Genomic DNA, 72,089 nt, shown 5'->3' with positions numbered 1-72,089 from the left:
TACTTAAAAATAAAAAAACATTTAAACATAATTATTCTACATGTTTATACAAAGCAATGCACATATATAGGTACATATCTATAGCACAAATAAATGCTTATATACAGAGGGCTATTCTGTATATTTCTTTTTGTGTATTGTGCTTATGTGGGGAAGAGACAATTCTTGAGTAGTTTTCTGAAGATAAGGTGGTAGCCAGTGGATCTTATATTGTGGGGTAAAGAGTTCCATGTTTTGGCTGCTTGAACAGAGAAGGATGTGCCACCCATGGTTTTTTTCTTGTACCTTGGGATTTTGAGGCACAGTGCCACTCTAGAGAAAAGGTTCCTATGATGAATGTGTTTGGTGATTTTATTCCTGATGAAGAGCGGTCCCATTCCATGTATCGCTTCGTGGGTGATACAAAGCAGCTTGAACGTGGATCTTCTGGCAACCAGTAACCAATGCAAGGCTTTCAAGAATATGGTCTACCTTAGGTCATACCATCGAAAGGCAGGTTGATAATGTGATGCTTCACATCTTTATTCAGTCAAAATGGACCATGAAAGCACAATGAAATTACAAACAGTTTCTCACTTCAGTAAAATCATAATAAAATATCACGATTAAGCTAAAATATTGTGCCCTCCTATGAAATAGTACATTATAAAAATGTCCCTACAAAATTGTTCACACCCAAATTTCACATTGCCTATCCCTTAATTCCAACCAAAATTATACTAAGCAATAGGGAACCCACTCGCACCACGAAGCCCAGCCCTGTCAATTTCAGCTCCCAGCTGGCTGTGCATGTTTAGACCAAGTCGTGCCCCGACGATCTGGTGCTGCTACGACTAAAAGTCACACGTGTAGCTGTGCCCATTGTTTGCTGCTGTGCTCTGGCTCTGCTGCTCGTCTTCTGGTCTCCTGTGCGGTCGGAGGCTCCGTCTGCCCTACTCCAGCCCGGCAGGTATGACACCATGAGCGATAATAGGATCGAAGTGGAAAGCGAGGTGAGTGACTCTTTACTCCGGGGATTATGGGAGGTATAAGGTGTCCCTGAGGAGGCGCCCCTATTATGGTTTCTGAGATAAATAAGTAGGTGCCAAGGAATAATAGTTTTTGAGGCTGTTTATTGCCATGTTTAATATAGTCTGTGAGCCTGACTCTATCCAGTCAATTATTAAATGCTCCTCTTCTTCGTTAGTTAATATTCTTCAATGTTGTGATGACTGCTTTGGTGTGATATAGGATGGTACGTGTGGAAAGTGGTACTGTGACAACTTCGCTGCATCACGGAGGGCAGAAGTTCGCTGAGTCATAAAGGGACTGGAGGGGCTATTCTTTGATCTGTGACCAACGTTCTGCTGCAAATATAGCCTCTGGGATTTTTGCATGTTTCAGTATAATTGATGACTTTTGCTGTGGTTGCATATTTGTAGTAGTCTGTCATTTCTACTAGACATGATATATGATGCATTTCTCATGCAGAAAGTAGATAAAGGGTGATTTTTTTAAACGTTCTTCATTGATGCAATATGCGCTTCATTTGTCATGGCGTGCTTGTTTTCCCCCGCTGTGATTCGTGTTGACACTTTGGTTCTCTCACTCGTGTCACAGTAAACAGAGCACACCTATCACCAGTGGCAGCCGGTAAGCACAACTTCGAGGGGGGGAGTGGCCTATACACAAATATGCAATTTGACCTAATAAGTGAATGATACATGGTAGTGTTTCTTCTCCTATCCAGCATAAAGGATGCTTAATGACTTGCCAATACAATTAGGCAGAACTACTAATCATCAGACCTTCATGAAACAATTAAATCCATATCTATAAAAAGAAATAATGTTTTACGCAGTTAATAGCGTCAGCACTTCTGATTGTTAATCACACACTCAAACAATTGTTGACTTAACAAATGCAGGTAGTGTGTGTGCACTGCATTTTGGAGCGCATGATAGGAGCAAGGGCATATAAGCCACAGCATGAAAAGGGTCTACTTGGTAGCAATTCTACTCAGATCTAAAGAAGAGACTTACCTGCTCTCAGCCGCGGCCCGTGGAGGGAGTTTAGGTGGGGCAGAGAGGCGGGGCGGCGGAGGGGCAGGGTGGGGGGGTGCTAAAAACCGGAGTATGGATAATTGAAGGTAAGTGAACAATTTAATTAATAAAATAAATTTCGTAGCGCGCCCTGCATCGCAAAATGCGATGCAGGGTGCGCTACGAAATTCGTTTTATGTATTAAATTGTTTACTTACCTTCAATTATCCATACTCCGGTTTTTAGCACCCCCCACTCTGTCCCTCCCCCGACCCGCCTGTCTGCCCCACCATAACTCCCTCCACGGGCCGTGGGGGCCTGCTCTTGAGAATTAATACACTGTGGCATCTCTGTATTCAGCTCATTCTATGAAGGAATCCACAGCGAGGTACCGAGTGAAAGCCTTTTCTTATGGTTAGGAAATGATTTATGCTGCATTGGCAAAGATGGAGTACTTGTTTATCATTACATTGGAGAACCAAATGTGCTATTTATATGTTTCTCTGTAACCACAGCTGGAGACCTAGGCATTGCTGGTATGTGCATGCAAGCACCATCCAATATGGCAATGTGCAGGTTTATTGGGGAGAATATAGGAAATACAGGGGCATATTATCAAGGACGGCGTTAAAAATTATTGCTGGTTTAGCGGCAAAAAACTGCTGCTAAAGCGGCAATAATGGGCTTGATAATATGCCCTTGAGAATTCCAATAGAAGTCCATGTTCTGGTGTGAACATGGGCTTCTCTTGGAATTCTCCAGGGCATATTATCAAGTCCATTATCTCCGCTTTAGCAGCAGTTTTCTGCCGCTAAACTGGCAATAATTTTAACGCAGTCTTTGATAAGATGCCCCACAGTAGTTCCATATTTAGAGCCTGAATAGCATAGTGGGGCGGACTTTGTCCGCCCACCATAGCCCCGGTCAATGGGACCGCCCGCAATGCATGCGGCGGTCCTGCACACACAATTAGGATGCGCCCGCCACACTGGGGGGCGCATCCCACATTTTTAACATTGCGGCTGGTGGTGCTGAAAGCACCGCCCACCGCAATGCCTGATATGCAAGTTGTGCATTTGAAAGCACAATGTGTCAGGCACCACGCGGTGCCTGCCACATTGTACATGCAAATACAGTGGGGGTACCATAGGTATCCCCCATGTGCACCCCCCAAAATACCTAGGGGCCCGCTACGGGCCCCCAAAAGCAGAATATGCATGCCTTGCCACCACGGAAAGGCATGTTTCCGCCCCCATACTAATATGGATGGCGGTTTCTAGCAGACACCGCCACCATATTAAACCCTTTTCAGCCCGGTCGACTGGTAGACCGGGCAGAAAAGCAGTGGACAGTCTTCCCGTCCGCCACGGTATCCCCGCCATACTAATATGGCGGGGGAAATGGGCGGCGGCGGGGAAGGATGTAGGGCGGATCACCACCGCCATTCGGGCGGTGGCGATCTGCCCTACCTCCTAATGACCCCCTATGTTACAAACTCATTACATAAACACCACAAGACGACATGTACTTTCCTTCTTTAAATAATAAGTCCACTGCAAAAAAAAAATACCATAAGTAAAAAAAATTGTCGTATGTTTCTCAGGTGTTTTTCTGATGTATTTCTCTGATTATCTTTGTATACATTAGACATGTTTTGGATCACAAAACTGTTTATAAATGACCTTGAATATGTATCCCCTATCATGATCACGTTTATCCCAGAAAAGTGGGTCTATCCAATTTCTGTGTTGGTTCATATTATTTATACACAGGGTGCTTGGAAATTTTAGATTTCTGTTGGGCTTATTACTAGGCGTTTTTCTGCATACGATATTGTGACAATGTCCATATATAGTATTTATTGTATTATCTTTATGATTAGCATTATTCCCTTGCTGTTATTGATTGGTTTTTTAGGGATGCTTGAGGCTATCTGAATATGTGAAATGCCTCTGGTTTGATATTTTGCCTGGACAAGGTGTTTCTTTGCTGTGAGATTACATGGGCACTTTCCTTGAATTTTCATTATTTATCATGTATTCGTTTTTGTGTTTATGGGCACTCGTCCAGCGTATCATTTAATTTAAAAAGAAATCGGACTTTTCTCAAATTTGCAAACCATATCTGATATGATATGCGTACTCTCTGAATATGATGGCTGCACCTTTCACAAAATTTCATGAATTGACTTATGTGATTATTTATTATTCTATGTTCTACAATTATTGTATTTGCATTTAATTGTGAAGTTGGTAGAATGTGCAATGTCAAACTCCAACAAAAAAGAGGAAACACATTTTGTAAATTGCTCCTTAAAAGTCTCCTATGTCCATGGCAACACAGACCAAGCTCTTCCTTGTTTGACATTGAGTATTTTCTTTAAAGGTGGTTGGGAACTACTGTGTATGTTTTACTGGCCGTGAAGAAGTCAGAGATCAGTTGAAAAGCATTGCAGCTGAATACATTTGCTTCTTAAAAACAAAACTATGGAGTGCGAGGCTTCCTTTGGATTGATGGATTCCCTTGTTTCTTTGTGCATCTATATTGGGTCCTGCACCCACTTACCTGCACCAGCGCTTTGAAGAGTGGATGCGGCCGGCGAATCTGCAGGACTGTGTTTGCTGATATACACATATATATACTCACATACATATACATATTTGCTGTACACAGAAAGTCCAGGAGCCAGGTATACAAAATAGGATAGCTTTATTCAGGCTTAGGTTCCAGGTCAAGTTCAAGGTAAGAAGATGAGTAGATGGAAATGTAAACCCCACCAGGAGCGACCTCCCTGTTGCTCAGACTGCCTGCCCTCAACTGCCACTCTCACTCAGGCCATGCACCCAAACATTCCATGAGGTCATCAGGCATTCTAGCACACATACTAGCTGAGCAACAGGGAAGACACCACCAGAGTAATAAAAGGCACAAGTCACTTATAACAATATTATACCTCAAAGACCTTAATTTTCTGACAATCCAGCTGCACTCTCGCCACGTATCCCACAAAGACGGCAAACGTTGTCCGGATGCTTAATTAATTTTTATTTTTACAGTGCTGCAACACCCAACACATTTCAGCTTACGCCTTTAACCGGGCAACCCTGTGACCCATAACCCCAGTGTTTTAAAAATGTCACATGATCATTACTCATTTTGTGTCCACAGCAAAGCACATCTATGTACCTCATGCTCATTTCTTAAAGCAGCATCCATGTTGGAGTAACAATTATATACATATATCCTAATCATTTTATACATATTATAAATAGAGGAACAGCACCAAATGAATTCAATTTCATTTCGCATATTCCAAAGAATGTAGGTTATATAATTAAGTTCATCACATTATCACAATTTACCATATTTGTACCTCCATAGCTATTGCTTATACTTGCATAAGGGGCTATAGGCCAGATGTATGACCATTAAGTTTAGCGAGTCGCAAATTGCGCAATATTGTGACTCGCCATTTGAAACTCGCTAAACTTAATGTACAACAGTGTCTCAGACACTGCTTGCGATTCCCAATTGGGTCACAAATTGCAGGCCTCATGAATATTAATGAAGCTGTCACGATTTGTAACCCCATTGGGATGGTGGCCTGCTGGGGTCAGCAGACCATAATGTCTGGGACTGCTTTTAAATAAAGCAGTTTTTTTTTGTAAATGCAGCCCGGTTTCCTTAACCCCTTTGCCGCGGCCGCGATTTCGCGGCAGTGCGGCACTTCCGCATTTTGGGCGGGGCCGCGTCGGCCGTTGGCCGACGGCAGCACTAGCAAGGTAGTGCTTCCATAGGCCAACGGCCGACAGAAGCACGCAACGGGTTAAAGGAAAACGGGATGCATTTAAAAAAGAAAATGAAACTTTTCAGTTTCATTTTTCAAGGGCAGGCAGTGGTCCCTGGGACCACTGCCTGCTCTTAAAATATATTTACAAACCCATTCACAAAGGGTAAAGGGTCCCTTGGGGACCCCTTCCAGTTTGCGAGTGGTTTACTACCTACTTTAAGTAGGTGGTAAACTGAGAGTGATTTGCGTCTGCAAATGCGGTTGCAAAACAACAGTACATGGCATGGTGACTTGCTATTAGGAAGGGACTCCCCTTCCTAATAGCGAGAGTTGCAAATGCTATTTTGCGAGTCAGTGATTCGCAAAATAGCATTTGTACATGACTGGAACATTTTTTGCGGTCGCAAACAGGCCAATCTCCTGTTTGCGGACGCAAAAAAGGTTTGTGCACGTGGCCCTTAATATTCGCAATAAGGTGCTAATGCATATTTTTGAGATACCTTCATATTACCACATTTCAACATCTTCCACCTCCATAGTCTATTACACATACTCAAAAGTGCCAAGTATTCAAAGTAAAGTGCTAGTGCATGTATTCAAAAACACTTTCCCCAAACATCTGAACTATATATTACACTAACACACCTAGAAACATAATTATTACGTAATGTGCCAATGCATGTACTAGTAATGTCTTCAGGGGGTGACTTCAGTCGATGTTGCACAAATCCATCCATAAGTATTTTTACACAATAAAGTTAAAATGCCTGCAATAAATAATGATTTTCACATGGGATCATCAATATCGACACCTCCATGCTTAAATGCTCCTAGGGGAGTCAATATAGTACACTCCCATTGCTACAATATATTGCACACATCCACCTAATGAATAAAGGAAGGGGTCCACTTGTCCTCCCTCCTGGGCCCTTTTCGGCCCGGAGAGCTCATCCCTGGTGTATGGCCAGCTGTTTGGAGACCGCAGGGGGAACATGAAGGCTCCTGCGGTCCGGCCTGCTCCCACCTCCTGCCGGCATGGCGTTTTACCCCCAGGAAGCTGCCGACATGCAGCTCCCTGAGGGTAAAAAGCAAAGTGTGCTTGCTTTGAACTAGCAAGAGCACAACAAGCAAGAGCAAAGTGCTCTTGCTTGTTCAAAGCGAGCACACTGTTTGGTACGGGATGGCGAGAGCAGTGCTTCCACCATCCATAGCAAACTGCAATGGGCACCGTGGGATATTGCCTGTGCTGGCCCGGGGGTGGTGGTCCCCAAGGTCATTTACAGCTCCACGAGGGGGGCCGGTGGCCCCCCCCTCCAACAATATTAACTCCCAGGGAGATAGTGGTCCCCAGGGCTGTTTGGGGGGACTTCAGCCCCCCTGGCACTTTTTTTTTAATAAAGCCCCGGGGAGGTGGTGGTCCCCAGGGCTCCATGGAGGTCTCAAGACCCCCATGCATCTTTTCAATTTAGGCCCGGAGAGGTGGCGGTCCCCAGGGCGGCTTGGGGGGCAGGAGCCCCTGTGTATTTATTTGAAAAATAAAGCCCCGTGGAGGTGGCAGTACTCGGGGCTACATGGGCCAGACTGGGCCCCACAACTATTGTAATCATTGCCCTCGGGATCTGGCCCACCAAGGGATCTTAAAGAAAACAAAGCGTGGGAGCCCAAGCCTCATTGTTTTTTAAATGTCCGGATTCACGGATCCAACATGAATCCCAACAAATGTTTTTAATGCTTTTTTTGTCCTTGTGGGAACCCCTGAGCAGGCCTAGGGGGTCAGGGTGTTTCTACAATGACCCATTTTCTTTATTTTTTACATTTTGTGACCTTTTTTGTGACTTGGTTCAATGGAGTCACAAGATGTTGCCAAAAAATCCTGGTTTGGAGTGTTGGCAGCCAATCAGATTGCAGGCTTGAGATCAGGAGGGTTTGCAGATCCTTTGCGGCCATATTTGTATATCTGAGAAATTTTTACATTTCACTGGAAATGCTGAATGGATTGACATCCTTTAAGAAAAAGAGTGAACTATGGACCAAGAGCTACCTTTCTGCCAAATTTAGTGTAATTCCGTTAAGCAGTTTGGGCTGTATCTGCGTCAACATTTTCCTATGGAAATTAACATGAAGAAAAAGTGTTTTGGGCTCCTCCCTTTTTTCTCGGGCCTGCTTAACAAATAACCCCAAAACTTTTAACACAGCAGCTGACCTGACCACTTCATTTGTTTAGAAAATTTTGAGAATATTCATCAAACGACGCCAAAGATATTGGCAAATCAAGAAACGCTTTTCCTATGGAAAGTAGGTCCTAACTATAACTACCTACTGGCAACCGTCAGTAGCTAATATATATATATATATATATATATATATATATATATATATATATATTCACTGAAAAAACCATAGGTTACACACACATTATAGTTAAAAATTAGCATTTAAAAAACCTTAGAAATTCACAGAAAAAAACATAGGTTTCACACACGTTATAGTTAGCTGGACATTTCACTCATACAAAACCATTGAAATTCCCCGTTATAGTTAACTATAACTTGCGCGCCCGCAATGCACTGCTGATGACGTCACATATTACATCACTCATGACATGGTCAGTGACATCACTCATGACATCACTGATGACATCTCAAATGACATTACTGGTGACATCACTGATGACATCATCCAGTGAATGTGTGTCTTTCTGAAAAATAAATATTTTTTATATATGTATATCTAGAGGTCGTCGGTAGAATAAATGGATAAATAAGTGTTGAAATTGATGTTTTTTAATAAAAATGATTGTATAACTAACTTATTAAGTGTATCTTACTGAATACATGTATTAGCGAGTAATGTTTAAATATGTAAATAGCTGTATCAGTGTCTCACTTTGTGTATAAGTGGCTGCAAGGGTTGGTGAGTAGCTACTTTTTTTTTAATCGAGGACAGGTTGAAAACATTGCGACCAAAAACCCAACAACAGCGGAATGTAACCGGAAACGCAAAAACCACAAGTGCAACGAAAGGAGGAAACACCGGAGGGAGAGGCTTCGCAAAGAGAGGCAAAAGCAAGAAATGGTAGAGATTAAGCAAGCTATTTCGGATGAAGTGACATCAGAAAAAAAAAATACATCTGAAATCAATACCATCTCTGCTGATAATGAAACTGACACTACAGTTGTAAATCTCTCGGATGTTGTCCTGTCCAAAGCTGAAACACAGTTGCTATTGCTTGGTCTCTCTTTTTGCCCCAAAAATTCTTACAATTATGTACAGACCAGAATAGATGATTTTAAATTTATTCGGAAGTTAAAATTGAAGAAGCACTACAAATTAACTAATGCACAGGACCGAGCCAAAAACATCATCAATGAGTCTCAACCCTCATCTAAATTTCAAGTTTCTGACATTGGAGCCTTACAAGTTGCACATGAGTTGGCATTAGAGGAAGATCTTGGTGCCAGTTCGACCCAAGTCAGATGTATTAGAATGGGGGAAACATCAATGCATCCTGTGAAATGAACTTCAAGGCACCATCCACATTTATACCCCTCATGCCTAAGGATGCCATAGACACATTTAACGATATGGTTACAGAGGATCTGAAAGGATTGCAGATAAAAACATCGAGAAAGATCAAAAAAGCAAAATATATGGAGAGACAATATTTCACTCTGATGAAAAAATTGAGAAGCAATTCTAACTTGATAATCAATAAAGCCGACAAAGGAGGCAAAATTGTCATCTGGCCTAAAACTCAGTACATGGAAGAAGCTCATCGGCACCTGGCAGATACATCATGTTACAGGAAAGGAAATTTCAATGAGATCCGCAACCTCAGAGAGTCTGTACACAAGGAATTAAACCAGTGGAAAAGAGAGGGTTTATTAACCAAACAAGAACTGACATTTTTAAAGAAGGACTTTCCGTTGATTCCAACTTTTTATCTCATTCCCAAGATTCATAAACTTATATCTCCAGTACCGGGGCGACCCATCATTTCAGCCCAGGTAGTCTTTTGGAGTCCATTTCCAAATATGTGGATTTTTTCCTCCAAAGCTTTGTTGTTGAACTTCCTTCCTAAATCAAGGACACAGGACATTTTCTTATGAAGTTGAAGGAGGTTAAGTGGGAATCTGATTACCTTCTTATGGCTCTTGACATAAGTACCCTCTATACCAGCATAGATCACACAGATGGCCTTAATGCAGTTAGGCATTTCTTGAACCAACGTAATGTGAGTTTTAAAAACCACAATGACATGCTGATAAGAATGATACAGTTATGCTTGATGAATAATTATTTTTTGTTCAACAATGAAATCTATCAGCAGCAAAGGGGAGTGGCCATGGGGGCATGCTTTTCCCCAACCTATGCGTGTCTCCACGTTGGGTGGTGGGAGGAGCATGTCCTCAGGCACACTGCTAGTTTTTCCAACAACATCATCCATTAATGGAGGTTCATAGATGATATTTGTGTGGTGTGGAAAGGGACAGAAAGTTCTGCTAGGGACTTTGTGAAAGCCGTGAACAGTAATAACCTTAACCTTAATTTCACCTCTTAAATAAGTACCACCAGCATACAATTTCTTGATGTGGAGATTTATGTTAATAACAACGTCCTTGAAACTAGGCTTCATAGGAAGAGCACAGCGGGCAATTCCATCTGGCACGCCACCAGTGCCCATCCGGGTCACTTAATAAAAAGCATCCCCTATGGGGAATTTACCCGGATGCGTAGAATCTGTAGTTCCCAGCTAGATTTAGAGGTGTGCCAAAATGAGGCTTTCAAAAGATTTTTGAAACGTGGCTACTCAGCTAAAGAAATCACAGCAGCCAAAGAGAAAGCCAACAGTATAAGTAGAGAGGAATATCTGGCCAACCTAGCTGAGGGTAGCGATACAGATGGCACTGACACAGTGGTGAAGGAGGAAATGAAAATCAGTTTGATCACTACCTTCAACACAGAGGAACGCAAGATAAGGGGCATTTTAAAGAAACATTGGCCCATAGTAAAAACTGACATCAGCCTAGCACCCATATTACCGGCAGAACCTTCCCATGTCTTTAGAAGGGCACCTTCTATGAGGGACTCTTTGGTCAAAACCAGTCCAGAGGTCACAAGTGGTAAGATATGTTTGTCAAATTAAAAAGGCTACCGCAAGTGCATCTCGTGTAGGGCTTGCAAATTTGGGGTTAACACCTCGGAATTTTGCTCAGCTTTTAACCCTACACCTACACAGATCAAAGAGTTATACACATGCCGCACGGATTTTGCGGTATATGTATCAGAGTGCTCTTGCGGGTTAAAATATGTGGGTAGCACGAAATTACAGGCTTTCAATCGTATTCTGCAACATCTGAGAGCGATTGTTAATTCAGATGTCACATACCCAGTTGCCCGCCATTTTGAATTGTTCCATGCAAAAAACCTGAGTCACCTTAAATATTTTGTTATTGGCGCTGTGCCCAAAAACATACGGGGAGGGGACCGGGAGAAACACTTGAGGCAATTGGAAAGCAAGTACATCTTGCTCCTTGATACCAGGATCCCTAATGGATTAACAGGGGGGAGGATCTTCAGGTCTTCCTCTAGGGATTAGCCTCTTACCCCTCTCTGTGGCAACTTGCAACTAGGGTCTGAATACGTTCGAGCATCAATGAACTGTAAATCTTAATGATTTGTATTGGTTTCAATTCGCATTTTGAAACCATCAGAGTAGGACTGACATTGTATTTTGGACCATACCTTTTCTTGTTTCAGTAGCTCAGCTTTTTCTCAGTTTGTATATATGAGTCCTTTGAATCACATGAATTTTTAATATAAAACTCACATAATTAGAGAGTAGGTGTAGGTTCTCTTAAGCCGGTTATAAATTTATACCTAGGAAGTCTTCCTTACATTAGATATGACATATGCAAATATAGTCACTATGGCTGTAGTAAGGTTCCCATAATCAGCTTTTGCGTTTCAATGTTTATATCTGTGTATATATATGAAATTTTCGCGCAAATTTTACCATTATATATCATCTTGATGGTTTTCATATTTACCTTTTATTGAAAATTTGTAATTACTGCGCAATTACCATGCACTTTAATCGACTTATGCACTTGCACTTCAATTTGGCATCTAGCACGGGTTTTGTTATTCCCCTTTAATTAACTGACTTAGAATGGAGGCAAAGTTGACATTTATGTCATTATTAGTGAGAGGGTACGAGGTTTACATGTCTGACTATGTTTTAGATGCGCTCATTTGTAATAGAAAAATACCATTTCATCACTATGATTTTATACACGAGCACTCTTACCTAACTCAGTATTGATTACAGCCACGATGTACATCTGATAATTTGGTTGTTGGAACCGATCATTATGATGTTACATCGTTTTACAAAGCTGTCTCTAAAATAGGTTTGGTTGCATCAGTTTATTTGTGTCACTTTTCCCTCTCATTATTTTGTGTAATAGCATCCTATTTTTTCCATGTCAGTTAAACCATGTGTTGGATGTCAATCTTAATTATCAAAGTATTTAAGCACTCCCATTTGTATTTTGATGCCATGTGATCAAGGCTGTTTTAGACAGCCGAAACGCGTCATGCTGGTGGAGAGGAGATAATAAACCACTTCATTTCACGAACTTTGGTGTCTGAGAGATCTGTACCTGTGGCAATTGCAGCGCCAAGGGCTGAACAGACAGGATATTGTTTATATATATATATATATATTCACTGAAAAAACCATAGGTTATAGACCATATATAGTTAGGAAATAGCATTTAGAAAACCTTATTTTACTCACACAAAACCATTGAAATTCCATATATAGTTAGTTGCACTAACTATATATCGCGCACCTGCAATCCACTGCTGATGATGTCACATATTACATCATTCATGACATGGTCAGTGACATCACTGATGACATCACTGATGACATCTCAAATGACATCACTGATGACATCACTGATGACATCTCATTTGACATTACTGATCACATCACTGATGACATCATTCATGTGATGATACAATGAACCTCTTCAGACTCTAATATAACCTTAGATACACTCAGTGTAAACAGACACTCACAGACTGTCACTCATCCATGGAGTTACTCACACACCTAGTCAGTCTTGCAAAGAATCAATCACACCTCGATTTCCTCAACTATATAGTTATACACACCTTACTTATTGGAACATATAATAACACATATTTACTCTGTTATACAATCCCTGATACAAGTTCACAATAATCCATACAGCCACTCACACATTCACTGGCTCTTATGCACAGTTATTTATATATGTCAACTATCACATGTACTGTGTTTTACATATGTACTTACTTTGACATGTAGCACTGAGATATCCATTCACTCACCAATACACTCATGCACACAGTCAACCGCCCATACAGATGTTTCCACATGCACTTTTGAACCCATACATCTAGTGAATCAACTGCTCACACATCTATGCACAGAGTCATACACCTCCCAGACACCCACACACACACTCAGTCTCCCATACAAATACTTGGGCAACTAATCAATAACCCATATAGTTAGTCATATAGCTAATGATCAACACATGCATCAGATTACAAAACAACAGACACAATGATGCACAATTTAAAACAGTTTAGTCACTAACCCATGCACTCAGTGAGACACATTTAATCACTCACTTATACAGTCAGTCATGCACCTACTAAATCCTTCATCCAGACACTTATACATCCACTCATTCTTCAATATGTAAGACATATTTTAACTTTACAGAAGCATACAGTCACTGGATGTTGTCATCAGTGATGTCATCAGTGATGTCATTTGAGATGTCATCAGTGATGTCATCAGTGATGTCACTGACCATGTCATGAATGATGTAATATGTGACATCATCAGCAGTGGATTGCAGGTGCGCGATATATAGTTAGTGCAACTAACTATATATGGAATTTCAATGGTTTTGTGTGAGTAAAATAAGGTTTTCTAAATGCTATTTCCTAACTATATATGGTCTATAACCTATGGTTTTTTCAGTGAATTTTCAAGGTTTTGTAAATGCTAATTCCTAACTATATATGGTCTATAACCTATGGTTTTTTCTGTGAATTTCATTGGTTTTTTAACAGCTAATATCTGTAGCTGTAAAATGTATTCTTCTTTAAATCCAAAAATATATTTTATATGTTTATGAATAATTTTTTTTTTAAATATTTTTTTTTCTTCGTTCCCGCTTCGCGAATCGGGAAGCTTCCCGTTAGCTGACCTTGATGCCGCGAAATAGACCGCGAGCCGGTAAACGTTTCTTTACCGCAAGTGCCGCGTTAGAAAACAACATCGTGACGCCTCCCGTCCGCATGACGTTCCACGTTGTCGCTTGATACGTCATATGACGTGCTACGTTAGCAAACTGGTACGCGAAGCGAGTGCCAAAGCGCAGGTTTCTGGAAGCAAACCGGGAGGCCCTGCAAAGCGCTTAACGTAAACACAGCAAGTCATGTGACTTGGTAATAACACTTTTCATTGGTTCATTTCACTTTTGGTTTCCTAATGATGTAAGACTAGGTCATATAATCTAAAATGAACACTTTTGATTGGTTGAGAACTCTTGTTTTTCCCAAATGATGAAAATCCCTCCTTCTTTCCTCACTCTGACTTTCATCATTGTGAGAGAAAGACCCTTTGTGATCACTGAGCAATGGCTTCTTTAGTAGCTTCAGCTGGTGCTTCCCCACCACCTCCACCACATCCAAGGAAGAGTGGACCACCTGCTCAAGTTGTAATTCAACAAGAAGAAGAAGAAGAGGAACAGGAGGACGAGCACGAAGAGAGGCAGTTTTTGCCTGAGCAGCCCAAGACGTCTCACCGGAAAGAAAACTTCATTTGGCAATTTTTTAAAATTCCCAAAGGTCAGAAAAAAGTAAATGCAAGATACGTAACTTGCCTTATATGTCAAGATAGACTGTCCAGAGGGACCGACAAAAAATACAGTTTCGGAAACTACACAATGCATCGCCATATGACTAGGTGGCATCCTAACAACTACAGTGCTGCACAGTTTCGGAACGACCTAGATAATCTCCCTATTATGGCCAGAAGATCTGTTGTACCGGAAGTAACGGGACCAGAGGGCAGGGAGATGGTGCCAAATATACAAATGAGATTTGGTGAAGTAAAACACACCTGCGTATTTTGCGATGGATTCATTTCCTACGGAGAAAGAAGCATCACTCTGATCAACAGAGCTATTGACTATCATATGCAAGTTTGTCCGAAACGCCCAAAATAATAAATACTTCTTTTTTTTGTTTTGTTGCTCCTGTTGAGCCCTTTACAATGAATCGTTTTCATTGCCCCCTCCAAGAAAAACCCAAAAAAATATAAAACTGTTCCGAAAAATTCAAAAACAGTAAAAAAATGTTCAGAAAAATAAAAAAAAAAGTTCTTTTCAGAACTACCTCCCCGTTATTAAAAAATTGGTACAATATTTGGAACTGTGCCAACCTCTATTTCTCTTAGTTCGCTTCCTAGTTCGCTCGCTGGTACGCGAACTGGAAGCGAACCAAAAACAGTAAGTATAAGGGAAGGAAACACACACTTATGTTAAAAGAAAGACAGCTATAGGGGAGTAAACTAGAGATACTATTACCCATAATCCACTACTGATGATGTCACATATTACATCATTCATGACATGCTCAGTGACATCATCAGCAGAGGATTGCGGGTTTTTTGGCAACATGCCTTATCCACGGTTTAATAACGCTGCCTTTTGCTTTATATAAGTTTTCAAATTGTATGAAATATATACCAATAGGTCTTTATGAACCTTTAGGTAGTGCTTTTGTTCATGAGGTCTGGTCGCTTCCATACACATACAGATGTTTCAAAGATGATCAAGAAGTTTATCTGAATGGAGAGGAATGCACTGAGACGCCAGATCATTCACTAATGTGTAGGCACATACAGTTACACGATTCATGCAACAAACACCGACCAAATATGGCTTGCGTGTTGCAAGGCACGCCAGTTCCTGCTATCATCCCCACGTTCAAGTTGTTGGAAAATGGTAGTTATTTGATGCTCAATAATGAAGATTGTTCTGAGTTAATTAAAAAGTATTCCTTTTATCGTAACAGTAAGTGAACGGGTTATTTGCTGCAGAAATGTTCTATTTCCTCCCACACATGAACATAGGGAGTTTTCAATCTGGCCACAAATACCAACCTTGGGACACGTTTCAACGGCATGACAAGAATAAGAGCTCTTTTGTCTCAGAGAGAGGTGGCCTTGAGTTCGGCCCGTGAAACTTTCGTACTTCACATAGCGAACACCCGTACACAGGTTTGCCTTTCAATTTCAGCAACATGTTTCCGACTATCTTTAACGCATCCTCCACAAAATCCCTGGCACACTTTTTTAAAGTTGTTACCAGTGGTCTCGTGACTTCATTTGAGAAAATCTTTGGAGTCATCCCTGCTCCCTTTCATTCCATTTTCTCCACTCTGGTTCGTGGATTGCATTTTTACTTGCATTACCAGCGGACGCTCTTGTGCTTTTTTACATTTTTAAATATGGATGTCCCTCCTATGCAACCTCCGACCCTGCAGCTGCTGACACTGTTCCGCAATCGCATGCTAGAATATTATGGCACAATGCCGTTGGCGATATTAAGCACGGCATATGGATTATCTTTTCGGTTCTCCTACTTCACCTGTGTCCAGCCTGTATTTCACTGCCTGACCTGTGATTTCGATTGGGCCATTGATTTGTGTCTCTGCGGACCGGTTTCTCCTGACGTCGACTTTAATCAGCTGATGACTCCTATCATTACTCACGAGTTGATTTGTCCTGGCGAAAGGATTATGGCTGTGGCATTGATGCATGGACTACTTGGTCCCTGGAATTTACTGGCGGCAGCACAGTCTTTCTTGGAACACAGCTTTCTTGAAAACCCACCGAGCTGTCCTCTGATGGTGATAGAGGATCCGGTGCTGGGAGAGCACGTATGTTCTTTTCCGCTTTTAAATTGGATGGCTGAACTGTTTTCGGATGAAGACGGTGACTTCCTATTGGAGGCTGTTGCAGCTTATTTTGCATACACAGTTATGTCATAGACCTTTTTCATGTTTGATATGCTGAGTACTAGCATTTCATTGACAATTCATTGACTTATTTGTCAAGTTTTTATTATTTACCTTGCCTATTGGCTTAAGACTCGATAAAGTACTTGGCTGTTTTATTTTTCTTTAGCATTGAATTTTCCTAGTTTTTAATGCTTTACCTTGCGGACCGTCCACATATAAACTTGCAATCTGCTCTCATGAGATGGCACTTCTATTATCTTATTCAGTTCGTTTCCGGATCATGAGGAGGTGTCATCTAGGTCCTGGATATCTTTACACCGTGTTAAGTTAGCATGGGCTCATTACCGGTTTAAACGCCATTTTTCCTTTTTTGCAACTTCTGCACACGACACTTAGTTGTTGCTTTAGCTTTCCACCTAGTAGTTCATCGTGGTTTACATGAGAATAATATGTTATTGGTCTACTATCTGCTTTACTTGTTAAACTATATCTGTACAGCGAGTGCTAAAGTTTCAAGAACAACACGATACAGAATTGTTATGAGGTCTGATCTCCACGACTTCATACTCATAACATAAGTGCAACTTCTGCCAATTCTGGGCATGAGGCGGGTTTTATATTGCTTTGCCGAACACACATACACAACAGTTGATGCGGTTCACATGAAGAGAGAGCTGGTGTATGCTGATGTGATTCCTTCAAATCTAAGACACTAAAGTATGGACACGCCCTAAACCAACACAAAGAGACCTTCTTAGCAAATAATATAATATGTGTATTAGGGAGGGTGAGATATAAGCAGCCGCGGGCCGTGGAGGGAGTTACGATGGGGCAGGGAGGCGGGGAGGGGGAGAAGCAGGGTGGAGCCCTCTCTACCTTGCCCCTCCCCCTCCCCGCCTCCCTGCCCCACCGTAACTCCCTCCACGGCCCGCGGCTGCTTATAAGTGTTGCTAACTCTTATTCATTTACAGCATGTTAACATACTGTCACCATTCGCTTTTTATGTACTAGTAACTATGCTGGTAATTTTGCTACTGATAATATGTGTACTTGTATTCTCCACCCTGCTTCTCCCCCTCCCCGCCTCCCTGCCTCACCGTAACTCCCTCCACGGCCCGCGGCTGCTTATAAGTGTTGCTAACTCTTATTCATTTACAGCATGTTAACATACTATCACCATTCACTTTTTATGTACTAGTAACTATGCTGGTAATTTTGCTACTGATAATATGTGTACTTTTATTATCTAAGGTACTACGCCTGAGAAGACGGCATTAGTAAATAAACATTTCAAATACACATGTGTTCTTCTTAACTCCATGTTCTGGTTTCTAAGAAATATATAACGACCGACTGTTCATGAGTTCCACGTATCCTGAGGTACTATAAGTTCATATTCTGGATTGTCTAAACATTGAGAGTTTGTTATATCCAATGTGACACTGTACCTAGCTTGCTAAATAGTTTTTGATTACTAACGTGAGTTTTGGGACACCCTAATTCGCCGAGGTTCCAATCCTCTGTCCACAGTTCTGTGTGAGAACAGAAACCCTGCGACAGGGGCACCCCCGACCCTTGCTGGAGCTTCATCACACTTGCGATACAACTCCAGCAATGCGCCACCTTTACGGCACAGATACATCACGCATCTGTGCTGTTTTTGCCCCATGATGCGCCGCATTGTAAATGCAGCACACCATAGGTGACGGAACAGCGGCACAGAATGACTAACACATCCCTGGTGATGCGCCAGTCATCATAAATCTATCCCTATGCTTCTTATCTTGTTAGAGATGAACCGCCATATGTATCATAAAAGTTATTTGCATTTCCTAAATAGCGAACTTTAAGGAATAAATAGCGATTCTTTACCATTCCTAGTTTGCGATGAGCTATTTGCTAATTAGCCGAATGTAGCCCAATGAAGCCCAATGTAGCCCAATGTAGCCCAAAGATGGCCGCCAGACACACAAAAAAACAAATGTAGCCCAAATATCAGCCAGATGTAGCCCAACTATAGCCCAGTGACAGAATGACCAATCAGCTTCGCAAACCTCCGTTACGCGAAGCGGAGCGCTGTTACAGATATATATCTTTTTTTGAACGTTAATTTCTCAAAATCCACTGGAGCACATATATTGAGACCTAGCAAAGGCACATCGGGCTACCAGTCCCTAATATTTTGCCAAGTTTCGTGCAAATCCATTCAGCCGTTCAATTATTATTTTTATTATTTTTTTTTGCCCCGCGGGGCCCTTTTAAAACCTCCACATCAAACCTAGGGGGTCAGCGAGGATCTACTATGCCCCCTTATAGTTATTTCCCCCTTTGTTTTGACCTCCTCTTGTCTCTCGATCCTACCGAGAGACAAGATGGCGGCCGCTACGGACTGTTTGGAATGTTGACAGACGCCGGAGAACCAATCAGCTTCGCTTCACAAAGCTCCGTTGCGCGAAAAGTCCGCGAACCAGAGCGCTAACCGGTCCGCTGTTACAGATATATATCTTTTTTTAAACGTTAATTTCTCAAAATCCACTGGAGCACATATATTGAGACCTACAAAAGGCACATCGGGCTACCAGTCCCTACAATTTTGCCAAGTTTCGTGCAAATCCATTCAGCCGTTCGGGCTAAAAGTGAGGCCAACCGCCCTATGGAAAACTCAATGTTAAAAACACGTTTTGGGACCCCCCTTTTTTCTCGGCCCCCACTGGACGAACCCCCCCCAAATTTTCAAGGGCTGCTCAGAAACAAAATGTGCCATTTTCCTGAAAATTTCAGCCGATTCCGTCCACAAACGCCAAAGTTATTAGACATAGAATTTTCAAAAAACCCATAGAGAAAAAATCCTAACTATATATACCTACTGGCGACCGCCAGTAGGTAATATATATATATATATATATATATATATGTATATATATATATGTATATATATATATTCACTGAAAAAACCATAGGTTTCACACACATTATAGTTAAAAATTAGCATTTAAAAAACCTTGGAAATTCACAGAAAAAAACATAGGTTTCACACACGTTATAGTTAGCTGGACATTTCACTCATACAAAACCATTGAAATTCCCCGTTATAGTTAACTATAACTTGCGCGCCCGCAATGCACTGCTGATGACATCACATATTACATCACTCATGACATGGTCAGTGACATCACTCATGACATCACTTATGACATCTCAAATGACATTACTGGTGAACTCACTGATGACATCATCCAGTGAATGTGTGTCTTTCTGAAAAATAAATATTTTTTATATATGTATATCTAGAGGTCGTCGATAGAATAAATGGATAAATAAGTGTTGAAATTGATGTTTTTTAATAAAAATGATTGCATAACTAACTTATTAAGTGTATCTTACTGAATACATGTATTAGCGAGTAATGTTTAAATATGTAAATAGCTGTATCAGTGTCTCACTTTGTGTATAAGTGGCTGCAAGGGTTAGTGAGTAGCTACATGAGTGTATGTCATCAGTAATATCATTTGAGATGTCATCAGTGTTGTCATGAGTGATGTCACTGACCATGTCATGAGTGATGTAATATGTGACGTCATCAGCAGTGCATTGCAGGCGCGCGAGTTATAGTTAACTATAACGGGGAATTTCAATGGTTTTGTACGAGTGAAATGTCCAGCTAACTATAACGTGTGTGAAATCTATGGTTTTTTCAGTGAATTCCTAAGGTTTTTTAAATGCTAATTTTTAACTATAACGTGGGTGAAACCTATGGTTTTTTCAGTGAATTTCAAAGGTTTTTCAAATGCTAAATTTTTAACAATAACGTGTGTGAAATCTATGTTTTTTTCAGTGAATTTCAAAGGTTTTTTAAATGCTAATTTTTAACTATAACGTGGGTGAAACCTATGGTTTTTTCAGTGAATTTCAAAAGTTTTGTAAATTCAAATTTTTCAATGTATTAATTGTTATATTTTTTTATGCTGATTTACTACATTATTTTAAATTATTTATTTTTAGATATTTTATTTTTTTAATTACATTACATATTTTTTATATAAATTAAAATAAATGTTTTTACAAATATTAAAATTGTAATATTTTTTTTTTATATTTTTTTAATTTATATATATTTTATATAGCTGGCAATGATATCCTATGGAAGGAAATTCAAGTTACTGTAACTACGATTAGAATTACTTTTCAGGATCAGTAGTGGGCTGAAAGATGCAACACTGAGGTCTCTCCTGATAACAGGTGAGTAAATCGGAAAAAATTCCAAGTGAAACCAGTCAATGTTAGCCTAAGGAAGGAAATTCAAGTTACTGTAAGTATGGTTACAATTACTTTTCAGGATCAGTAGTGGGCTGAAAGATGCAGTACTGAGGTCTCTCCTGATAACAGGTGAGTAAATCGGAATTCGTAGTTTGGCTGATTTTCGAGGAATTTTTTAAAGTTCTAAAACTTCACACTTAGAAGAATTTCCAAGTAAAACATGTCAATGTTAGCTTATGGAAGGAAATTCAAGTTACTGTAAGTATGGTTACGTTTACTTTTCAGGATCCGTCCTGGACTCAAAGATGCAGCACTGACGTGTCTCGTGATAACAGGTGAGTAAATCGGAATTTGCAGTTCGGTTGATTTTACAGGAATTTTTTAAACTTCCAAAACTCCACACTTAGAAGAATTTCTAAGTGAAACCAGTCAATGTTAGCCTATGGATGGAAATTCAAGTTACTGTAACTATGATTAGAATTACTTTTCAGGATCGGTAGTGGGCTGAAAGGTGCAGCACTGAAGTCTCTCCTGATAACAGGTGAGTAAATCAAAATTCGTAGTTTGGCTGATTTTTGAGGAATTTTTTAACGTTCCAAAACTTCACACTTAGAAAAATTTCCAAGTGAAACCAGTCAATGTTAGCCTACTAAGGAAATTCAAGTTACTGTAAGTAACGTTACATTTACTTTTCAGGGTCGGTCCTGGGCTCAAAGATGCAGCACTGACGTCTCTCGTGATAACAGGTGAGTAAATCGAAATTCGTACTTCGGCTGATTTTAGAGGAATATTTCGCTCAATTGTCAAGGAAGGGGGCGGGGCCTGAGGACATATGTGTGCAAACACGCCCTGTGGCGCGTTTTAGGTTGGAGAATATATTCCTCTTCAATCCTGAGCTCACCTGTGAGCCAACTAGCCAATAAGGTACCTCCACTTTGCTCCAGGGAGCTGCATTGTAGAGAGGTGTTCAGAGAGCACGCCTCCTTTTTACAACACTCTGCAACGCAGCTCAGTGGCACTTACTAGAGGTACCTGTTGGACTAGTTGGCCCATAGGGGGCATCTGGATTGAAGAGGAATATATACCCCAACCTAAAACGCGCCACAGGGCATGTTTGCACACATGTCACCTCAAGCCCCGCCCCCTACCTTCACCACTGTGCAAACATGCCCCGTAACATGTTCTAAGTTGGAGGATTAAGTCCCCTTGCATACTGGGGGTACCTGGGGGCCAACTAGCCCACCAGGAACCTCCAGTATGCGCCAGGGGGCTCCTTTGCAGACAGGTGTAATGAGGCCACGCCCCTTTTAACACCACTCTGCAACGGAGCCCCCTTGCGTATACTGGAGGTTGCTGGTGGGCTACTTCACCCCCAGGGACCCCCAGTATGCGAGGGGAATTACTTCCCCCTCTGAAAAAGCGCCAGGGGGCTGCATCGATCCTCTTTTTAAAACAAAAAAAGCCCCCCTTCTTTTTCTTTTTTTTTGGCCCAGGTGACCCCATCCCCCAGGGCCTGCCCCCAATTTTTAAAATTATTTTATTTAAATCGGAATGGGGCCGCGTGCCCCCCCCCTCCCTTGGCATATTTTGGCCCGGGGACCCCACCCCCCGGGGCATGGCTAACATATAAATATTTTTTTTTGTGGAGGGGGCCCCCTCCTGTGCCCCCCTTAAGGCCCCGGGGACCCCATCCCCCGAGGCATTTCTTTTTCTAATTATTTATTTTGGGAGGGGGGCCACATGGCCCCCCTCCTGGGCCACTTCTGGCCCCTGAGACCCCATCCCCCGGGGCCTGGCCTTCCTCGTTGGGGGCCGTGGGGGGCCCCTAAGCCCCCCACGGTCCGTGCTGGCTCCCCACATCCTGTGGGAGCCGGCATTGCTTTTCTGTATGGGGAGCAGCTAACATGCTTCTCCCCATACAGAAAAGCAATCAGCTTTGATTTTTGAAAGAGAGAGCAGGTTTCCTGCTCTCTCTTTCAAAAATCAAAGCAGTTTGCAGTGGTAGGGTGGGAGCCGCGTTGCTCCCGCCCTACCACAGCAAACAGCAGTGTCCCGGGGGTGGGCACCCCGGGACACTGCAGGAGCCGGCCCTGGGGGGTGGCGGTCCCCAGGGCCATCAAGGGCCCTAGCCCCGGGGGGTGGTGGTCAAGGACCCCCCTATTTGCATATTAGTGCCCCGGGGAGGTGGCGGTCCCTGGGGCATGTGGGGGGGCTTGAGCCCCCCCACACAGGTTTATTATATTAAAAATGAAGCCCCGGGGGTGGCGGTCCCCGGGGCTTGGGGGGCCTTAGAGGCCCCATCATTACAGACTTTGCCCCAGGGTTAGTGGTCCCCGGCGCTGCGGGGGGCCGTGAGCCCCCCCCGCATACTTTCAAACGAAGCCCCGGGGGTGGCGGTCCCCAGGGCTTGGGGGGCCTTAGAGGCCCCCCATCATTACAGTCTTTGCCCCGGGTGTGGCGGTCCCTGGGGCAGCGGGGGGACTGTGAGCCCCCGCAAACTTTCAAACGAAGCCCCAGGGGGTGGCGGTCCCTGGGGATTGGTGGGCCTTAGAGGCCCCCCATCATTACAGTCTTTGCCCTGGGGGTGGCGGTCCCCGGGGCTGCGGGGGGGCCATGAGCCCCCCCATACTTTCAAACAAAGCCCCGGGGGTTGGCAGTCCCCGGGACTGCGGGGGAGCCCTGTGCCCCCCCCCCCCGCTAGCACAATAACTTTGCCCTGGGGGTGGTGGTCCCCGGGGCAGTGTGGGGGGATTGGGCCCCCCACACTTTTTTGATAAAATATGCCCCTGGGATTTGTTCCCCCCGGGGCGGGGCTATTATTAAAAAATAAAACACAGGAATTTTTTTTTGTTCGTGGAGTTCGCGCACTGTGTGCGCACCCTGCGATTTATAACAAAATACAAATATATTTGTTTGCCCTTGGGGGTCCTTGTGGGACCCCCTGAGCAGGCCTAGGGGGTCAGGGTGTGTCTACCCTGCCCCCTTTGCGTGTTTTATGCATTAGTTTTCAGCTTTCTTGTGCCTCGCTTCTACCGAGGCACAAGATGGCTGCCAACACTTCCTGGTTTGGAGTGTTGACAGACACTTGACATCCAATTAGCATGCAGCTCGTGCTCGGGAAGGTGCGCGGACAGTGCGCGCACCGTAACACATCCAATATATAGTTATGATTTTACTTTTGATTTTCTCAGGAACTACTGAACGGATTTACACCATTCAACAAAAAGGCCCATCTATGAACAGAACTCTACATTTTTGCCAAATTTGGTGTAATTCCGTTCAGCCGTTCGGGCTGTAGCCCCGGCTAAAGGTCCTATGGAAAATTGCATGGGGAAAACACGTTTTGGGACCCCCTTTTTTCTCGGCCCCCACTTGACGAATCACCCCCAAACTTTCAGGGAAGGAGCGGAGCAGGCCATTTTCTTGGAGAAATTCGCGAAGATTCGTTCACTTGCGCCAAAGTTATTCACAATAGAATGTTGCGGATTTCCTATGGAAACTAGGTTTTAACTATAACTACCTACTGGCGACCGCCAGTAGGTAATATATATATATATATATATATATATATATTCACTGAAAAAACCATAGGTTATAGACCATATATAGTTAGGAATTAGCATTTATAAAACCTTATTTTACTCACACAAAACCATTGAAATTGCATATATAGTTAGTTGCACTAACTATATATTTCGCGCACCCGCAATCCACTGCTGATGATGTCACATATTACATCATTCATGACATGGTCAGTGACATCACTGATGACATCACTGATGACATCTCAAATGACATCACTGATGACATCACTGAAAACAACATCCAGTGATTTTATGTTTCTGTAAAGTTTAAATATGTCTTACATATTGAAGAATGAGTGGATGTAGAAGTGTCTGGATGAAGGATTTAGTAGGTGCATGACTGACTGTATGAGTGAGTGATTAAATATGTCTCACTGAGTGCATGGGTTAGTGACTAAACTGTCTTAATTTGTGCATCATTATGTCTGTTGTTCTGTAAACTGCTGCATGTGTTGATCAGTAGGTATATGAGTAACTATATGGGTTATTGATTGGTTGCCCACTTATTTGTATGGGAGACTGAGTGTGTGTGTTGGTGGTTGAGAGGTGTATGACTCTGTGCATAGATGTGTGAGCAGTTGATTCACTAGATGTATGGGTTCAAAAGTGCATGTGGAAACAGCTGTATGGGTGGTTGACTGTGTGCATGAGTGTATTGGTGAGTGAATGGATATCTCAGTGCTACATGTCAAAGTAAAGACATATGTAAAAAAAAGTATATGTGAGAGTTGACATATATAAATAACTGTGCATAAGAGCCAGTGAATGTGTGAGTGGCTGTATGGATCATTATGAAATTGTATCAGGGATTGTATAAGAGAGTAAATATGTGTTAGTATCTGTTTGAATAAGTAAGGTGTGTATAACTGTATAGTTGAGGAAATGGAGGTGTGATTGATTCTTTGCATGACTGACTAGGTGTGTGAGTAACTCCATGGATGAGTGACAGTCTGTGAGTGTCTGTTTACACTGAGTGTATATAAGGTTATATTAGAGTCTGAAGAAGTTCATCGTATTATCACATGAATGATGTCATCAGTGATGTGATCAGTCATGTCAAATGAGATGTCATCAGTGATGTCATCAGTGATGTCATTTGAGATGTCATCAGTGATGTCATCAGTGATGTCACTGACCATGTCATGAATGATGTAATATGTGACATCATCAGCAGTGGATTGCAGGTGCGCGAAATATATAGTTAGTGCAACTAACTATATATGCGAATTTCAATGGTTTTGTGTGAGTAAAATAAGGTTTTATAAATGCTAATTCCTAACTATATATGGTCTATAACCTATGGTTTTTTCAGTGAATTTCAATGTTTTTTTAATAGCAAATATTAAAAGCTGGTAAATGTATTCTTCTTTTAAAGGAAAAATATATTTTATATGTATTTAATATAATTTTTTTATGTATATATATATATATTTTTTTTTTGTTTCGCTACCGGTACGCGCACCGGGTAGCTTCCCGTTAGCTCATTTTTATGCCGCGACCCGGTCCGCGTACCGGGAAACGTACCGTTTGCACAACTGCCGCGTTCGAGAACAACATCGTGACGCATCGCGTAAGCGCGACGTATCGCGTTGTCGCGTAATGCGTCTTATGACGCGCCGCGTTCACGCACTCGGAAGTGCTCCGGTGCGCGAACGAGGCGCGAAGCGCAGCACACCGGAAGCGCTCCGGGCGCGGAGCGGGACGTGTAACGTAAGCGTAACAGGTCATGTGACCTGTAAATAACACTTTTCATTGGTTTAGAACTATTTTTTTCCCAAATGATGAAAACCCCTCCTTCTTTCCTCACTCTGACTTTCATCTTTGTGAGAGGAAGACCTTAGTTATGGCATCTGTAGTAGCTGAAGCTGGTGGACCCCCACCACCAACACAACCACCTAGGAAGGAAGGCCCACCTCCACAGTTCCTTCCCAACCCAGAGGAAGAGGAAGAAGAAGAGGAAGAAGACGTAGAGCCGAGGCAGTTCTTACGTGAGCCCCGGAAATCCCACCACAAAGACAGTTTTATTTGGCAATTTTATTCATACCCTCAAGGCCAAAAAAAAGTCAATGCCCGACATGTGACATCCCTCATTTCTAAATCTGTTTTGTCTAGAGGTACAGACAAAAAGTATAGTTATGGTAACTATACTATGCACCGCCATATGCAGAGGTGGCATCCACTCAATTACAGCGTTGCAGAGATGCGTCACCTGCAAGATAACCCACCAACTCCTGTGGCCAGTACATCGGCACAGGTAACTCTATCGGGACCAGAGGCGAGGGAGACGGTCCCAAATATCCAACAGAATTTTGTGCACATGAAGATAGTGTGCCTTTATTGTGGTGACCTAATTTCATGTGCGAATATGAGTATCATTTTGATTAATAGAGCATTTGAAAACCACAAGTGCTCAAAACGCCCCAAGAAATATATTTTTTTTTGCTCCTGTTGAGCCCTTTCTAATGCCTGTTTTTCGTTGTTCCCCCCCAAAAAAACCAAAAAAAACATAAAATTGTTCAAAAAATAAAAAATAAAAAAATTTTCAGAAAAATAAAAAAATATAAAACAACAAAACATTAAAAAAAAGTTCTTTTCAGAACTACCTCCCATTTAAAAAAAAATTACTAACATTTTTAGCACTCTTGACTTCATTTTTCTCATGGGTGCGCTTCCCGGGACGCGCACCGGGGAGCGCCCCGTTAGCGCAATTAAAAAAAAACGGAAAAAAAAACAAGAGAAGGAGAGCATAAGAGAAAGAGAAAGAGAGAGTAATGTTAAGAGACAGACAGCAAGAGAGAGCAACACAGAGGTACTGTGTAATACATAGTAAAACAGTGTAAAGATATAAGAAAGTGTAAGAGAGAAAATGAAAAAAATATAAGGCTGTGAAACAAAGAAAGAGAGAAGAAGAATACTAAAGCAGAGGCACATGAAGAATGTGAGTGGCTGTAAAGAGTAAAAGGAAAGAGAAAAAATGATGTACAAATAAAAGGTAATAACGGAACCACATTTAAATAACACTGGTAAGGGAGAGAGAGAAAAAAGTAGTGTGCATAACTAAAGAGGGATGAAATAAGATGGATAAAATCTACTAAAGTTAAAACATGTGGATTGACAGAGAGAAAAAACTGAAAGAAGAAAAGAAGAAGTAACAGAAAGGGAATAATTGAAGCAGCAAAGAAATGTAAATAACGTAGTGTGCTTGAACTTCAGGGAGAAAGCATAATGAACAAGTAGTGAAAGACTGAAGAGACAGAGACAATTACAGTAAGAGAGACGGACTAAGTGAACGGGAGTGAGGAACTGTGAGAACAGAGGGACTGAGAAAAGGAGTGGAAAGAGAGCAGTAAGTAAATCACCCACACAACACAACAGCTACCCTACCTGAAAGCACTCTAAAATATTATTTTACTGTTTCTCTTTATTTTCCCCTTGTTACGCTCCCCGGTGCGCTACCCATAGTAAAAGTAAAGAGGGGTGAAAGAGGGAGAAATATTGAATTAGGATAACACATGGTGAGTGACAAAGAGAGAGGACAAAGAGAGTAAAGGAAACAGTACCTGAATGGGCTTGAGTAAAACAGCAAAAAAATATAAGTAATGCAGTGTGTGTGACTTACAGGGAGTTAGTGGGTGTAGGTCAGAGTGTGGGTGTGTAAGGTGTGTCTGTGGGTGTGGTTGTGTGGAGTGCTTCGGTGTGGGTAGAGATGAGGGTGTGTGAAATATGTGTGAGAAGTGTATGAGTGTGGGGTGTATATGTGTTCGATGTATGTGTGTGTATGGAATGTGTGTGTGTTTTTGAGGAGTGTGTGTGGGAGGTTTTTTTGTGTGTATGAGGTGTATGTGTGGTGTGTGTGTGGGGTGTATGTTACAGGTGTGTTGGGAGGGGGATGAGGTATATGTGTAGGAGTAAGGTAAATAATTAAGAAAAAGAGAATGAGTAAAAAAGCAAAGGAAGGGAACAGAGAGTAAGTGAAGTAAAGAATAGGGATCAAAAGAAGTTGAATCTGAGAGGGTAAATAGGGAAAGGGGAGTAAACATGGAGAATAAGAATAAGTGAGAGAAGCAGAGTAAAAACACAGGAGTGAGGTAGATTGAGAAAATGTTAGTGACCTTAAAGCAAAGGGTGATAACAAACTACATTTTTTTAGTCATACTTACCATATAATAAATGTAACTATAATTTTTTTTACTACAGTTGGTATCTGTGAAAGAGAGAAGAAAAAATAAGTTATAATTAGTAAAATATGTATTTTAAATTAAAAGATACAAATGAAGAGCTAAAAACATCATAACACTCTATTTAGAAATAAAGTTAGAGTGAAGAACACAGAAAGTGAAATAAACTAAGGTAGAAGGACAAAAAGAGGGAAAAAGAAATAGAAGGAGAGCAAATTACAAAGAGTAAGGCATATAGATTCACTAAGAAAAAGAGAGGGAAGAACAGAGAAATGAACTGAAGGTAAGAAAGATATTAAAACAATGTGAGTTAGCAAAACTAAACCAGGAAACAGAAGTAAGTAAAAAGATAATGGCTGAGACAGAAAACAGTCTAATTAAGGATGCATTTAGAAGAATGAGGAATAGAAGATAACTGAGAGTAAGTGAAGAACAGTCATAGAGTGAAAGGATGAAGGGAGACAGAATAATATACAACAATTGAAGGTAATAGACTGAGGAAGTTATAAGGTAGACACACTAAGAGAAAAACGGAGTGAGGTGGAGTACAATGAGTGAGAAAAGAAAAAAAGTAAGTGAGCAAAAAAAGGAAAGAGAGGAGAACACGACTAAAACAGTGCTACTGAGAGAAAATAATTTGGTCATGAAAGTAAAGAGAAGGACATTGAAAGAAAGGAAATGATGGATAGTAACGGAACCAGAGTAAAAGAAATGGGATGAAGAACGACGAGAGAGGAGCAGTGAAGTTGTTGTAAAAGAAGTGATAGAAGGTAGATAAACACAAGTGAAAATAACACAAGTAGAGTGAGGCACTGAGCACAGAGAAGTAGTGAACGAAAAATAGAGAGAAGAGGTCAAAAGTAAGGAGCAAACAAAGATAAGCGAGGGAGAGTGGATGTCAGAGAATGGGAATACAATTTAATTTACACAATCCAAAGTATAGAATAACTTCTACAACATGTTACATAGTTTATTTTTGCTGTTCTCAGAATATATTGAATTTCACTTAAAGCAGTGAGTTCAAATTACTCATCATATGACAGCGGGAAAACAAAAACACAATCTAAAAGATTGTGTTTTAAAAAAAACCTTATATACTGACAAATGACAAATGTACGCTAATCTTTGATTGACTTACTTTTCCTTGAGGCCAAATAGTATATCATGGAGGTCCTTTTCTCGTTGCATAGTATTTTGCTGTTCACCTAGAAATCCATTTCATCGACTTTCTACAAGAAAAGCTCCAAGAACATCTGAAATATTTTAAACATTTTAATATACTCCTTTTTTCAGTCATGACTCTTTACTCATTCTTGCACCTTTCCATTTGGCCAAATAGTGTCAGATGTATGAGTATATATGAGTACTCCTCCCGTCTTCATAGGCCAATTACCTTTACCTAAATTTTGGCTGTAAAAACACTAGGTATGAATTTATAAAGCCAAAAGGCAAACGTTGTTTGAAAGTCAAATGAGTGTCGTTACATTGGGTCCAACCTTTAGAAGTTTTTAAATAGCATGTGTAATGCCCTGATGTTGTAGAAGGACCGTCATGAAAAATAATAGCTACAGTTGCAAAGGTTCTTCCTGATATTGATAACTGAGAAGCCACGAAATTTTTAATAGAAGTTGTCAATTTAGTTCCATCAGGTCTACATCGTTGGAACATTAAAATAACATAGTGACCATAATTTTGTAGAAATAATGTGGACAGCATTGCAGACTTACATTGGGTACACACCATATTGTGATCCGCAGCTTTAACTAGATTATTGAAAGACACTGATTTGCAGTCTGGTAAAGTTAAATATATAAATCTTTCAGAGTCTATTCTAGTAGTACTTGATGAAGTACAGTAATCACAGTCATGTTGCCATTGATAAGAAAGGCCAAATAGATTTTTTATATCTACTCCTTCATCTTGTAATACATCAAACATATATATTAACAATTCCTGACAATCCTGCTGAATATTTTGTGAAAATTGATTTTGACCTGAACAGATATCTAGAAGATTTCTAATTTCTGAAACACTTTCTATTTTTGCTCTATCACTACTACATTTGTCTAACACAGAATTCAATAAACAGCACAATGTTTGTTCTCGATTTTCAACAATCTGTCTTTGTACATTTTGAAGAAAAAAAACAACATTAACTACTACATTAGCATAGCAGTTGACACCAGAACTGTTTTCAAACTGAAATCCAACAACATCTTCAACAGAATCCTTTTTGTTTCTCTTTACAATTACACTTTTATCTACTTTATGCCTTTTTGCTGATACCTCACTGCAATTACTCTCATTTCTTCTTTTTCGGCCTACCACATGTTTTTCAATCGGAGGATATTGAGGCAAATGTGGAGCATACTCTCTTCTTAACCTATTGTATTCTTTTACACAATCTAAATCTGCACAAATCTTTGTTTCATCACACTCAATCAAGTACAATCCTGCTAAAGTTCTGACTCGTGATAATGCCACATATGCCATACCCTCTTTAAACACAGAACTTCCAATGTTCACCAAAGCGCTATCTACACTTAAACCTTGAGACTTATGAATTATCACCGCATATGCCAAACAAATAGGAAACTGTTTTCGGCGAACATAAAAGTCTTTCACGAGCAAAAATCTAGCTGAACAACGACAAAATGTCATCAAATTTAATTTTTAAAATTTCAATTCCATCTCTATTTTTGTAATTCACAAAACCAACAACATAACCCATTGCTCCATTTACCAGACCTCTTTCAACATTTAAATTCCTTCTTAAAATGACACGACAATTCAAACACACATTCAGAGTCTTTTCAAAACCAGCAGTTTTAGATATAGTCTTCTCTAATGAATCCAATTTTGATTTCAAATTTTCAGACAAAATAATTGTTGCTCCCATATGCTCTATTTTATTAATAGCTTCCAGTTTCACTATCTCTTCATTTTCTAACTGTAACATTTTGTTGTTGAACATGGAACATTCTTTCAGAGTTGGCAACAAACATATGCCAGATTTCTTCTCGTTAATTTTCTTAAATATGTTCTCTGGAAGAATGTTTTCATTTGGGTACAAATTTGAAATTAATCGTGCATGTAAAGCTTCTTTCCCTTGCTGACTTACTTTTCCGATCCTTACATCTTGTAGAATATTTTTATAATCTTCATCCTTTGCCTGCCGCATCTTTTGAAGCAGTTCTGCATATTTAAAGTTTAACCATATATTAACGTTTCCGATGCTCCCTAAGCACTTCCTGGTATCTTCATGAGTGAGTATTTTGAACACAGGTTGTCCTTTTACTGGAGTCAACTGCAGAAGATCTCCAAAAACAATAATATGTTTTCCTCCAAATAAGACATCATAGTCTGTTCTAAGAATCTCTTGCATCCTCAAATGCACAAAAGCAAGCATTATATTTGACACCATGCTTACTTCATCAATGATAAGAAGTTTCATTTTCTTCAGGACTCTTGAAACTTCGGAACACGCATCTCCAGATAGCTTGTGATACTCCAATTTGTTATCATGCTCCACTGGCAGCATCAGTAAACGATGTAAAGTAATCCCTTTAATGTTATGTGCTGCCAGCCCAGTTGGAGCGGTAACAACACATGACAGCAGTGATTCAGTCCTTTTCTTCAGATAAGTTGCAATGGCTTTAATCAGAAAACTTTTTCCAGTTCCCGCTTCTCCACTCACGTACAGTTGGACAGGCTTAAATGATGTACATGAGCACTCTTTTTTCTCATGACTGAATCCATGTTCAATCTGTTCTGTTACTTCGTCATATATCTGTTTCTGCTCAAGGTTTAGTTGTTTCACCAAATCTTCTAAGTTAACTTCATCATCTTGAGCTTGTTCCATAGCTCTTTCCACCTCATCCATGGCAGTAGCAGCTTCATATTGGATAATTGGTCCTCCTAGTGGATCCTGACTCAATGAAGTAGAACTCTGACTGCCTTGAGAACTGTCTCTCGCAATCTCTGCAGCAATTGTGGCTTCTTGCTCTATTTCTTCATTCAACATTTGCAGATAATTTGGAAAAACAGGACATTCTATGGTATCCTTCGTTGCAATAAAGGAGTCTTCATAACAGAGAAAATCTCCAAGAAGTTCCTCTTCTTCATGCCACGGTTTAAACAGTTGCAAAAGAGCCAAATAATAAAATTCCCTTTTGTCTGGATTATCACAACTCAATTTGCGATGATTAATCAAATGACCTTTTTTCTGTTTCACTAGACATCCCTTACATCCAATGACTCCATATATTCCATTATTGATATCTTCTCTGATGTTCCTCTTATAAATATATCTTTGCAGAACTTCATAGAGACAAGCGTTCTCAAGGTGATGACTTCTATTTGGATAGTATGTATCCAACATGTTTGTCTTCAAAATATCTGTACTTTCTGGTTCTTTCTCCGCCAAATACTCTATCTCTTGTACAGATTTCTAAACTCGATTTCGTGTTGCAGCAAGACCTAGACTTATCCAAATGATGCTTCTAGATTTGGCATAGAGACTTGCTGACTACAATTGATCAGAACATTTATACGCTCCAATTTCTCGATGCGACAACATCTTCAGACTGTAACTGTATAATTTCTTGCTTAGACTCTTTTCATGTGAAATGTCCTCCCACATTTCCTTTAGTTCTGTCTTTTCTTTTTTTGTGATGTAAGACGTCACATATCGAGCCACAGCAATAGAGTTGTCAGCAACTAATTGAATATCCATGTTAGCATTCCACATGGACAAAATCACTGGGTTGTAGTCGTTGATGTACTTGGACTCTTCGTCTCTTTTTAAATTGTATGTATTTTTTGGTGATTTCCTTGTCACAGTATGTCGCAGAGAAGACATCAAATTATTTACTCTTCCTTTAGAAATCACTGGTCGTGGAAAGCCGAAACGATATTTTGTGTAGAACTTGTCCTTGTTTCTGAATTTTCGACGACAGTACTTTCCACAACGATGGGATTGAAAACGTAAAACTTGTTGCCTTAAACTGTTTTCTTCCGTAGTTTTCGGAACAGCACATGTTGAATACTCTTCAATGAAGCTCATCACTGTCTCATCCGAATCTGTTTCAAATTTGGGTGCATCTTTAATCCACAACAACATATGTATATGAGGAGCACCTCTCGCTTGATACTCCTTTCTCCAAAAGAAATCCAAAACCTCTCCAAGGGGAGGATTTTTTTTTTTTGGTAATAAAAGACATCATGGCTTCAAATCTATGATTGAAATATCTGCATACATTCACTGGATCCAAAGAACACAGTTCTCCAGGTGTTTTGAATTCTATATTTTGTATATTAGCATTGGCCTCTTGTAGAAATTGAAGTAAGTCCTCCCATGCATACTCGGCACAGCTAAGAGTGAGGAACCATGTAGGGGTTCCTAAGTTTCTCATACATTTCAATTCCCCATGGCGACGGTACCAATACTAATTTGTACCACGCTGACATGCCATGAGATTGATTAGATGAGATTCCAAAATATTATCTTGCAGATTCACTTTCTCCATAAAGTCCCTCGCCGAAACATTTTGCAGATGTGCTCCACTTTTCAGTATATGATTTACTGCATAAGAAAGAGCAGACAAGTCACTTTCATACAGTAGATGAAACAAATAGGGAATGCATTGTCGAAATCTTGGATATTCAGCATATAATCTTATTTATTTATTTATTTATTTATTTATAGGCTTATTACGCGCCGGCATCACACCCGAAGGTGTATCTCCGCGCGGTGCTGTGAAGTGGACTGGTTTAAGAGACTCCTCCTAGAATAGTACAGTTTTTAAGCGCTTCCTGAAAGCTGGGTGACTGGGGCACTCTCTAAGGGAGAGGGGGAGGCTGTTCCATAGACGCGGACCCATGATGGAAAGGGCGCGGCCTCCCTGTCTGGTCTTATAATGCCTGGGAACCTGAAGCAACTGTTGGTTGGTGGACCTGAGGATGCGGGATGGACGGTGATAAACAAATTTGTCCGCCAGGTAATGGGGTCCCAGATTGTGTAGACTCTTGTGTATCACACAGCAGATCTTAAATTCTACCCGTTTCCGGATAGGAAGCCAGTGAAGGGCTTTGAGGAGGGGGAGGGATGGAGTTCTGGGGGGGGAGTTGGTCACCAGCCGTGCTGCGGTGTTCTGCACCACCTGTAGTTTATTGAGCACTCCCTCGCTGGCCGCTAAGAGTAGGCCATTACAGTAGTCCAGGCGGCTCAAAACGAGGGCCTGGACCAGGGTCTTCCGGGTATCATCGGGTAGAAGGGGGAACACCTTCCGAAGGAGGCCAATAACGTGGAAGCAGGACCCCGCAGTGGTGCCGGCATGGTAAGAAAGGGTGAGGTCCTGGTCTAGACGAACCCCTAGGTTTTTTACCACCTGTTTAGGGAGCGGGGCATGTCCCAGGCTTGAAGGCCACCAGTCTGGGGTCCAAAGGATTTTCGCCTCCCCGAATAACATGACCTCAGACTTTCCCACGTTGCACTGTAGAAAATTCTTGGCCATCCAGCTGGCAATTGCAGTCATGCCGTTGGAGAAAGCTTGTCTTATCTCCGGGGTATAGGTTTTAAAAGTGAACAGCAGCTGCGTGTCGTCAGCGTAGGAGATTGGCATAAACCCAAAGGACCTAGTCATGTTGGCCAGAGAGGAGACATATACGTTAAACAACGTAGGGCTAAGACAGGAGCCCTGCGGGACTCCTCTGATGATGTTGGCCGAGGTGGAAGTAAAGGAGCCCATGTTCACCTTCTGGGTACGCTCTGAGAGAAAGCTGGTGAACCACGCCAGGGCAGATCTATCAATGCCTATCTCCTTTAATCTGGTAAGGAGAATGGCGTGGGATATGGTGTCGAATGCTGCGGACAAGTCCAACAGCACCAACACCACAGACAAACCTCTGTCCAAGGACAGGCGTATGGCATCCGTAACGGAGAGGAGGGCGGTCTCGGTACTATGCCTAGGCCTGAACCCGGACTGAGAATGGTCTAGGCTGCCAGTCTGCTCAATGAAGGCGGAGAGATGGTGATTGACGTGCTTCTCCGTCAGTTTGCCGATGAATGGCAGCAAGGAAATTGGCCGCAGATTGGTCATGTCCGACCAGGGGATGGCGGAGTTCTTCCTGATAGGCTTGACCGTGGCCTCCTTCCACACCTGGGGGACCAGTCCCTCAGACACGGAGCAATTGATCACCGTTTGAATGCAGGGGCTAATAACACTCCCAATAAGGTGCATGACACGGGCAGGTACGGGGTCAACTGGGCTGCCTGACTTAATGGTCCCAATCAGGGAGTTGACCTGGTCTAAGGTGATCTCAGGGATGAGAGATAATGAGGCTGGGACAGCGCAGGCTGTTCCAGACTGGAGACTGGAAGAGGGGACATTTTCATCCGCGGATGTGCTTGATTGGGAGATATTTTGGTAAATGGCATCAATTTTATCCGAGAAAAAACCGGCTGTTTCATCGCACAGTTTTTGGGTTAGCACCTCTGCACTGTCGCAAGCGACAGGTTTGGTGAATGTGCAAAGCACCTGGTACAGCATTTTGGGGTCGTTGCTAGCCCCAGAGAGTTGGGAGATAATGTGGGACTTGCGGGCAGCTCTGATGTTTTTATGATAGAGTCTCATTGCTGAGCTATACCTGTCTCTATCAATGGTGCTGCGCGAAAGTCTCCAAGATTTCTCCAACTTTCTGCAGGCTCTTTTCTCCGTGCGCAGTGCGTCTGAGTACCATAGTTCTTGTTTTCGGTCCGACCGCTTACAGTTCGATATTCAGATGCTGGAATTTGAAGTGGTCGATCGTCCACCTCGACCTGTTGGAAATAGCTGTGGAAAACAACGAGCTTCCAAACTTTCTTCCCATACACTAATGGGACTTCCTTTTGCTGCTTTCATTTGAAACAATTCAATTGCATTCCCCATTACTTCCTTGGAATGCAAAGGATGAACAGTATAATGTTCATATATCTCTTCACTTCTAGACACATTAACTTTTTCAATTCGGCCGCCTGAACAATCACTGTCTTCATCTGCAGCTTTTTCCTCTGCTGCAACACATACATATTTGTAGTACTCATTGTTTTTCACTAAATACAACGTTGCCTTTTTGACTTTCCTAACAACCACTAAATCTTGCCAGATTTTTTTACTCTTTGTTGGAACCCCATTAACTAGAATAACTAAAGGTTCCTCTTCTACTTTTTCTATACCAATTGTATCAATATTTTTTTTCAAATCTAGGGGCAAATAAACAACTCTTCTCTTTAATCCTCTCTGCAAATCTGTAGGAGGCAATTTCCCTATCTTAGGCTCCATGCGAACAATTGCCTGAAAAGGATGGACACATTGAATCAAAATAGACTCATATGTATTTAAATCCATCAATTCACGGGGAATGTCTACCAACTCCAGATTATTATGAACAGCTCTAGCAGGCTTTCTGTTTTGATTTAATTTATCATAACAATATTTACAAATACGCTGATCAGAACTCAAATCAAAACAATTCTACACCCACAAATATGTTGCAAAATCCTTCCACTCATAATTATTCATCTTTTCACTTTTTGCATATAAATCAACTAACCTAGTCTGAATCTTATAATGAGTCCGTCGACAACACACACAAGTAAAATTCGGCCTTTCACTTGATTTCACTTTAAACCTGGTAATTTCCTGCTCAAACTTTTCTGTATTTGAAATCTGTACATTGTCTTCCACATTACCTTGAATTGCTGTCTCAATTTCTACACTGTCCTCTTGCTCACGAAAATAACAAATCTCAATTTCTTCACAAATCTTCTTCACATCTAATTCTGTTCCATGCAAAAGAGCACTGTTTAATTGTTTAAGCTTAAGTGCTGGACTTTTTGCATAATACAACATTCTCACTAATTTCCTCATTTTGGTATGATGCACTGCTAACATCCTAAAATGATGAAAAACACTCTGACAGACTTTTCTAGAAAGACAAGCCAGTGAATGGCCTTGCAAACCTGTGATTCCTCTCACTCTGCAAGGATCTAAGTCTTGCAACAACTTCACTTTCTGCTTTATACTTTTTTTACTATATGTACGTAAGAAATTACAAAACAAATCAATTGATTCCTGTCGCACACTACAAATACTACTACACTTCCAAGTGTATACTGGACCCTTAGTACGTCTCCCTAAAACTCCATCAGATAACACCTCTTCTGGTTCTCTAGGCACAAGTTTCTCTTTTTCAATCGGACAACCGTCTTTCACTTCATACGCTCGACCACTGGTGTCAACTGCATGCACTAAATCATTCTCCTGGAAGTAACTCTCCTCATTAAAAAATGGCTCACAACTTGAACTGTGCATCCATTCTCCAGAAAAAACTTTACAAAAATTAGTCCGATTAATTACTCTTTTCCATCTACTGTTTGATTTGAAAACATCAATTGTCTTGTTAAGTGTCCTAATTCTATTGATCACTAAAATGAATATTTTTTTCTTAACTTCAAAAGCCTGATCAACAATCTTCTCCACACTTTTCTTTTTCTTATAAAAAGCAGCTCTCTGTTTGCCTTTCGTAATGTTTTTTAACAAATTTAAAACCACTCTATTGCGAAACATTCGTCTACGAATGTCTCTAAACTGATTCTGCCTTCTATTCCTATACATATTATTCTCTCCTGCTCCAGTTTTAGGATTCTTTGAAGTTCTCTCCCTCCTTTTTAATTTTACTCTCTCATTTTCTTTTTCTACATGGTGTCCATCATTTTTTCTGGATGTACATATGTTGCGTAAAAAAGACTTAGTTGTCTTACCAGGAGATTTGTTCCTGTTTTTTTAAGTATCTGTTGTGGAAGAATGCTGTAATTCCGTTGCTGTTTTTGATTTTTCCCGGTTACGTTGTTTAATTGACCTTTCCCTCGTGGGCATCTTTCTTTATTCTTGAAATAACGATTTCAATCTGTGTTAAAGAAAAAATAGCACATTATAGACCACTATTACCAAACAACAAAGCAATGAGAAAAAGCAAACAATCTATTCAAAATTACAGATCAGGTGAGGATTCTCCAGGGGTGCACAAAAGGTGAGGCCTGTATTGAAGAGTATAGTGGAAGACAGCTCTGTCCACAAGTACAAAGAAGATGAGACCTATGTCTTAAGTCCACTGCACTCTTATACACAGGCTTCACCACCTATGCTTCGCGAGAAAGGCCTCTCTCCCACTACAGTCTTGATCATAAACCTCACCTCCTCTATCCCTCTGGACATGTCTCACCTCATCTGCACAATCTACTTCCTAATCCCAGGTAACGCAGATGACATAATTGATCCTCATTTATAAATCCATGCGTCAGTTTTGCGCTACTGAAGCGTCACTTTTTGTGACGCATTGACGTCATAAAACATATGCCTTGTTGCACCATATGTAAAAAGTGATGCATATAGGTAAAAGCGTCATTTTTTAAACCTTTTGCACCACATTATACCTCTGTCAAGTGTAACGTACAGAGAGGGGTCATTTCTCCACAAAAAGCCTCGTAATAAAGACACAGTTAAATCTATGCAATTTCATTGCGTCTCTTTTAGGACACTGTTACATCAAAATCTTGCACCTGCCTCATAACAGGGATAAGACTGAGGCAAACGCTTTCACATGGACCTTCACAATTTTACAAAATACAATTCCTCTATGCAAACAAATTCAATATACTTCCTACACTGAGTTAACACAGGTAACATCATTGTAAAGAATCAAATTCACACCTGTGTCTAAGAGTGAAGATAGGAATAGGCTTCATGAAGCCTAATCCACTGCACTCTTAGACACAAGTCTCACCACCTACGCTCCCCAGGAAAGCCCAAACATGTTCCTTACTGCACCATATTTAAAAACTGATGCATGTGGTTAGATGCGTCACTTTTTAAACCTCTGCGCCACAATATACTCAAAGATGTAAAAAACATTAATTTCCCCAAAATCGTTTTTGACATCACATTTAGGAAACACAGCACAGATCCTATGTACAACCATCTGCCTCACAGCAAGGATACGACTAAGGCAAAAGCTTTCACATGAAGCTTCACAATTTTACAAATTACAATTCCTCTATGCAAACAAACTCAATATGTTTCCTACACTGAGTTAACACAGGTAACATCAGTGTAAAAAGTTAAATTGACACCTGTGTCTAACAGTGCAGTCAGGGATAGGCTTCATGAAGCCTAGTCCACTGCACTCTTAGACACAAGCCTCATCACCTACGCTCCCCAGAAAGCCCAAACATGTACCTTTTTGCACCATATTTAAAAAGAGACACATGTAATTAGATGCGTCACGTTTTAAACCTCTGCGCCACAACATACTCAAATATGTAAAAAACATTCATTTCTCCAAAATCGTTCTTAACATCACATTTAGGAAACACAGCACAGATCCTATGTACAACCATCTGCCTCACAGCAAGGATAAGACTAAGGCAAAAGCTTTCACATGAAGCTTCACAATTTTACAAATTACAATTCCTCTATGCAAACAAACTCAATATGTTTCCTACACTGAGTTAACACAGGTAACATCAGTGTAAAAAGTTAAATTGACACCTGTGTCTAACAGTGCAGTCAGGGATAGGCTTCATGAAGCCTAGTCCACTGCACTCTTAGACACAAGCCTCATCACCTACGCTCCCCAGGAAAGCCCAAACATGTACCTTTTTGCACCATATTTAAAAAGAGACACATGTAATTAGATGCGTCACGTTTTAAACCTCTGCGCCACAATATACTCAAATATGTAAAAAACATTCATTTCTCCAAAATCGTTCTTAACATCACATTTAGGAAACACAGCACAGATCCTATGTACAACCATCTGCCTCACAGCAAGGATAAGACTAAGGCAAAAGCTTTCACATGAAGCTTCACAATTTTACATATTACAATTCCTCTATGCAAACAAACTCAATATGCTTCCTACACTGAGTTAACACATGTAACATCATTGTAAAGATTCAAATTCACACCTGTGTCTAACAGTGCAGTCAGGGATAGGCTTCATGAAGCCTAGTCCACTGCACTCTTAGACACAAGCCTCACCACCTACGCTCCCCAGGAAAGCCCAAACATGTACCTTTTTGCACCATATTTAAAAAGAGACACATGTAATTAGATGGTCACGTTTTAAACCTCTGCGCCACAATATACTCAAATATGTAAAAAACATTCATTTCCCCAAAATCGTTTTTGACATCACATTTAGGAAACACAGCACAGATCCTATGTACAACCATCTGCCTCACAGCAGGGATAAGACTAAGGCAAAAGCTTTCACATGAAGCTTCACAATTTTACAAATTATAATTCCTCTATGCAAACAAACTCAATATGCTTCCTACACTGATTTAAAACACAGGTAACATCATTGTAAAGAGTGAAATTTACACCTGTGTCTAACAGTGCAGTCAGGGACAGGCTTCATGAAGCCTAGTCCACTGCACTCTTAGACACAAGCCTCACCACCTACGCTCCCCAGGAAAGCACAAACATGTACCTTTTTGCACCATATTTAAAAAGAGACACATGTAATTAGATGGTCACGTTTTAAACCTCTGCGCCACAATATACTCAAATATGTAAAAAACATTCATTTCCCCAAAATCGTTTTTGACATCACATTTAGGAAACACAGCACAGATCCTATGTACAACCATCTGCCTCACAGCAGGGATAAGACTAAGGCAAAAGCTTTCACATGAAGCTTCACAATTTTACAAATTATAATTCCTCTATGCAAACAAACTCAATATGCTTCCTACACTGATTTAAAACACAGGTAACATCATTGTAAAGAGTGAAATTTACACCTGTGTCTAACAGTGCAGTCAGGGACAGGCTTCATGAAGCCTAGTCCACTGCACTCTTAGACACAAGCCTCACCACCTACGCTCCCCAGGAAAGCACAAACATGTACCTTTTTGCACCATATTTAAAAAGAGACACATGTAATTAGATGCGTCACTTTTTAAACCTCTGCGCCACATTATACTCAAAAATGTAAAAACCAGGGATAAGACTGAGGCAAAAGGTTTCACATGGAGCTTCACAATTTTACAAAATACAATTACTCTACGCAAACAAACTCAATATGCTTCCTACTCTGAGTTAAAACACAGGTAACATCATTGTAAAGAGTCAAATATATTTCTTTAAACATGCACACATTCTTTATTCCTTTTTAAAAATGTAAAATCCATTTATTTTTTCCCAAAATCGTTTTTGACATCACATTTAAAAAACATAACACATGTCCTATGTAGAAGCATTCCATGTCACTACTAAAACTTCACAATTTTACAGAATACAATTACTCTATGCAGTAAAAACTTTTTACCAAGCATTATCAAAAAGCATGACACAAAGCAACATTAAAAAACCACAATTTGCTTCCAAATCTTCTCCATAGAGTATACAAGTTTCTATGTATATTAAATGAATCATAACTCACCTTTACAAATGCTTTAGGAGATTCAGAACAGTGTCAGATACACACACCAATATTTCTTTAGCAGAGCAAAAGGTATGTTCTCCGGTCACTGCAAACCATAAAGGCACAGAAAACCTCTAATTCTACACACATATTGCTCATGGTAACCAATCAAAACTCTTCCCTCTGTATTTTCAAACCAACACCCTTCCCCCCCTCAGCCCTTTCTACCTGTTACCATAGCAACTCCCTCCCTACTGACCTGCCAGGGTTAAAAGTTTATTCTACAATGTTGCAAATCACCTCTGCAAGGATGTTTGACCTGCAAATACACCAGCTTATCTGATGTAAGGTTTCTTTCAATGACTTTTTTTTAACCATTCAAATTACTTCTTACACAGAACACAACCATGCACCCTAACTTTCAGTTTTCACCTATCTCATTCTACCAATCATTGCTTGTAATTCAAAAGCACTGAAACTCCACATTTTTTTTTTGCAAACTTCTATTGTTCCAACTGCCATTTCTTTTCCACACTTCATCTAACTGCACCAGAATCTCCTCTGACCATGTATTCTGTCTGGATTATTGGACATAGCTATATCCACTGGGCTCAAAGGTATGCAGCTACCAGAAATTTACAAAACCTTGATTTATCAAACATGAACATAAAATGGATTGGCCACAGAGGATTAAAATGTCACCAATTGATTCCATTGGTGAAAACCTTTTTGCATTTGCCACACCCTGACCTGTTAATTGTGCACTGTGGAGGAAATGACTTGGGCACTTTGACTGGGGTAGGTCTGGAAATGCTTTTAAAGGACACCTTTGATCATTTGATGGCACTTTTTCCACAAACTGCCTTGGTATATTCCAATATATGCCAAAGACAGAAATGGAAGTGGTCCAATCAATTTTGTCCACAATTTGAGAAAGCACGGAAACATGTGAATAAATCTGTTTCTGCTTACATGAGAGACTATGGAATGGGTTCAATATACAACAACAACTTGCGTTACAACATGCAAGATATTTACAGAGAAGATGGTGTGCACTTTTCTGATGAGGGGAATAGAATATTCCTCCTGAATTTAAGACTGTGCATTGGTACCTACTTGTAGGTACCTAAATCAGCCACAGAACCCAAAAGCCCTTTTCAGGGCTACCATATCTCTGATCACTCCAAATGATTATCTTTTTTTTAACTTTTTTCACTATTTTTCACCATAGTACGCTCCCCGGTACGCTCCCCGGTGCGCGTACCGGGCGCTCCCCCCGCGAAAATCGAAAAAAGAAAAAACCTTTTATGGCCCCCACATCAAACCTAGGCGGTCAGGGGGTGTCTACCGTGCCCCCTTATACCCATTCCCAACGTTGTTTATCCTCCATCTTGTGTCTCAATTCTACCGAAACACAAAATGGAGGACTCCCGTTGCGCTTCCGGTACGCGTACCGGGACGCGCACCGGGAAGCGCTCCAAAAATGATAAAAGTTTATTTACATAAAAACCACTGGAGACACTATCACCAAATATAGAATAGGCCATACTACATACCAGTCCCTACCATTTTCCCAAATTTGGTGGAATTCCATTGAGCCATTTGGCCTGTAGCCCTGTCTAAATATACTGAGGGAAATTACATAACAAAAACACATCTGAAGTGTTAGAATTGACAACCAATTAAAATGTTACTTTCATTTTCTATTTTTTTTTCCTGACATTTGATTGGTTATGTACATGAATATAAATGAAAAATGGGAGGGAAACACGGCCATTTTGACTACAACTACCTGAGGTACATCTTGGAAGGATTTTCGCATTTTGTCTTCTTCACCTCTCTGTAAAGTAAGTTGATAATTTGTAAGGGGCACTTTAAGTTATTTTTTAAAAACATTTTCTGATAGTTATTTACTGTCCCTCTGCTATAGTTATAGATAGAGATAGGCTCCTCTGTTATATTTATAGATTGACTTAGGCTTCTCTGCTATAATTATGAATTTACTTACGCTTCTTCACAGGCACTTTTTAATATTTCTACTTCCTGCCTGTTACCATACATTGCCCAAAGTTAACTTCACTATTAAAAAATCAAAACTACCTGTCTGAACTTAAACCCAACAGTGCCATATTTCTACTGATTTTTTTTAATGCAAATTTCAGCACAAAAATGGAAGGAGAACAGAACATTTCCTTTGAAATTGTCCTAGAGATGAACAATGAGGAAATCATTGAACCCATTGACATGGAATTCATGGATGAATCACAGGACCATGAACTTCTACAATGTGTAGAATCTGTGGATTTGTTAATTCAATATGAGGACGTTTCTGACAGTCAAATGTTGGAAGTTATGTTCAGTCAAAAAGAGGACATTTCGGACAGTCAAATGTTAGACGTTCTATTAAATTTTGAAAAAGAATCAGAAAAATAAATGTATATTTAATAATCAAAAATTGTTCGAGACATTATTCATTATTATATGTAATTCATAAACTAGTACCAAATTGATTATAATATAAAGTCAGACTTATAGTATACTGTGCAACGTATTTGTGTTACATAGTAATTTTGCTCATAGTTACTTCCTTTCTCCCACTATATTATCTCCAATGTGTATTTGACATCTCTTTTTCATCTCCTGCCTCCATGTTGTTTCTGCTTCCCTGACAGACTATGGTATAGATTCGATATACCACAATAACTTCTGTAACAACATGCAAATTATCTACAGAGGAGACGGTGTACATTGACTTTAAGACTCAGCATTGGTACCTACATGTTGGTACTTAAAACACCCAAACAACACAACAACTCTATTCAGAGATACCCTACCTCTAAGCACTTTAAATTATTATTTTTGTGTTTCACTTAGTTTTCCCCATGTGTAGACGTGGGGGAGGTGTGTGTGGGGGATGTGCGGAGGGTGTCTGTGAGGTGTGTATGTGTGTGTGTGTGTCTAGGGGGGATGAGGTGTATAGGTGTGTGGGGTATATGGATGTGGGTGGGGATATGGGTATGTAAGGTGTGTGTGTGGGTGTGAGTGTATGGGGTGTTTTAATGTAGGTGGGAGTGTGGGTGTGTGAGGTATGTGTGGGGTGTGTGTGGGTGTGTGAGGTATGTGTGTAGGATGTGTATGTATGTGTGAGATGTGTGGATGTGTCTGTGAGTTGTCTCTGTGTGTGTGGGGGGGGGAGATGTGTGCGTGGGATGTGTGGGGTGTGTCTGTGAGATATTTGTGTGTATGTGCATGTGTGTGTGTGGTGGAAGGGGTGTGAGGTGTGTGTTTGAGTGTGGGTGTGTGGGATGTGGGTGTGGGTATGGATGTGTAAGGTGTCGATGTGGGGGTGTGGGGTGTTTGACTGTGGGTGGAAGTGTGCATGTGTGAAGTGTGTGTGGGGAGTGTGTGGGTGTGTGGGTGTGGGGTTGTGTGCATGTGGGTGTGTGTGGGACACACTTGTAGGTACCTAAAACAGCCACAGAACCCAAAAGCTCTTTTCAGAGCTACCCTACCTGTAATCACTCAAAATGATTATTTTACACTATTATTTTCACTATTTTTCACCTAAGTACGCTCCCTGGTACGCTCCCCGGTGCGCGTACCGGGCGCTCCCCCCGCGAAAATCGAAAAAAAAATATTATTTTTTTTGTCCCACGGGACCCTTTTATGGCCCCCACATCAAACCTAGGGGGTCAGGGGGGGTGTACCATGCCCCCTTTTGCTCATTTCCCCCTTTGATTTTTGCCACCTCTTGTATCTCAATCCTACCGAGACACAAGATGGCGGCCACTGCTGACTGTTTCGAATGTTTACAGACACCCGAGAACCAATCAGCTTGCCGTGCGCAAGTCGCGTGGCGCGCCCGGAGCGCTCCCCGGTACGCGTACCGGGGCGCACTTACAGATATATACATTTTTTTAAACCTAAATTACTCAAAATCCACTGGAGCACATATCTTGAGACATAGCAAAGGCACATCGGGCTACCAGTCCCTACAATTTTGCCAAGTTTGGTGCAAATCCATTCAGCCGTTCGAGCTAAAACTGCGACAGACCGCCCTATGGAAATTAACATGGGAAAAACACGTTTTGGGACCCCCCTTTTATCTCAGCCCCCGCTTGACGAATCCCCCCCAAACTTTCAGGGAAGGAGCGGAGAGCCGCGAGGCAAAGTTGCTGATTGCTCAACCGGCGCCAACGTTATTCCAAATAGAATGTTGCGATTTCCCTATGGAAATCGATCCTAACTATATATACCTACTGGCGACCGCCAGTAGGTAATATATATATATTATATATATCAAGACCATAGAGACGCTCCGTCAGCGAGTGCAGTCGCATTCACCACACAGAGAGTCACGAACCACTGTCCTCAACTTACGCGTTTCGGGCACCAATTGCCCTTGATCAATATATATATATATATATATATATATATATATATATATATATATATATATATATATTTACTTAAAAAAACATAGGTTTCAGGGGCGTTATAGTTTGTTGGATATTTCACTCGCACAAAACCATAGAAATTCCCCGCCATAGTTAGTTCAGCTAATGCTAATGACGTCACATATTACATCACTCATGACATGGTCAATGACATCACTGTTGACATCATCCAGTGACTGTGTGTTTCTGTAAAGTTTAAATATGTTCTATATATATATATATATATATATATATATATATATATATATATATATATATATATATATATATATATAGGGAAAGGCGTATTGATGAATGAGTGGGTGTATAAGTGTCTGAATGGATGATTTAATAGGTGCGTGACTGACTCTATAAGTGAGTGATTAAACCTATCTTACTGAATGCACGGGTTAGTGACTAAACTGTGTGAATGTCTGTATCCGTCTGTCTGGTGTGTAAGCGGCTGCATGGGTTTGTGAATAGCTACATGAGTGTCTATATGAGTTATTGATTAGTTTTCCGAGTATCTGTATGGGTGTCAGAGTGTTTGTGTTGGTGGGGTGTTTGTGACTCTGTGCATAGATGTGTGAGTGGGTGATTCACTGGGTGCATGTTTTCAAGAGTGCATTTGTGATGGACTTTATGGGTGGGTGATATGTGTATGGATGTGTTAGTGAGTGAATGTATATCTCAGTGGTACATGCGTGAGTAACTACATATGTGAAAGGCAGTATATATGTGTGTTAGAGTATATAAATGGCTATAAGTGAGAGTGTGTGATTGTGAGAGTGGCTGTATGGATGAGTGTGTGCTTGTATCAGTGATTGTATAAGAGCATAACAATGTGCTAGTATTTGTATGAGTAAGTGAGCTGGGGTGTGTATAACTGTATAGGTGAGTAAATGGGAGTGTGATTAATTATTTGCATGACTGACTAGGCGTGTGAGTACCTCTATGGATGAGTGGCAGTGTGTGAGTGTCTATATAGGTATATGAGTGCATTTGATAGTCCTGTACTGAGTGACCGTAAGTATGAGTGACTATACGGGTGAGTGAGTGGATGTGTGTGTAGACCTAAGAATCAGTGAGTGGGTATGTAGTTATTGGTGTTGAGTGTCTATGGTTTTGAGAATGGAAGTCTATAATTTAGAGTGGGTGTATCAAAAGTTATATTAGGGTGTGAGAAGATGCATGAAATTATCACATGGATGATGTGATCAGTGATATCATTTGAGATGTCATCAGTGATGTCACTGACCATGTCATGAGTGATGTAATATGTGACGTAATCAGCAGTGCATTGCGGGGGGCGAGTTATAGTTAGCTGAACTAACTATAACTTGGGAATTTCTAAGGTTTTGTATGAATGAAATGTCCAACTAACTGTAACGCCCCTGAAACCTATGTTTTTTTTCTGTGAATGTCTAAGGTTTTTTAAATGCCAATGTCTAACTAAAACGCCACTGAAACCTATGATTTTTTCAGTGACTTTCTGAGGTTTTTTAAATGCTAATTTCCAACTAAAACATGCCTGAAACCTATGTTTTTTTCAGTGAATTTCAAAGTTTTTTAAATGCTAATTTCTAACTATAACGTGCCTGAAATGTATGGTTTTTTAAGTGAATTTCTAAGGTTTTTTAAATGCTAGTTTCTAACTTTGCCTACAGAGGTAGGACATGTGAAGAAAGAAGAAAAACGCACAGAAAGAAGCAAAAGAAATGCAGAAAGATGCAACAGAAGTCCACAAAGATGAAGAAAAGTGCAGGAAGAAGCAAGACATGTGCAGAAAGAACCAACAGAGGAGCAGAAATAGGCCTTGTTGCAAAATCATCCTGTGCCCACAACTTTTTCAGACAGGTACTGGTGAAAGCTGACTCTGTCTAACCAGGGCTAGAGCCAGTGCTATGTTGAAAGACACTTAGAATACAGTGAAAACACCTACATACACTAGGGAACACTGTGCGTTGGGGTACCCCTGTGATTAGCATGACCTCTTCTGTAAGGCCCTAGTACATAATAGGGCAGGGGTATTAAAACTACCTCTAAGTCAGAGGTGCAAAAAATATGATACTTTAACTAGTAGTCGGGTTTGCAGAGTGGTGGAGAAAGGGTGCTGGGCGCCCAACCGATGCTCAGGAACTCCGCTCCGTAGGACTTACAGGAGGTACTAGGAGGGATTCTTGGCCCCAAACTCCCTCAGGACTAAATTGGGCTTCATCCCCCATCCCGTAGTCTGCCACGAGGCCCGTCTGCAGAGTGGTAGAGAAAGGGGGCAATGGCCTCCGAAGAGGTCTTAGCAATCCCATTGTGTGGGACTTACTGGAGGTAACAACAGGGTTAGTTGGCCCTCCAAGGACATCCTTGGGGTCCAACTTCCCAAACTATTACCTCCAGTCAGTCCCACACAGCAGCATTGGTAAGTACTCGTACCAGGCCACGCCCACTTTGCCCACCACTCTACAAACGCGCTCCCTGGCACGCTCTTGGATGGGGATTGAAGTCCCCTTCACTGCTGGGGGTCCTTCCGGGGCCAACTAGCCTACCTTTTACCTCCAGTAAGCCCCATGCAGTGGGACAGGTGAGAGGTAGACAAAGGCCATGCCCCCTTTCACCACCACTCTGCAAATGCACCCCCTGGCCTGTGGCGCTTACTGGAGGTACCTGGTGGGCTAGTTGGACCCCAGGAGCCCTCAGGATTGAAGGGGAATTCGTTTCCCAACTTAAAATGCGCCACAGGGCGTGTTTGCACACGTCACCTCAGGCCCCATCCCTCCTTGCACCACTGTGCAAACACGTCCGTGGCATAATTTAAGTTGGGGGATTAAGTCCCCTTGAATCCTGAGGGTCCCTGGGGTCCAACTAGCTCATCAGGTACCTCCAGTAAGCGCCACAGAGCTGCATTGCTGAGAGGTGTAAAAAGGGGCGTGGCCTCGACCACCTCTTTGCAACGCAGCGCAGTGGCGCTTACTGGAGGTACCTAGTGGGCTAGTTGGCCCCCAGGGACCCTCAGAATTGAAGAGGAATTAATTCCCCAACTTAAAACGCACCACAGGGCGTGCTTGCACACATGTCACCTCAGGCCCCGCCCCTCCCTTCACCACTTAGCAAACACGCCTGCGGCGTGTTTTCAGTTTGGGGATTAAGTCCCCTTGAATCCTGAGGGTCCCTGGGGTCCAACTATCCCACTAGGTACCTCCAGTAAGCCCCACAGTGCTGCATTGCAGAGAGGTGTAAAAGGAGTGTGGCCTGGACCACCTCACTGCAACGCAGGCCTGTGGCGCTTATTGGAGGCACCTGGTGAGCTAGTTGGCCCGCAGGGGCCTTCAGGGCTGGAGGGGAATTAATTCCCTAACCTAAAATGCACCACAGGGCGCGTTTGCACACATGTCACCTCAGGCCCCTCCCCCCTTCACCACTGTGATTACGTACCCCGTGGCGCATTTTAAATTGGGGGAGTAAGTCCCCTTGCAGCCTGAGGCCCAACTAGCCCACCAGGTACCTCCAGTAAGCGCCACAGAGCTGTGTTACAGAGAGGTGTAAAAATGGGCGTGGCCTGGACCACCTCTCTGCAACACAGCCCTGTGGTGCTTACTGGAGGTACCTGGTGGGCTAATTAGACCCCAGGGACCCCCGGTATTGAAGAAGAATTAATTTCTCAATGTAAAACGCTCCACAGGGCACATTTGCAGAGTGTTGCTGTGAGGGGGCGGGGCCTCCGGCACGATCGTGTCTTTTTTAAAACAACATTTTTGGAAGGGGGCTGTGTGGCCCCTCTTCTTTTTTCTCTCTTTGGGCCCTGGGGACCCATATCCCCCAGGGCCTGACCCCTTTAAAAAATATATATCTATATGTATATATATGAATGGGAAGGGGGCCACGTGGGCCCCTCTCTCATGGGAAATTCTGGCCCCGGGTACCCCATCCCCGGGCCATGGCCACATCTTTTTAGTTTTTTTGTGGAGGCTAGCTGCATGGTCCCCCTCCTGAGGCCTCTATTGGCCCCAGGGACTCCATCCCAGGGGGTTAGTCTTTTAAAAAAAATATATTCTTTTTTTGGGGGGGAGGGGCGGTGTAACCCCTCCCAGGTTACTTCTAGCCCCAGGGACCCCATCTCCCGGGGCAGGCCCTATATGTTGGGGACCGTGGGTGGAGCCCCAATGCCCCCACGGTCCCGCCGGCTCGCCGCGTCCTGCAGGAGACGGCATTGCTTTTCCACATTGGGAGCTGCTGACATGCAGGTCCCCTTGAGGAAAAGCAATTCTGCTTTGCTTCATTGAAACGAGAGCAGGTTTCCTGCTCTCGCTTCAATGAAGAAAGCAGTTTACAATGACAGGGCGGGAGCCCCCCCTCCCTTGTAATGCACAGTGCCAGGGAGGTGGTGATCCCCGGGGCTCCGTAATGGACCCCTGCATTTAAATACTTAGTGCCAAGGGAAGGCGGTGGTCCCCGGGGCATGTGGGAGGGCTCGAGCCCCTCAAACAGGTAAATTTTTTTAAAGCAAGCTTCAGGGGGTGCAGTCCCCGGGGCTGTGGGGGGGGCCCATATTTTAAAAAAGCCCCGGGGTGTTTCAAGTAACATTTTATTAAAATGAACATATATTTGATATGACAAAAAACAAAGTGAATACAGCATCAATAATATGGACAGGAAATTAGGGCTTCATAAAAAGTACATCATAAAAGAAAGAAAGCGGGGGGGAAAGAGAGAAGAAAAAGGGAAAATAAAAAGGAGACGAGGCTAAAAAGTTAAAAAGTACAATGAATGAGGCAATAATACATGAGAAACAATGCGCAAATATGCAAAAAATTAAATAATAAAGAGAAATGAGGAACAAAAGGTTAGTCAAGGGGGTTTCGAAACTTCCTGCTGTATTGGGGATAAATGAAAGGACCGTTTGGCACAAACATCCAGGTAAAGGGTAACTGGGAGCCATAACGCAAGTCTTTTCGGGGCTAGTGTAATGGGATAAATGAAAGCAGTATCCAGTCTATGGTTGTGACATACATTGAACCACGAGGCTTTAAAAGTGATGCCCTTGGAGTCTTTCCAGTTAACAGTAATTTGCTGGAATGCAACGGCTAATAACAAATCAATAATATGAACATTTGCTTCAACACCTATCCAGGAAGGGGAAAGTGATCCAAGGAAAATATCAGTAACAGAGAAGGGGATAGAGGTGTGGAAGATAGAGTTAATTTGATTCCAAACTTTAGTCCAGAATTCGAGTGTGAGAGGACAGATGAAAAGCATGTGAAAAAGTGTGGCGTGAGGGGCGGAGCAGGACCAGCAGAGATCTGAAGTCAAAGGGAATCGTTTGTGAAGGATAGATGGCGTGTAAAGAAGTCGATTGTAAAGGAAAAAAAGCGTTTGTGTAAGAGAGGCAGCCCTAGATGACTTGCGGAGTTTAATCCATATTCTATCCCACATGGATGTGGGCCAAGATACATCGAGATCGGATTCCCATTGCTCTTCAACTGCAGTTTTAGGCCTAGGGGATGGAGGATTGTGAAAGGAATGATAAATGGAGGACGCTGAAGGGTTGGAACGTAATTGGGCGTGAAGAGAAGAAGAGGGAGTATTAGAAATCGCAAAGGAGTTAGAATGAGAAAGGGAGTCATAAGCAGATGTAACTGCATTCTTAAGTAGGATGTATTTGTGGATAAAGGAGGAAGGGAGAGAGAAAAGTCGGCTAAGAATTGGAAAAGGTATGAACGCAGAACCCGTGAAAAGTTGAGAAACCCAAATTAAGCCTCTTTGCCTCCAAGTTTTCCAATAAAAGGGTTTCAATTTGATAAGAATGCTGTCATTGTACCAAATCGTGGAGGCAAAAAGTTCTGTAATAGAGGAGGGAGGAGGAGGAGTAAAGGCTAAAAGTAGTTTCGCAGTGTGTTTGTGGATTGGAGTGGAGATAAATTGGGGTTTGCGAGAAAAGGAGAGATACTCAGCAAAGGAAAAGGGAGATAGAGAGAGGCGTTCGAGTTCAGCCCAGAGAGGAAGAGGATGAAGGGGATCTTTAAGCCAAATGGCAGCTTGTTTCAGAAGAAAAGCTTTATGATACGCAGGAAAATTTGGGAAATTGACTCCGCCTTCAGATTTGGGGAGGCATAGGCGTGATAAGGACATGCGCGATTTCTTTCCAGACCAAAGAAATGAGGATAAGGTGGAATTAATTTTAGCAAAGAATTTGGCAGGGATGGAAACCGGTATATTAGAAATGGTGTAGAGGACTATTGGGGATAGCATCATCTTAATGGTGTCGAGACGGCCCCACCAGGAAAGATACAAAGGATGCCAACGAGAGGTGAGGTCAGCCAACTTCTGAGTGCATTTATTAAGGCATAATGAGATAGTGTCTGAAACAGAAGGAGTAATGTGCAGGCCGAAGTATTTTATGTGGGATGGACTCCATTTGAAAGTAGATGCAGCAAAATCAGGTTTAAAGGTAAATTTGGTGAGGGGCAAAATTTCGCATTTATCGCTGTTTAGATTATAACCAGAGAGAAGGGAATATGTTTGAACTTCGGCAAGAAAGGCTGGGATGGATATGGATGGATTCGAAATGAAAAGTAAAATGTCATCCGCGTAGGCAGCTAATTTAATTTGCGAGTGAGCAAGAGGGAAGCCATGAATATTTGGGTTTTGGCGTAATTTAGATAAAAAAGGTTCTAGGGCCAGATTAAAAAGAAAAGGGGAAAGAGGACAACCTTGTCGAACGCCTCTACCAAGGCGGAAAAATGAGGAAATGAGACCATTTGCACAAACCGCTGCTCTAGGATTCGCATAAAGAAAGGAGATGAGGGAAATAAAATTGGGGCCAAACCCAAACCATTTTAAAGCGGAGAAGAGGAATGGCCACTCCACCCTGTCAAATGCCTTCTCGGCATCTAAGGCGATGGCGGCTAGGGAACCATTAAAGCGTGATGACTTAGATAAAACATTAAAGAGGAGTCTAGTATTATCGGAAATGAAGCGGCCTTTAACAAATCCTGATTGTTCAGGACCAAGGAGATCTGAGAGGAAAGGATCTAATCTGATGGCTAAGGATTTAGCATATATTTTATAGTCAATGTTGACAAGTGAGATCGGTCTGTAATTCTTGCAATGTTGGGGATCCTTGCCTTCCTTTGGGATAATACAAATATAAGCATCTGAAAAAGTGCCCAAGGAAGTGGGATCGGTCTTAAAGGAGTCAAGAAGGTGGAATAATTTGGGCAATAAAAGAGAGGCGAAGTGTTGATAGAATTCAACGGTGAAGCCATCTGGTCCGGGAGCCTTGTCTTTCTTAAGTGAGTGAAGTGCAGTTTGTAGTTTGCGGATGGTAAGGGGAGTTTCAAGGGAGGCTAGGTCAACAGGAAAGTTGGGAGGAGGGTGTATGCTTGAAAAGAAAGTGGAAATAGAGTGGTCAGAAGGTTGAGTTTCGGAAGAGTAAAGAGTAGAATAGAAACAAGAAAATACTTCCAGGATGTCTGCATCTTTATGCTGTAACATTGATTTAACATCAAAAACAGAGTCAATATTAGATTTGTTTTGTTTAACTTTTAAATAATTAGCAAGTACCTTCCCCGCCTTATTTTTCCCACCATAGAATTTCGAGCTGGATTTCAAGAGGTACAGTGAAGCATCATCGGTAGACTGTTTGTTATAGTTCATTTTTGCATTTACAAGAGCTGTCAAACTTTCCTGGGTATGAGAGGTATAAAAGGAATGTTCCAGGGCCTTGATCTGGGATAAAAGATCGTTGGTACGCTGACGGGCGAGTTTACGCTTTGCTGCGACATGTCTGAGGATAAAGTCTCTGGCTGCCGCTTTGTAAGCGTCCCATACAGTATGAGTAGGTAAGGAAGGGGTGTCGTTAATAACAAAAAATTCGGTAGTAAACTCAATAAAGGAGGCAGTAAATTTGGGATCAAGAAGGAGGGTGTTGTTAAATCGCCATCTTTTAGGGCCATTGGATTTGGGTAAAAAGTCAATGTTAACTAGGACTGGGGCGTGATCAGAGAATACAATGGGGCCAAGCTCAGCTTGGGTGAGGGATTGGGAAAGATGGTGGGAGAGAAAAATATAATCAATACGGGATTGAGAATGATGAACCGGGGAGTAGAACGTAAATTCTTTATCGGTTGGGTGGCATAATCGCCAGGCATCAATTAATTTATGTTGGGAGATGGCGTGTGTAAAGAGCTTGTGAGATTTGTTAGGGACAAAGAAGGATTTGGAGTGTCTATCTAAAAAGGGGTCGAAAGGTAGGTTACAATCACCTGCAAAAATAAAATTATCGTCAATACAATCCGTAATACGAGAGGCAAACGCACTCCAGAAAGTGGGACTCCCACCTGCAGGGGCATAGACATTGAGAAGAGAAAAAGGAACACCTTTAGAGGAAAGTTTGACAAATAGCCATCTGCCATCAGGATCAGATTCAGAATGTAACACTGAGTGAGTAAAAGATTTACGAATTAACAATACAACACCATTCCTTTTGCCATCACCAGGGGCTGAGTAAACCTTTCCCACCCAACCTCTTTGGAGCTTAGCAGCCTCATCATCAGACAAATGGGTTTCTTGTAAAAAGGCAATGTCTACATTGAATTTAGCCAAATGGGAAAGTATCTTTTGCCTCTTTATGGGCGAATGCAAACCTTTAACGTTCCAAGAAGCAATGTGCACTGACATCAAGAGCAATTAAAAAGGGATAATGTGGACAGGAAATAGAAGAAAGCCTCAGAAACTTCGAAAAGGGAAAAACTGGAAAAAAGAGAAAAAGAAGAAGGTACGAAAAATAGTAATAGGAAAATAACATGAAAGTGGACGAGAGAGAAAGCATTGGAGAAAGAAATTGATATAAGGGAAGGAAAATACACTGTGAGGAAATAACAGGAAAAGGGATGCAAAAAGAATAGAGTAGGTACCTGAAATAGAGTACTAAGAGAAGACAGAAAATGCGTATGAGGAAGGAGAAAATAACAGAGAAATGGAAATGCCAAGAAAATAAAAAGTGGGAAGCAAGTAGTAGAGAGAGGCATTAGAGAAGAAAAGCATGGAGTTAATATGAAGAGGGCTGGAGCCCAACAAGTTAAGGAAGAAGGGAAAAGAAAAGAGGAAGGGAAAAAATGCAGAAAAGATTAAAAAAAAAAGAGAAACAGAGGATGAATCTTGGGAGAGAGTGGTAGTAAAAATAAAAAACAAATCAAAAGCGATTCAAGAAAGAGTGATCTCATAGGAACCAGCAAAAACAAGGAGACAATCAAGACGGAAACAGGCAGAACGATAGGGATCATGGCAATAATGAAGAAGGAGAACGTAGGGTAGTACTTACAAAAAATGATGAGGGATGGGTATGTTCAAAGGGCAGGAAACAGAAGGGGAGGAATGGAGACGAGAGGAGGGAGGAAAGGCCAACCAATGGAGGAGAAGCAGACAGGGTCACGGGACGTCGCACCGGAGAGATATGACGGAACACAGGGAAATAATCTGTGAGAAAAAAGAAAAACAACGAGATTAGAAACATGCAAACGACTGAATAGCAGGGGAAAACGAACCATGAAATATTTGAAGAACAAGTAATAAGCCAACATGGACAAATAACGGGTAGGTTATGCAAAAGTTAAGGAACCTGTGGAAAGAAAAAAAAAAAAAAAAGAACATAGAGTCACGGAAACAACAGAGGACCATGAATATCAGGATAATCAATAAGATTAGTAACAGAGTCATGGTGGAAATGAGGAGGAGGGCCCAGAGAATTCCATGTCAGCTGGACCGCAGGAATTCAGGAAACTGCGGAGCCGAAGAGGATCTTCAAAAGTCATGGTCTTGTTGTTATGAGTGACTTTGAATAGACAAGGATGAAAAAGTCCATATCTGGCCCCAATGGAGCGTAATTCTGCTCGCATATCAAGAAATGCTTTGCGACGAGAAGCAGTAGCCTTGGCGTAATCCTGGGCAAAAAACAAGGTAGAATCCAACCATTTAAGATGAGGTATAGCTTTCGCCGCAAAAAGAACCTTCAGCAGATCAGTATATTCGAGAAAATACATTATGACGCCTCTAGGTTTCGTCTCAGAGGAAGTAATGGAAGGAGCTCGGCCAAGCCTGTGTGCACGTTGTATGTTGAGAGAGGTTCCTTCAGGAAGATGCAAGAGTTTGGGTAGAAAGGACTTAAAAAAGGCAATGGCGTCATTCCCCTCGCAACCTTCCTGCGTCTATTTCTATTTTCAAGGTCCTCCACCTGCTTCTGCAGGGTTGAGATTCGCGTGTCCATGTGGACTGTCTTGGTAGCGGCTTCCTGAAGAGATGACACAGTCTTTTCCACCATGGAGACCCTGGTATCCATTAATGACCAATTGTCAGTTAGAGTTTGCAGCTTGGAGTTCGTCTCCTCCATAAATGGACGCAATGCCCTTATTTCTTCAAGGAGAAGCTCCATGGAAATGGCAGACGGTGACTTTGGTGGCGACGGAGGATTATGCTTCAACCTCTTAGGAGTAGTTTTCACACCTGGTTGAGGAAGAGCATCCATGGTGAGAGATGGGTCGCAACTAGAGGAACCTGCAGAGGCTTCTAAGTGAGCCAACGCAGTGAATAATTTCGAGTTCTTGACAAAGTTGCGTTTAGAGGTTTTGCCAGAACCCTCCGCCATGGAAGCACTAATGAAAGGTAATGCCCAGTAACGTATAAAGCAGATGGGCACAGCAGGTGCAAGGAAAAAACCAGCAAAATGACTGATAATAGGAGGTAGAATGAAATCCAATATGAGTCAGAGAAAGTAGGGAAGCAGGCGTGTGGAGACAAAACCTAGTTGAAATTAGAGGCAGTACACAGGCTGATGTGATAGAAAGCCTAAAATGGCCGCCAAAGTTGAGGAGAGAGGTAAACTGCAGGTGAAAAAGCAAAAAAACGGTTCCAATAGGAAAATAAAGTCACCTGTGGAGATATTCATGGGGCGCCTTCATTCCTTGCCGGTTTATATCATGTCCGGAGATGCGCCACTGACAGGAGGCAAAGTACGTTGCAGACGCGCTCCTCAGGCGAGCGCCGTCTGAAGCGGCAAAATGGCGGCCGCGGCTATAGCAGAGCCGCGACCGGAGCAGAAGTGAAGCTGCAGGGCGGGAACGAGGAGTCCGTCATTGGCAGTAGCGTCTATTGAAGTCCGGAGTGTTCCGCAATCGTTTGCTTTAAAGCATGACAGAAAGCGAGGGCTGGAACCGCCAAGAAATCCCCGGTGAAGACGGAGCCTCACCCCGGTGCGTCCATCCGTCTCGGGCGCTTAGCCACGCCCCCTCCCAACCCACATTTTAAAAAACAGGTCCGGGTGGGCAGTCCCCAGGGCTGCAGGGGCCATGAGCCCACCGCAAATATTTAAGGAAAGCCCTGGGGGGTGGTGGTCCCCGGGGCTGTGGGGGCCTCCCCGGGCCACCGCAATTACAATATTGCATGCCCCCGGGACTTGGCCCACCGGGGGCTTATTAGTAACGAAGAGCGAGAGCCAGTGCTTTGTTTTTTTTATTTTCGGCCGAAATTCGCGCTGGGTGCACGAATCTCGCCGATTTCTTTTTACCAGAATGTTTTTTTGGGCCCTGGGGGTCCTTGTGGGACCCCCTGAGCAGGCTTAGGGGTATGGGTGTTTCTACCCTTCCCCCTTCTTTTTTTCACCTTTGTTTCCCTGTTTTCTTGTGACTCAGTTCTACCGAGTCACAAGATGGCTGCCAACACTTCCTGGTTTGGAGTGTTGACAGCCAATTAGAATAAAGCTTGTGGCCGGGAGGGTCCGCGGATATACGTAACTTTTATTTTTTGATTTTCTAAGCAGCTACTGAACGGCTTTACACCATTTAAAAAAAGGGCGCTTTCTGAACCAAGCACTACCTTTTTTGCCAAATTTGGTGTAATTCCCTTCGGCAGTTCGAGCTGTAGCCGTGTCTAAAGTTTCCTATGGGAAATTAATTTTCCAACCTCTTTTTTTTTTATTTCTTATGAACTACTGAACGGATTTACACCATTTAACATAGAGTTTTTTTTTAAACAAGGGCTACCTATTTGCCAAATTTGGTTTGATTTCCTTCAGCAGTTCGGGCTGTAGCCGTGTCTGAAGTTTCCTGTGGAAAATAACATGGAGAAAACACATTTGGACCCCCTTTTTTCGCGGCCCCCTCTTGACGATTCACCCCGAAACTTTCAGGATAGGAGCTGACCGGAGCGGGCCACAAGCTTTGAAAATTACTCAAAGATTCGTCAACCGGCGCCAAGTTATTGGGAAAAGAAAAAATGCTTTTCCTATGGAAACTAGGTCCTAACTATAACTATCTACTGGCAACCGCCAGTTGATAATATATGTATATATATTGGTGGTCACCAGTCAGTAGTTATAGTTAGGACCAAAGTTTCCATCAGAAAAACATTTTTTTGTTTTGCCAATAACTTCACTTGACGAATCTTCACAAAATATAATCCGTCAAGTGGGGGCCGAGAAAAAAGGGGGGGTCCCAAAATGCGTTTTCGCAATGTTATGTATATTTGGGCATTTTTCATGTTTTTTAACATGACTACAGCCCAAACCACTCAATGAAATTACACAAAATTTGGCAGAAAGCTAGATGTATGTCCAGAAAATTAGATTTTTGTGATTTGGTGTAAATCCATTTAGTAGTTTCAGAGATATTTAAGTTAAAAAAATATAGACATCTGGAGCCCAACAGCCTACTGAAATGCTACTGAAATTTAACTGACTGCCAACATTTCAACCAGGAAGTGTTGGCAGCCATCTTGGGACTTGATTGAACCTAGTCCCACAAAAATGTGAAAGAAAAGAAAAGGGGACAGGGTACAAACACCCTGAACCCCTAGTCCTCTTGGGAGGGTGGCCCACTGTGAATCCCCAGGGCCAAAAAAATTGATTTTTTCTAAAAATTCAGATTTGGCCGACACATTTTTTTAAACAAAGTGTGGGCTCACGTGTTTTATTGATAAGCAGCCCATGGGTGGGTCGGGTCCCGGAGGCATTTTGGATAAAAGGAGTGAGACATAGGCCCACCCTCCTGCGGCTTATTATGCCCAGGGGACCATCACCTCCCCACGGCTTCTTTAATTATTAATGATGGGAAAGCCCACATGGCCTCCCCGCTGCCTTGAGGATCACCACCTCCCTAGGGCAGGACCGCCCACTCCCTGGAGCTTAATTTTACATTAATAAAGGGAGCCGCATGGACCCTACCACTGCACCAGTGCCTCCAACTCCTGGGGACTTCAATTAAGAAAATTGCAGGGGGATGCACAGACTCCCCACAGCCCTAGGGACCGCCATCTCCAGAGGGCTTATTTTAGAATGAGTGCAGGGTGGCATCCATCACAGCGCCAGGGACCACTACCTCCCTGGGCTTTAATTACATATAATGTGGGGGCAACCCCCACAGCCCAGGAGACCACTACCTCCCCGGGGCAATACAAAACAAAGGAGGGGGTTGCATGTCCCCCTCCTGGAGCCCTAGATGGCCCTGGGGACCGCCACCCCCCTGGCCTGGCTCCAGCATTGTCCCGGGTTGCCCACCCCCAGGACATTGCAGTCAGCTATGGCTTCCCGCCAAGCCATAGCAAACACTGCTCTGCTTTCAGCAAGCAAGAGCAGAAAAAATGCTCTCACTTGCTGAAAGCGGAGCAGAATTGCTTTTGGACAGAGTGTCAGCAGCTCCCTTTGTCCAAAAGCAATGACAGCTCCCATAGGACACAGGGTCCACTGGGGCCATTAGGCCCCCCCGAGGTCTCCAAGAAAGTGTCTGGGTTTCCTGGGTGGGACCAGGGCACCCAGATTAGAGGCCAGGCCCCAGGTGATGGGGTCCCTGGGCCAAATTGGCCCAGAAGGGGGCAGCACAGCCTCCTCCCTTTAAAAGATTTTTTTTTTTTAAAGTGGCATGGCCCGGGGGATGGGATCACCGGGCCTGGCTTGGGAGGGCGGTCGCTCTGTTCCCCTCCTTTAATACTTTAAAGAAGAAAAAGAAACTGCTGAGCTCCAGGGAATGTGGTCACTGGGACCAAAATCGCCCTGGCATGGGGGCTTCGTGGCCCCCTCCCTTTTGTTTTTTATAAAAAAAATGTTTTTAAGAGGCCGGCCCTGGGGAATGGGTCCAGGGGGCTGAAATAGGCACAGGAGGAAGACCAGGGGGCTCCCTCCCTTGTTTTATATATTTCTTATAAGAAATAAATAAAGGGCAGGCCCCAGGAAAGGGGGTCCCTGGTGCTAAAATCTGCCCTGAGAAGAAGGGCCATGCGGCCTCCTTCCTGTAATTATTTTTTTTTTAAAAAAGAAACACCATCCCCAGGGCCGTAATCAGCCTGGTGAGGGGGGCCATGCGGCCCCATCCTCATTCTAAAAATTCCTGGCCCTGAGGAATGGTGTCCCCTGTGGCCCAATACGCCCAGGGAAAGGGGCCACAGGGCCCCCCTTCCTTTATAATTTAAAAAATAAAGGAAAAAATAAAATGCTACCAGCATGACGCCAGAGGCCCTGCCCCTCTTTCTGCATCACTGTGCAATCATGCCTCCTGGTGTGCTGTTGGCTGGGGAGGAAGTCCCCTTGGCTGTTGAGGTTCCTTAGAGGCCAACAAGATCTCCTGTTACCTCCAATAAGCCCCACACAGCAGGATTGCTGAGAGGTGGTCGGAGGCCACACCCCCATCTCCACCACTCTGCAAACGCATCTCTTGGTGCACTGCTGGTGGGTGATGATTACCCTTGCATCCCCAGGGCCTCAGGATTAAAGTTAACTTCTTCTTCTAACCAGTAGAGTGACTGGAGATATGTTTGCGGAGTGGTGGAGAAAGGTTGCATGGCCGCCAACTACCTCTTAGCAATCCAGCTGTGTGGGACTTACTGGAGGTGACAGCAGGGGTAGTTTATCCCAAAGACCCTCTGGAGACAAGGGGACTTTATCCCCAGCCAGCAGTGCGCTAGGAGGTGTGTTTTCAGAGTGGTGGAGACAGGGTGTATGGCCTCTGAAGACCTCTCAGCAATCCCGATGTATGGGGCCATACTGGGGGCAAAGGGAGGGCTTTTCATGGCCCCCAATGACCCTCTGGAGCCAAGAGAACTTGATTCCCCAACCATCAGTGTGCCAGGAGGCATATTCGCAGAGTGGTGGAGAAAGGGGGTGTGGCCTCTAAAGACCTTTAAGCAATCTCGCTGTGTGGGACTTACTGGAGGTAACAAGAGGAATTGTTGGCCCTCAAAGACGTCCTTGAGGGCCAACTACCCCTCCTGTTTCCTTCAGTAAGTCCCACACTGTGGCGGCGTAACTTTTAGTTAGCTCAAGTAACTAAAACTGCTGAATTTCTATGGTTTTATAGGAGTGAAATATGAGCCTAACTATAACGTCCCTGGAACCTTTGGTTTTTGCAATGAATTTCTAAGGTTTTATTAATTCTATTTCATAACATTAACGCTCCTGTAATATTTGTTTTATTCAGTGAATTTCAAAGGTTTTTTAAATTTTGCTTCCTATCTATAATGTCTGCATAACCTTTGCTTTGTCCAGTAAATTTCACAGGGTTTTTTAATTTTATTTCCTAACTGTAGCCTTTGTGAGTGGGTATGTGATTGGCTGTATATGTCTATGAGTGGGTGCATAAATGGCAGTATGGGTCTGTAAGTGGGTGTTGAGTGGCTGTATGGAATTGTAAGTGGATGTACAAGTGGCTTGAATGGGTTTGTGAGTGGGTGTGTGAGTAGTTATGTGGGTGTGTGTGTATATGTGTGAGTGGCTGTCTTGGTCAATGAGTGGGTGTGTGAGTGACTATATAGGTGTATGTGTGGCTTTCAAAGGGGCTGTGTGGGTCTGTGAGTATATGTGAGAGGGACTGAATCAGTGTGTCAGTGGGTGAGTGTCAGTGTGGTTGTGTCAATAGCTCTGTGAGTGACTGGCCCAGAATTGAACCTCACGTGCCCCTTTATCCAACAAAAGACCACAGTTTGGCAGAAAAAAAGTGTACCCAACAGGAGTACTTTCTACTGGTTAATTACTAAGTTCTACCTCAATGTGTAATAACTAGTGCATATTTAGCGTGCTATTTGCCAAAAAAGCACTTCAAAACCCCATCAGGGGTAACAAGCGCTATAAAAATGCAAACCTTTTTCCCTCTTCCATCCCTCCCCTACCCTTCTAAATCCAAATAACTGACTAACATATCCACCACTCAAGTTACTTTCATATTTCACTATACTAATTCAACACTATTCCTTTATGGGTTCAGGAGTAGCGTGCTACCTGCAAAAAAAGCACTTCAACAACCCATCAGGGTAAACAAGCACTATATAAATGCAAAACGTTTTCTCTTTTCTATCCCTCCGCTATCTTTCTCACTCCAAATATCTGAATATTATCTACCACTCAAATTACTTTAATATTTCGCTATTCTAATTCACCACTAGTCCTTTATGGGTTCACCAAAAAAAAGCACTTCAACACCCCATCAGGGGTAGCAAGCGCTAAATACAAACCTTTTTTCCCTCTTCTATCCTTCCGCTATTCTTCTGATTCCAATTAACTTACTAACCTATCCACCACTCAAATTACTTTCATATTTCACTAAACTAATTCAACACTAATCCTTTATGGGTTCCGGAGTAGTGTGCTACTCACCAAAAAAGCGCTTCAACGCCTCATCAGTGGCAGTAAGCTCTATATAAATGCAATTAAAATAAAATACAATATTCTACACTAAAGCTGCGTAATGAACCAGGAGGAAATGTCTCCAGCGACCTTGTGTGTGTTTCAACAATGTGATTGTTCCTCATGCATTTTTATCCAGAAATCTGTGATAACATGAATCCTCCTACAGAGAAGACGTTAGGAGACTACAAACAGGTGAATCTCTACCAAGCAAGGCTACTTCCTTTTACCTATATGAAGTAAGTGCTTCTATGTTTCATTGGAGATGTCCTGATATTCTTCGGCATCAAGAACGCATCATCAAAATCAGCGGGAAATGTGCTGGGGAGCCTTTTGGTAAGCTGCCTAACATTCTGGCAAAAGTCAGGAAGACAATTGCATACTATTAAGGTGAATGGGGCAGGTCCAAATGGGCATGCCTCCAGGTGATTTGACACATTTGCATACTCATAGTCATTTAAAGGAAGAACTATGGACTCGATAGATCAATGATGCATTCACCTTCACCAAGGTTTTCTGATCATTTTTTAATGTGGAATTGCAGAGAAACCACACTTGCTTTGCCTTTACTAAGAACAGAAAATTAGGATTATTTGTCCTTTACAGAAATGGAGCTTCAACCGAGGCTCCTTCTATGTTCATATTTGTAAGTGCTTCTTGTTGAGGTTTTATTTCTGTGTAATGAGCATCAGGGCCATCGTGCCTGGCCAAACCTTAATGGGGAGAGGGGTGGCATGACCCCCCTCCCCGGGCCAATTTCGGCCTCGGAGACCCCATCCCCCAGCAAAAACTTAATGGGGTGAGGGGGTTCATGGACCCCCTCTTCGGACTGATGTCAACCCGAGCAACCTGATCCCCTGGGACCCATCTGGGTACCCAGGGCACCCAGTATGCAATGTTTGGGATAGCAGGGGGGAGACTTCAATGCCTTCGCAGTCTCGGCTGATTTTCTAGGTCCAGCTTCCACACATAGGGAGCAGCCAAAAATGCTGCTCCCTGTGCTGTGTGTGGGAGCAAATATTTCTTCTGTTTTCTGGCCTGCCTTACAACAGGCAGGAAAACAGATGAAAAGCATGCTTACATTGAGCAGGAGCAGTTTTCCAGCTCCCACCAGCTGGAAGCTGAATTATAGCTTACTCTTGCTTGGCGGGAGCTGTCAAAGCTCCCACCAAGCAAGAGCAAACTTCTATGCCCCCGGGATAGGCACTCCAGGACATAGGTATCTTTCCCTGGTGGGTGGCATTCCCCAGGGCCAATAATGGCTCCAGGAGCTAGGTTGCCACCCTCTCGTTTTCCATTTGGCCATGCCCAATGGAGGTGGCGGTCCCCGGGGCACTTAAGAACTAGGAAGGGGGTCCGCATGGCCCCTTCTTTTTATAATTTACAAGTCCTGGGGTGGTGGTGATCCCTGGGGCCTTCAAAGGCCAGAGGAGGGGGGCTGTGCAGCCCCTCTTCTATTATAAATATGAACCCTGAATAGGTTGTAGTCCATGGGGGTAAAACTGCCCTTTTCTATAATTCACGTTTGCCCTGGGACCTGGCTCACTGGGTGCTGCAAGAGAAATAAGTATGGGAGCCCATGCTTCTTTTTTAAATATTTTTTTGCCAGGAATTCGTGAATCCTCGCGATATTGCTGCAATTTTTTTAATTTGTTTTTGACCTGGTGGGGTCCTTGGGGACCCCAGCACCGGTGCTAGGGGTTAGGGGATTCCTACCCTGTCCCCTTTGCTTTATTTTTACTTTTTTGGGGGACTCGCTGAGGCCGAGTCCAAAAACAGTTTCCAACACTTCCGAGTTGAACTGTTGGCAACCAATCAGATCTCTCCAAGGGATCGTCAATATTTGTATTTGTGTAATTCCGTTTAGCGGTTCGGGCTGTTGTCGTGTTCAAAATCCATATGGGAAATATAATAGGAAATGTACTTTTGTTGACCCTCCGCTTGACAAATCACCCCGAAACTTTCCATGGAATACTGTAACCAGCAGGGCTATTCTTTGAGAAACTTTTTTGAAGATTCGTCAAATGGCTCCAAAGATATAGGCAAGTCAAAAAACACTTTTTCTATGGAAACTAGGTCTTAACTATAACTATCTACTGGTGACCACCAGATATATATAACTAGAGAGTGACCACCAGATATAAATAAATACAGATCGATCACCTTTCTGCACCCTTTTCTCAGGTCCTTCTCTCCATTCTTTCTCTTGCCCAGCAGGGCTCTGATCTGTGCAATCTCAAGGGCTATCTTTCAGCTAGTTCAGCTTTTCTGTGGTTGCCTGAACAGCCAAATACCCTATTGCAAACAGATTTTTGAAAGGTGTGAAACATTTGTTTCCACCTTCCCCTTTTAATAACACCTCAGTGAGACCTGTCTTTCTCTCAGTTTCCTTATTTTCACTTCATTCAAGCATTTACACAGTTTTCTTCTCAGCTCCTTACCATCAAGATGATGGTTCTCGTGGTCAGAGAGCTTCAGGCTTTATCATCCCAGCTGTCAATCTTAAACATCTACCTAGACAAACTGGCGCTTCAATCAAGAGCCTCCTTTATACCAAAAATTGTCGCTCCTTTTCACGTAGACCAATCTATCACTTAACCATTTAGACAAAAAAAGAGCATTGTCAATCTACTTTAAGCGCACACAGGAGTTTCAGATGGACGACCAACTCTTCGTGGGGTATGTTCGAGCAAAGGAAGGATAGGCTGTCAGAAATGGGCCATTTCCTGGTGGATCATGCTCTGTATCAAGATCTCATACGTATTGGCCAAGAAGCAACCCCATAAGGACAAGTGTGCTCATTCCACAAGAGCTAAAGCTGATACCACTGAATTAGAACATGGAGTTCCGGTCCAGGATATCTGCCAGGCAACAACATGGGTGTTCTTCCACATTTTCACGCAACACTGCTGCCTGAACAGTCAGGTCCATAAGGATAGGCATTTTGCCAGTTCAGTTCTACAAGACTTCCTCATTTCAAATTGGTCCACAGACCCACCTCCTGGGAGGTATCACTTGGGTATCTATTCAAATGGTGAGGAATTTGTGGCTAGCTTCTGTAATGCCTTATCTGGTAGAGACTCTTATCTAGCTGCAGAGTCATTACTGAAGCACCTATCCTCCCCGCTTGGTGGGATTCCTGGGGACAGGCCTGTTTCCCTTTCAGAGCCCTAGTTTTCCACACCAGTGGTCAGTGTTCTTCATGGCTCCATGCTCCTGGTGTGGAAAGCTGCAAAGAGAAACGGACATCAATATGCTGGAATGGCTTCTATATAGGCACTGTGCACGTCACTTCTGGTGCAAATGACCTGGACAATGCACCTACTGCGAGCAGGAGTACTGTTTGAGAAAAAATGCAGGATTCAGTCTCATGCCTAAAGATAATTCAAAAGGTAAGGAATATACGCTACATAGACTCTCTACGAGATACAGCATTACTGAACGTAAGTAACTTGTTTAACACTTAAAGTCACTAATTCAACCTGATCTCAACCCACTGGTAGTGATGACACTGAGCAAACAGGCTTAACTTAGGGAAATGTGTAAAGCATTTATGCAATACCAAAACAGTAATGAAGTCAAAGCACCAAGTAATAAAAATCCCAAACTGTATTAGAAAAATAGAGTAAAATGTAATAAGCAAAATGACACCTAAAGGACAAATAACCCGTTTGGAAAAGCTGAGATGTGAGTTTAGGTGAAAATAGCACCAAGTGCCAATAGATAGTCAGCGGTCACGGTAGATTGGGAATTAGGTGCGATTTGAGGACTGCGGTGGGGCACGGATGGATGCACCAAGTGGATTGGTACTTGTGAAAGTTTGGGAAGTAGAAAAGTAGAAAAAAGTTTCTCATTCCCACCTCAGTAAGGGAAAAATTGTCTCTGTGTGTGCGTCGCTATAACTATAGCTGCCATGGAGATGTATTACGGATACCTGAAGTTTTTGGTCCCAATGATGATCTGAAGTTTTTGAGATTCTTTGCTGAACATGTTCTAATTCTCAACTCAGAATGGAAGTTTGTTCTTTTTCAGAGGTGCGTAGATCTCTGCGGGGAATAAAGCTGAAATTCAGTCCAAAGCTGCAGAAGTGCCGGGGTGAGACTTGCCTTGGGGGTCCCACTGAAGCTCTGGAGCCCTGGAGGAAAAGATTCCAAATTGTTCTGGTGCCAAAATAACCACATGAGTACATTTCCAAGAATGCATTGGCCTCACAGAAAGGTACATAGATACACCCAGGGTGTCAGGCAGAGACCAACTGCCAAGTTCAGTCCAGGTCCATTTGCCATTGGTCAGCTGGGCAAAAGGAAAAACGCCTCTTGCAGGTTGTTGTATTCATGTAGCCAGACAGAAGGTCATTCAACTGACCTTTGGAGTCCACTTCTATGTCTTGGGTACGAGCAGGGGAAGGTCTTTTCCTTTGGGGCTCCTCTAATGTCTTACACAGCAGGTCCAGTCCTCTTCCAATCTTCCACAGGTCCAGGTGAGGAGGATGCTTTGGGTTTCCAAATGTATCATTGGCACTAGCTAGTGAGTGGGGGTGACTCCTGGTTGAGGTAAAAGTTTCCAGGGGCTGGCTTGTCTACTTTTTCAGTAGTTCTTATTTGCCTTACTGCAGAGAGGCCCAAAATGTTGTCAGGGCAATTACAAGATTGCCAAAGTCTTCAGACTCATTAAGCCTGGGGATTGATAGCTGAGGGGGAGTAGGGGAGTGTGCTATGGAACTGTCTAGTGTCCTCCCACATCTAAAACTAAAATTCAGCTAGAAGGAAGCCCTGGACCCACAACAAACAATGGTACTGAAGTAAGACAAAGAACTGTCATTCAGCAACCAGACAGAAGGCACACAAGAATTATAATCTGATCCTGTTTCATTCCTTTGAAGGGTGCATTATATTTACACTTACCTCAGACAGACCTTTCAGGCAGGATTTGACACTGTGCCAACAGAAGGAGCAGTAGCCCTTGCCCTGAATGTCCAGATGAGCTCAGGGAAGTCATAACTGGCCATTCAGGTCAACCCGTCTATGAAAGTGGTCTAATGTGTGGCTGTAGGAAAAAAATTCACACCTCATTAAGGGCCTGAGTACTGGCTGGGCAGCAGCTGGATAGCTCATGCAAATTAGCCCCTGGGAGCGTCAGAGAGGGTCAATGTAGCTTTCTAAAAGATACCTTTCCTTGATACTTCCAGTTAAATTGAAGTTTTAATAACTGGTCCGTAATCCAAAAATAGCAGTGTTAATATTTTAATCTATTGTTTTTGTATAGGACAGCCAGGCCTACCACAGTGAAACTAGCTTTTGGGGTCCTGTCACTGTAGGGGCATGGGGACATACATTTTCTAGGTGTCTCACTTTCAAAATACCATGCACCCTACCTTGAGGGTTACAAGGCCTACAAAATGGTAACTTTTTCATATTTAAAATGGGGGGTCTTTGCCTATCACAAAGTTTAATTTTAACAGGTTGTATTGCAAGTTTTATGCTGTAGCAGTCAGGTTGCAATGGTAGGCCTAAAGCCAAATTTGTCAAGCCTGCTCTGTGGATCACACGATAGGTGCTGCAGTCCACAAATGACATTTAACTTCCAGGCTCTCAGGGCATTTTCTAGACCATATAATAAGGGCTTATAGGCAAGTTAAATGTGTGAATTAGGAATAAGCCAATTTAGCCATGTTGAAAAGAGAAGCAAGGGCAATTTACTCCTGCTTAGCAGAGGTAAAGTGTACAGAGTTCAGAAAACAGCAAAATAGTTTCCAGAAAAAAGTGAAAAAATCTGGGATTACCATGCAGAACCAGGAGATTTCCTACATTGCCCGTCTCTTTCTTCAGAAATGAATCAATGAGTAGCAAGATTTGACCTCGTGAATCCACAGAATGTAGTAACATCTCAGCAGCAAGTGCATTAGCAAAGTATATTATCTTATCTGATTAGGACAAAGGAGTAACAACTGCACTGTAATCAGAGCCACTTGAATAATGCAATGGGGTTTACTGCATTATGCAGTATAACGAGTGGTAGTATTACTTTCATATTTTGTCATTTTTTACACATTAACACTGTTTTGAACAATATTTCATTATATCAGTCCCATTTTAAAACTCAACTACAGCAATAAGCAATTGAAAGGTGACCGGATACCTTTGTCAAGGTCCTTCCACTGTGAAGCAACATGTCACTGAGTTTTTTTGTAACTTTTGATCTGTTTAAGATGGCTTTTTGAAAAATCTCTAAATTTTGCATCAGAGTATTTAGCAAATGTGACAAATCCATAGTTAAGCGTAGAACGCAAAATGGGAGAACTAGTTGAAAGAGAATAAATGCAACTGTACCCCAAATTGGGGTGTGAGTTCTTTAAGTTCCTTCTAATAATATTAGTGAGCTCCTCTCTCTGCGAGCACCTCAAGAGACTGAGAGTAGCACATGTTGCCAGTGCTGCACTGAAATTTTTAACTGATTTTCTTTGTGTAATTGGCATTTGCACTGCTTTTACCCAGTCTGTATCTGGGTTGTATTAGTGAAAGCTGACACATGTTTTCACCCAATAAGAGTCAAAACTGCCATTATCAGTGTTTTTTTCTCAACAGAATGCTATAAGCAGGGCCACTGGAATCATGCGATTGTGCGGGCTGCAGTGTATTCCACATAATTATGTATTTGCTACATGTGTCAGACAGAATTTGTTGCTTCTAACTCAAACTGATCAAAAGTTACTAAAACACAGCAACATCTTGTGCTGTGTTGTGGTAGGTCCTTCTCAAACGTTGACTAGTCACCTTTCAATTGCCTACTGCTGTATTTTGGTGTTAAAGTGGTATTAACAAGGTTTAACTTTTCCAAGACATCGTTAACGTGTAAAAATAGAATAAGTAACACTATCACAAAATGTGCCACATTGTACTAAGGTTGTTTCAAGGAACAGTGGTCCCTAACAAGCAAAATGATGATTTCGAATAAATATAGATCAAAAATTGAAGTCTATATAAACTGTCCAGCCGGACAGGGTTTAATAACACAATTGTTGAATTCGTCAATCAATTAAATACAATATCAAAAGTGGGACACAGCCTGTGTCCTACAATTGTATAACAGACAATTGTGACACATATGGACATAAGTGAGGCAAGAACAGGCAGTCTGCATATATTCCAAATTTTGCAGACAGTCATTTGCACAAGTTACACTGTTGTGATTTAACTAGTATTCAAATCAAATCATCCAGTGCGAGGTGTCGACGGCGTTTCGATCCCCTTAGGGTATAACGGGATCATCATCAGGACATTCAAATCACATGCCTTTTCATACTTAAAACCAAAATCAAGCCCAAACATTGAAGTAAAACATATAGACAATAATTAACCACAATAGTAGCGATCAACATGGGAAAAAACGGGGAGGGGAGGGAGAAGGAAAAGTTACAAGGATTAAGTGAAACGGTCTTAAAATAGAAAAGAGAAAACAAACACAGTCATGTCTGCTGAGTACAGCCCATTTAAACAATGCGAGTTCCCAGTCAAGATATACAACATTTGTGTTATTAAACCCTGTCCGGCTGGACAGTTTATATAGACTTCAATTTTTGATCTATATTTATTCGAAATCATCATTTTGCTTGTTAGGGACCACTGTTCCTTGAAACAATAAATGCACCCAAGGTCCCTCACCTATTGCTCCTTTGGGTTCTCTTGTACTTTAAAATATTACATTGGACTAAGGGCCTGATTAGGATGTTGGTCAAAAACGAAACCTCTCGACTCCTTGTCGGATTTGGTTCCGACCCGCATGCGATCGGAGGTTCCGACCGACTTATTATGATGCTCCTGTTCTGACCAACAACACAGACTCCCATTGAAACAAGCATTGGCATAGCCAATAGGTCTCGCCGTTGGGACCTTATAAGTGTTTGGCCATGCAGCTCATTATCCTGGGTGCTACAGCATCTACTTACATCATAAGCTTTGTCCTGTGATGTAGCCAGTGTTCAATGCTGCTTAGTGGTGTAGGGGCAACTCATATGGGCTTTGTCTTCTAAATATAGTGATGCATCGGAGAGCTGCAATATGATGCAGTCGCAGTGCTCTCTGGCTCAATTGCCTGTGGGAGTGGTGCATGGCACGCCTTCTGTGAGTCTGAAATCAGAGCCCTAGACTTTCTAGGGGACTGGGGACATTGTACAGTGATCCAGTGAGGCTCTTGATTGCAGAGGTACAGTGCAGGTAAGTGCAGTTGGCATCGCACAGCACGTGTATGCACTCGAGAACCAGTAACTAACCAAATATTTAAATTATTGCTTTAGGGCCCCGGACGGCCTTGCCATGCTACTGATAAGGAGCTCACACTGACATTGAGGAAATTACACTACAATCTTTAACCCTTCCCTAACCCACAAAGCCATCACCTCATACGGACAGTAACTCCAAAGCATCTGAAGGCGGTTAAGCTCGCACAACACGCAGCACAAAAACACAATATTTTATGGAATGTAAGTGCACCGCTTTCTGCTGTTCATTGATACATAATGAGATAAGCAACTTGTGTTGCGCTTAAAAGACCATCACATCACAGGAGCCGATTGAAAAAGATTTTTTTTAAATTCATACATCTG

Source organism: Lissotriton helveticus, chromosome 1_1 (assembly GCF_964261635.1).
Source record: "Lissotriton helveticus chromosome 1_1, aLisHel1.1, whole genome shotgun sequence".
Lineage (NCBI taxonomy): Eukaryota > Metazoa > Chordata > Amphibia > Caudata > Salamandridae > Lissotriton > Lissotriton helveticus.
Note: the sequence above shows the minus strand (reverse complement) of the source record.